At 46.6% G+C, this 71,477-nt stretch overlaps 1 protein-coding gene and 2 non-coding genes across 3 annotated transcripts; 1 reads left to right on the plus strand and 2 right to left on the minus strand.

Moving 5' to 3' along the window:
* Positions 1-2,651: 2,651 nt before the first annotated feature.
* Positions 2,652-2,734, minus strand: LOC128937738 (small nucleolar RNA SNORD45). Its single transcript, XR_008483088.1, has one exon. It is a non-coding gene; the product is annotated as a small nucleolar RNA SNORD45 (small nucleolar RNA).
* A 618-nt stretch (positions 2,735-3,352) lies between these two features.
* Positions 3,353-3,435, minus strand: LOC128937732 (small nucleolar RNA SNORD45). The gene has a single exon (XR_008483082.1). It is a non-coding gene; the product is annotated as a small nucleolar RNA SNORD45 (small nucleolar RNA).
* Positions 3,436-10,554: 7,119 nt separating this feature from the next.
* On the plus strand, positions 10,555-24,893 carry LOC128937687 (antigen peptide transporter 2-like). Its single transcript, XM_054277473.1, has 14 exons — positions 10,555-10,962; positions 11,005-11,098; positions 12,386-12,494; positions 12,572-12,702; positions 13,476-13,681; positions 14,218-14,388; positions 15,239-15,367; positions 15,448-15,636; positions 16,665-16,838; positions 17,605-17,764; positions 18,087-18,214; positions 19,091-19,339; positions 21,888-21,961; positions 24,713-24,893. The coding sequence occupies exons 1-14, from the start codon at positions 10,555-10,557 to the stop codon at positions 24,891-24,893; spliced, it is 2,403 nt and encodes an 800-aa protein (XP_054133448.1).
* The last annotated feature ends 46,584 nt before the right edge of the window (positions 24,894-71,477 follow it).

The following is a 71,477-nucleotide window of genomic DNA, read 5'->3' on the forward strand; positions in this document are numbered from 1 at the left end:
TTCTCTCCAAGCCACACAGCCCTTCCACAACTCCCAAAACTCTCCCACAGACCCCTCCAGAGCCCCCTTAACTCCTTCCCAGCACCACAAATGGAGCCAAGAGCCACCAAAACTCCTTCCAATCCTCTCAGGATCCCCTAAACTCCTTCCCAGCCCCCCGTGGCACTGACCAGGAGATGTTTGTGGACAGGAACATCCACAGCTGGGAGCAGCTCAGGCACTTCAGCAGCGTTTTAGGCACTTCCATCCCTTTGGGCTCTTCCCAGAGGCCTAAAGATGTTAGAGGGAGGACTGCAGAGGGGGATGAGGGATGCCAAGAGTGGGATTTTGGGGACTGGCTGCTCCTCTTGCCTGAGTCCATCTCTAGAATTCACCAGGTGTCTGATGTCCATAAAAACCTCCAGACCACCAGGATTCAGCCACCCTCAAAAAAACCCAAACCACCAAAATTCAGCAAAAAAACACCCACCAAGGAGTTCCCCTCTCTGGTCTCCCTACTTTGCAGTTCAGGGGCTCCCTCCTCTCTGGGCTCCTGCAGCCCCAGTGTGTATTGGTGTCCCCTCTCTCTGGGCTGCTGGGACAACTCCAGAGGTTCCTTCCCTGGGCTCCCCAGGTGAGTCAGAGGGGCCCAGGGGTGCTGCCTGTGCGGGGTCCCCGTTTCAGCACCCAGGGTACCCAAGGGTGAAAAACGCCAATCACTTGTTTTTAAAATTTTAAAAGTTTAATAATAATAAAATGGTTATAAAAATAGTAATATAATTAGAGCATTAGTAATTTGGACAATTAGGATTAAGGACAATATGAGACAACAAAAACAAAGAGTAACAGACGTCCAGGTACCTTTTTCTGGGCAGCATAAGCCCAAAAAAGGACACACATTAACCGAGGATTAACCCTTAAAAACAATAACCTGTTGCATATTCACACACCTCATACATGATGCATAAATTCCATTCAAACACAGGATTCTGTCTGGTCAGTATCAGCTTCTTCCTCTGAATCCTGAAGGCATCTTCAAGCCTGAGGGAGGCAGGAAGCAGTTCGTTTCCTCTGATAAGAGAGCAATAAATTCTCTTTCTCTGAAAGATTTAGGTGTCCTGTGGCTGCCATCTTGCTGCGAGTACCTCATTCCTTTCTTTAAAAAATACCTCACATACACAGTTTCTATTTTAACATTATGTTATAACCTAAACTACATTTAACACACTTAAAAAATCAATTAAAAAATCAATACAGCATAACATCCTAACATAACACATAATATTCGTTTTAATATTTGCAAAGAGCCAATCATAAAATATGCATTCTTCACACCATGGGTGTCCCTTGTCCATGGTGCCACCATCTCCGGGCTCCTGGGCTCCCCCTTATCGGGGTGTCTGACACCGCAGGCTGCAGAGGCTCCCCCAGCTCCGGGGCCCCCTCTCCGCTGTACCAGCCCCCAGCCTGCCAGGCCCGGGCCATCCCCCTGTGGCTCCGGGCTGACGCTGCAGCGCCTGCCCCAGGCAGCCCGACCCCCCCAGGGAGGGTCCCCCGCACCCCCGGCCCAGCGCAGGGGCTCTGCCGGCACCAAACACCGGGACCCCCAAAATTCTGCCGGGCCAGAGCCACCGAGGGGCGCCCGGCCCTTGGCCTGCTATAGATACAGATTGCAATATTGGCTTTGTGCAAATGTTAACATGGATTTTAGATGGGTGCTGTTAAAATAACTTTGTTATAAAGATACAGTTTTCATTTCTGTTGTTAATTATAAGCTTAGACATAATAGTGATGTAGTTGATATCAGTGTGCTTGTGTTACAGTGCCTGCTTGGATGGGATAACATCCAATGAACATGGGATGAGGACACCTGGTACAGATGTGCCAGCTATCAGCACTCATCCTCTGAAGGCAGTGTGGGCAGTGGCCAAAACTGAGGATGATAAGAAAGGACCAAAATCACAACCAAGGAATACACATGCCCTAAAAAGGTGGAACTGAGGAGGACCCATGCTAAACAGCTCTTGGAATATTTTCTTTGGGAAAAAAGAAAATATTGGAATATTTTTTCTTTGGGAAAAAAAGTTTACTATGCATAAGTGTCACAGATATCTTTTATGGAAAATCCTTTCCTTAGGATTTTTCCTCCTGAGAAGCTGACAGGCCTCAGGAACAAAATGTAAACATTGCTTATCTGCTGCTGTGGAACACAACAGGTGGATCTGTGATTGGTCTCATGTGGATGTTTCTAATTAATGGCCAATCACAGTCAGCTGGCTCGGACAGAGTCCGAGCCACACACCTTTGTTATCATTCCTTCTTTTGCTATTCTTAGCTAGCCTTCTGATGAAATCCTTTCTTCTGTTCTTTTAGTATAGTTTTAATATAATATATATCATAAAATAATAAATCAAGCCTTCTGAAACATGGAGTCAGATCCTTGTCTCTTCCCTCATCCTTGGACCCCTGTGAACACAGTCACAGTCAGACTAAACAACAAGCTGCAGACTGAGCTCACAGATGCACATTTCACCTCAATCCAAATGGATTTCTCCTCTGGAAAATTCCCCCTCTGCATCAGAGCCCTCTCCCCAGGCTGGGTCCCAGCCTGGCCTGAGCACTCGACGCCAGCAGTGGGAAAAGCTGCACTGCCAGAGGGATCGGGGGCTGGCCGGGCCTCAGAGTAATTCTAGAGCTAAAGCATGAGAGACATTAGCGCCGCTCAGATAATACATGCCAGCGCTCATCCCGGGCCCGGCCACCGCCTCCTCCTCCTCCATAGGAACCCAGGGTCGGTGCCCAGCCCCGCGGCTGCAGCCCGTGCCTGGTGTGTCTGTGCCCAAGGGCTCTGGGAGATGTTGAATTTTCATCTCTTTCTCTCACCTGCAGCTCTCCAGGCCGCCTGTCAGGATCCCCTCTGGGCACCAAGGCTTCTCCACGGGTCTCCCTCATTTGGCTGTTCCCTGTTCCTCAGCACTGCTGTGACCAAACCATGGGGAAAAACTTTCATTAAAGATGTGTATTTTTGAATTGGCTTCTGGCAAATATTCAAATGAATAACTTTTGTGTGGTGTGTTATAAAGTTATGCTGCATTAATTTTCTTAAATAGTGTGTTAAATATAGTTTTAGGTTGTAACAAAGCAGCAAAATAGAAACTCTGCTATGTAGAATACTATTTTTTTAAAGAAAGGACTTGCACTGAGATAGCAGACACAGGACACCTAAACCTTAGAGAGAAAGAGAATTTATTGCCCCATTATCAGGAGAAATGAACTTCTTCCCGCCTTACTCAGCCATCAGGATTCAGCCTGGCCTGAGCACTCGACGCCAGCAGTGGGAAAAGCTGCACTGCCAGAGGGATCGGGGGCTGGCCGGGCCTCAGAGTAATTCTAGAGCTAAAGCGTGAGAGACATCAGCGCCGCTCAGATAATACATGCCAGCGCTCATTCCGGGCCCGGCCACCGCCTCCTCCTCCTCCTGCTGTTGCTGCTGGGGCCCTCTCAGCCCGGAGCCGCCGTTTCCAGCGCCCAGGGCCGCTCTCTGTGGCTGCAGCCGGGCCCCGCCACAGCAGCCCTTGGCCCGGCGCTGGAGCCGGTGCCGCTGCTGGCAGCAAACCCCACCCCGGGCAGAGCCGCCTCGGCCCGGCTCTTCCCGCGGCCCCGGCTCGGCGCCGCCGCCATCGCCCTCAGCGCCCTCGGCCCTCCACCGCCTCGCCGGGCCCGGCCCGGAGCCCTGGGGCCTCAGCGCCCTTCGGGGCGCCGCGCTCGGGGCAGCGACCGCTCGGGGCACCGCGGATCTGCCCAGCCCTGGATCAGCCCCGCTCGGGCACCGCGGATCTGCCCGGCACTGCACCAGCCCAACTCCGGCACCGCGGATCTGCCCAGCCCTGCACCAGCCCCGGGCCGGCCCGCACCACGCACCCACTGCCGCCGCCGCTCCGCTGCCAGGGACACGCGGCCGGAACGGGCAGGGCCGGGCTGGCAATGGGACCCGCCCGCAGCCGCCTCCGCCTGCCCCGGCACCAATCAGCGCCTTCCACCCACCGCAATGGGCATTTTGAATAACGCGCGGTTTCTGATTGGCTTTTGGCAGATATTCAAACGATTACTTGATGTGTTACGTTAGAAAGTGATGCTGTATTAGTTTTCTTAAGTAGTGTGTTAAATCTAGTTGTAGGTTGTAACAAAATGTTAAAATAGAAACTATGCTACGTAAGATACTTTTTTTTTTAAAAGAAAGGACTCACACCAGTCAGCAGCCACAGGACACCTAAATCTTTCAGAGAAACAGAATTTATTGCTCTCTTATCAGAACAAACGAACTTCTTCCCGCCTCACTCGGGAAGAAGCCGTCAGGATTCAAAGGAAGAAACTGACACTGACCAGACAGAATCCTGTGTTTGAATGGAATTTATGCATCATGTATGAGGTGTGTGAATATGCAACAGGTTATTGTTTTTTAAGGGTTAATCCCTTGTTAACGTGTGTCCTTTATCAGGCTTATTTTGCCCAGAAAAAGGTACCCGGACATGCATAACTCTTTGCTTCTATTGTCTCTTATTGTCCTAATCCAAATTGTCCAATTATTACTCTAATTATATTGCTATTTTTATAACCATTTTATTATCATTCAACTTTTTGAAATTTTAAAAACACGTGATTAGCGTTTTTCACACTTTTTAACACCAATTCGTACATTAAAAGCAGGCATAGCTTTATTTTGTTGCTGGGATCACCCAGCCCCAGCTCTTTCACTCCCCAGCTGGTACCTGTGTCACAGGTGAGCAGGCAGATGATGCTGCCCTCAGGAGCTGGGGCCCAGCACCCAGGTGCAGGTGAGGTGCAGCAGTTCTTTTCAGGGATTCTGAAAGTGAAGGAAAAGGAAGTTTATTTTCTGACTCTAACATTTATAGGTTTTTAAAAGTGACCATGGATTGGAGGCTGAAAGTGCCACCTCTCCAATGACACTGGACAAACCAACAGTTTAATAAATTTCTTTTCTTCTATAAAAGAATGCAAAACAAATCTCAGGAGCTCATTCCTTCCAGAAAGATTATTGATACTGCTCTAGAAGGCACCTGGGAACAGCATCTCAATCCTGCCCATGTTTTCCCAAAATCGCTCCCTGCAGCAGGAACAGCTGGGTGCAGTTGTCACTGCAGATGTTCAGGCACCCAAAGCAGCTGCAGCTGTTTGTCAGCAGCAGAGCAGATATTCCCTGTGCCATCACCTTTCCATTGGGATACAGAAGCTCTGGTTCTGGGGTATGTGATCCTGCCTGCTGAACTCCAGGGAAATCCACATTGCTCATTGGAAAACCCACCTGAACTTTTCTTTTAAATGTGATGGAGAAATGTCTCTGCATCCGGGGGCTACTGTGGTGCTAAATCACCTGAGGAGTGTTGGGGTGTGCAGGAACCCTACAAGTAAGGGATCAATAATCCCTGGACAGAAGCTGGGCTGCTCAGGAGAAATAATCCCTCGACAGAAGCTGGGTAACTCAGGATCAATAATCCCTGAACAGGAGTTGGGCTGCTCAGGATCAATAATCCTGGACAGGAGCTGGGTAGCTCAGGATCAATAATCCCGGGACAGAAGTTGGGCTGCTCGGGATCAATAATCCCCACACAGAAGTTGGGCTGCTCAATCATCTGAGGAGTACTGAGGTGTGCAGGAACCCTACAGGTAAGGGATCAATAATCTGTGGAGAGAAATTGGGGTGCTCAGGATCAATAATCCCTGGACAGAAGCTGGGCAGCTCAGGATAAATAATCCCTGGACCGATAATGGGCTGTTTAGAAGAAATAATGCCTGGACAGAAGCTGGGCTGCTCAGTTTTAATATAATATATGTCATAAAATAATAAATCAAGCCTCCTGAAACATGGAGTCAGATTTTCATCTCTTCCCTTATCCTTGGACCCCTGAGAACACAGTCACATACCTCCCTCTCAAATACATCTGCATGCAATTTCACAACAGGTTCATACACATTCATTCTACTGATTTCCTGTTACATTTCCTGTGAATTTTTCTTTATCAGAAAGAATTCCTGGGGTCATTTTGACCCTGCTTTCCACAGCAGCCTCTCTCTCTGTTTCAGAGTTCAAGGGCCCCCCCTTTATCTCTGTCTTGGGCTGCAGCAGTTTCTTAGAGCACAGGCTTTTGTCAGAACAGGCAGTCAGGATGTCACAGACATCTCTCCTGAAAAATCCTTTCCTTAGGATTTTTCCTCCTGAGAGGCCTCAGGAACAAAATGTAAACATTGACATTATTTGCTGCTGTGGAATGCAACAGGTGGATCTGTGACTGGTCTCATGTGGTTGCTTCTAATTAATGGCCAATCACAATCAGCTGGCTCAGACTCTTTGTCCCAGCCACAAACCTTTGTTATCATTCTTTCCTATTCTATTCTTAGCTAGCCTTCTGATGAAATCCTTTCTTCTGTTCTTTTAGTATAGTTTTTGAAATAAACAGGGCCAGGAGACTTCTCCTTTTTAATGCCTTTATTAAAAGTGATCAGCTCAGGATTGGGCGGCTCGACGGGTCTGCAGCATCCGTCATCTCTCACAAGGCAACTCAGAGGAGGAGGATATGCGCAGCTCTGTCCACAAGGGGCAGAGCTGGGGGAATCCAGTCCTCGTGGAAGCCTTTAGGGCGTGATGTCCCCGTCAGATGGTGCCCCTCCCACTCAGTCGGCCTGGTCTCACCGCCGGGGTCGTCTCTCATGGTCAGGACGAGAGGGTCCGAAGGTGTTCCGCGTCTCTGCAGGCTCAGCATTCGGCTCCTCACGTCCAGACATCACTCCAGTCTCTCAACTCTTAGGTGGCTCGTTGTTTTTGGGGTTTCTCCGTGGGTTTGGAGTCGGGGGTCCCACAAAGCATTCTGGTCTTGGGAGTCACTTTGCATAACCCCCCCCTCACCCTCTCAGGTGTCTTCACTATTCTGGGAAAGGTACAACTTAGCCTTGGGAAGGTCCCCACCCAGGAGAAGGGCCATTAACTCGCCCCAGCCAGGGCTTTTACTAATACAAAAACAACCATTAACGACAACGACCCGTGATTACAATAACAAAACGCGCAGAACTTGGGCAGGGCCAGTGATCTGGCTGCCTCTTTGTAACTTTTTCTCACAAAAAAAATATTAACCGAATTTTTGTTCATAACAGTTTTAATGTAATATATATCATAAAATAATAAATCAAGCCTTCTGAAACATGGAGTCAGATGTTCATCTCTTCCCCAATCCAAGAACCCCTGTGAGCACAGTCACAGTGAAGTTCTACCTGTCTGTTATTGTAATCACCAGTCGTTTTAGTTAATCGCTCCTTTTGTATCGGGATGGCCCTGCCTGAGGCTAAATTGATGGCCCTTCTCTCCAAACAGTGAGAGGACGGAATATGGGGGGGGGGGGCATCAGAGAAAATGCAAAATAACCTCGGGACCAGCATGCCATGGGAAGCAACCCCACCAAACTTACCGAAAAAACCCCAAAAACAATGAGCCAATACAGAATTAAGAGATCAGAGTGATGTCTGGAGGTGAGGAACAAAGTACCCAGCCTGCAGAGATGCTGAGAACCTTTGCTGCCTCTCACCCTGAGCAAGGACCTCAGCTGCCAGGCTGTCACAGCCCAGCTGGGTGATGGCACAGCGGGGGATGGACAGAGGGGTCAGGGGTATTATAAATAAAAAATATGCCAATTTTTTGGGCAAAAAAGGGTTGCAGAGTGAACCAGTTATACCAGTTGCTGCCAAGGTGAAGTGTCGCAGACATCTTTTCATGAAAAATCCTTTCCTCAGGATTTTTCCTCCTGAGAAGCTTAGAAGCCTCAGGAACAACATGTAAACAATGATTATCTGTTGCTGTGGGATGCAACAGGTGCATCTGTGATTGGTCTCATGTGGTTGTTTCTAATTAATGGCCAATCACAGTCAGCTGGCTCAGACTCTGTCCGAGACACAAACCCTTGTTTTCATTCTTTCCTATTCTATTCTTAGCTAGCCTTGTGATGAAACATTGTCTTCTATCCTTTCAGTATAGTTTTAATGTAATATATATCATAAAATAAAAAATCAAGTCTTCTGAAACATGGAGTCAGATCCTCATCTCTTCCCTCATCCAAGAACCCCTGTGAACACCGTCACAGGTGGGACCCCCAGCTCTGCCCTTTAGTGGACAAAGCTGCACTTTCCTCCTCCTCCGAGTCACCCTGGGAGCAGTTTCGGACCCATCGAGCTTCCCAACCTTGAGCTGATCACTTTTAATAAAGGCATTAAAAAGGAGAAAAAGTCTCCTGCCCTGTTTATTTCACCCGGTGTCACCCACCTACCCAGCCCCAGGGGCCACACAGCGCCTGAGGCGTCCTCCTCCTGTGCCACCCGGTGGGTGACATGGCCCGTGAAGTAGGGGGCGGCCACCTCACCGGTGGGGACACAGCATCAGCGTCATCACGATGGGTGGTGACCCCTGAATTGAGGGAAGAGGACTGGAAATTGTGTCCTGACCACTGCAAAAATTGTGTGTTGAACCCCAAAGTCAGATCCTGATTTCCCAGACTGGGTGCTCAAAACCACTAAATTGGGTCCTGACGCCTCAAATTGGCCTTGCAACCCCCCATCAGGTCCTGTCCCCCATCCCCAGTCATGTCCAAACCCACAAATCAGATCCCAAATCCCCTCAAAGGGGTCCTGTTATGTCCAAACCCTCCACATTGGATCCCAAATCCCCTCAAATTGATCGTGACCATTCCCAAAATTGCGTGTCGAGCCCCAAAACTGGATCCTGATTCCCCAAACCCGGTGCTCAAAACCTCTAAATTGGGTCCTGACCCCTCAAATTGGTTTCTGACCTCACTCAAATCAGATTCTGCCTCCCCCAAATTAGGTCCTGACCCCTCAAATTGGCCTTGCAACCCCCCACGGCATCCTGTCCCCCTCCAGTTATGTCCAAAAAGCCTCAAAATCAGATCCCAAAGACTCTCAAAGGGGTCCTGTTATGTCCAAATCAGATCCCAAAGCCCCTCAAAGGGGTCCTGCTATGTCCAAATCCTCCAAATCAGATCCCAAAGCCCCTCAAAGGGGTCCTGCCCCCCCGGTCGGGGTCCCCCCGTACCAAGAGCAGAAGCCGACATCAGCTCCCCACCAGGGTCCATCGCCCGCGCTCAGGGCCCAGCAGGGCCAGGAGCCGGCGAATGGGGGGAGACAGTATCGGGGTCCGGTGGGTTCTGCTGTGGCCGGTGGGTCTCGGTCTGTCCTGCTGGCTCCCGGTCCTGCTCCCGGTTCTTCCCGCCGGTGGTTCCGGGCAGTGCCGGGGGCCCGTGCGGACCCCGGTGCTGCTCGCAGCGTGTCCCGGTCCGGACCGTGTCGCCCTCGGACGGCCCCGATGTGGTCCCGATGCCGCCACAGTCCCTTCCCGGCAGCCGCCGCCGTTTCCCGGAAGGCGCGCGCGGGAATCCCGGCCTGACACGCCCACGCCTGAAATAGCGTCTGTGATTGGTCAAAGCGGAGGTGACATCATCGGTTGCCAGGCAGAGGGGGCTGGAGCGGGTTGGGAGGCGAAGGAGACGGTGCCCGGAGGGGGCGGGGTCTGGGCGGGGATGGGGGCGGGGCAGGGCGAGGAGAGGGCGGGGCAGAGCGGCATGGGCGGGGGCTCGAAAGCGAAACCTTAAGGGAGCTTTTGGGAGCTGAACTGGGAGCGCTGGTGTGGACTGGGGAGTGCCCCAGGCTGGACTGGGAGCCCTGGTGTGAACTGGTGAGTGCCCCAAGCTGGACTGGAGACATTGATGTGGACTGGGGAGCTGAGAGGGCTGAACTGAGAGCACCGTAGTCTAGACTGGGAGCACTGGTGTGGACTGTGGAGAGCCCCAGGCCCGACTGGGAGCACTGCTGGGGACTGGTGAGTGCCCTAAGCTGGACTGGAAACATTGATATGGACTAGAGAATGCCCCAGGCTGGACTAGGAAGTGCCCCAGGCTGAACTGGGAGCACTGGTGTGGGCTGGTGAGTGCCTTGTCTGGACTGGACAGTGCTCCAGGCTGAACTGGGAGCACTGGTGTGGACTGGCAAGTGCCCCGAGCTGGACTGGGACCACTGGTGTGGACTGGAGAGTGCCCCAGGCGGGATTTGGAGCACTGGTGTGGACTGCTGAGCTCAGGGGTCTGAACTGGGAGCACTGGTGTGGACTGCTGAGCTCAGGGGGCCAGACTGGTAGCACCGTAGTCTGGACTGGGAGAACTGGTGTGGACAGGGGAGCGCCCCAGGCTGGACTCAGGAGCGCCCCAGGCTGGACTGGGAACACTGGTGTGGCCTGGGTAGCTGAGAGGGCTGGACTGGGAGCACTGGTGTGGACTGGTGAGTGCCCCAAGCTGGACTGGGAAGTGCCCCAGGCTGAACTGGGAGCGCTGGTGTGGACTGCTGAGCTCAGGGGGCCAGACTGGGAGCACTGTAGTCTAGACTGAGAGCACTGGTGTGCACAGGAGAGCGCCCCAGTCCTAACTGGTTTTAACTGGTGTCTCCACAGGCTGTTGCTCATTCCTCGTGAGCCCCACAGAGAGCACTGTCCGTACCGGTCCCACCATGGCGCTGCCACCCGCCACTCTCCTGCCCGGTGTGCTGCTGGTGGCCGACGCCCTGGCACTGGTGTTACTGGTGCCGCTGGTGCCGCTGCTGGCGCTGCTGGGCGTGCTGGGCGTGTGGCTCGAGGCTGCCCTGCGCTTGCCCATCCTGGCCGTGGCCACCCGGCTGCCAGCCCCTCGCCGTCCTTCCGGAGCCACCGCGGCCGCCGTCACGGCCGCCGCCACCCCCGCGGTGTTCGGAACCTTCCAGAGCCTCCCGGGGCCGCCCGGGGCCGGCCCGGGGCTGTTGGCGGCCGCGGCGCCCGCCTGGCTCGGGGTCACCCACGCCGCTGCCGCCCTGGCTGTGCTGGCCTGGGCCACGCCCCCGGCCCCCAGCAGCGTCCCCGAGACCCCCGGAGGCGTCCCCAAGGCTCCCGACAGTGTCCCCGAGACCCCCGGAGGCATCCCCAAGGCTCCCGGCAGCGTCCGGCGCGCTCTGGCACTGACCTGGGAGCAGAGGAACGTCCTTGGAGCTGCTGTCCTCTGCCTCGTGCTGGCTGTTGTTGGTGGGTGACTGTCTTGGTTTAGGGCAAATTTAGGAGAAAGCCTCCAAAAGGGGCCCCTCCAGAAAGCAAACCCACACAGCCCGTCCCCAAACCAGTTCAGGAAAGATTCCTCAGAGAGAAGTGGAAAGAACCTGTTTATTTAACAGGCAAAGCACACAAAATGAACAATACCAGATGACAACACTCTTTCACCACTCTGAAAAAGATGACAAATTCACAAAGTCTCTCTTGGGGGTGGTCGCTCTGTTCTCAGTCCCTCTGGTCCTGGGGCAGCTGCTGCAGCCACAAAGTGCAAACTCTCGGTGTTCCCAGGTCCCGGTCTGGAGCAGGCTCAAGTAGGTCCAAAAAAGGGAAAGGAGAAACAGTCCAGGGAAAAATTCAGACTGCTTAGCTAAACTAAATAATGAGTGGAAACAAAAGCAAGAGCGAAGCAGGAGCAAAGCAGAAGCAAGAGAAAAGCAAAAAGCCAAGCAAAAAGCAAAAGCAGCACCATGTACTGCCCGGTGTCTGTGTCCCGCCAGCCGTGGGGGAGCGTCTGATAACAAAACCAAAGCAAAACTTTCACTCTTCAGAGCCAGTCTTGAAGGCACAGAACATGATATCCAGCATAAACAGAACACACAGATGGGGATACAAACATCCTAACATCACCTTAGGACGTTGACATGTGGTGACAGGCGTTGACACCCCCAATTTGGGCTCTGCAGCCCCAAATTGGGAACCCCCCAATCTGGGATACCCCACCAAATTGGATGCTGGCGCCTTAAAATTGAGTGTTGAGCTCCTAAATAGGCGATGACCACCCTAAAATAGAGTGGTGACCCTCCTAAATTGTGAGTTGACCCCTTCAGTTGGGTGCTGACCCTGCAAAAATGGGGTGCTCACTTTCCAAATTGGGTTCTGACCCTGCAAACTTGACTGTTGGTCCCCCAAAATTGGGTGCTGACCATCAAACTAATGGTCTGATGCCCAAATATGGATGTTGACCTCTAAGACCTGGGATCTTAAGGTCCTGATCTCCTATGTTTAGGTTCTGATCCATAAAATTGTGTGCTGAAACCCCCCAAAATTGGTACTGACACTTTAAATTGGGTGTAAAATCCCTAAATTTTTCACGAAACCCCCCAAATTGGGTCCTGACTTCTCTAAATTGTCTCCTGCCCAAATTGTGTCCCGCCTTTCCAAAATTAGATCCCCGCTCCCCAGACCGGATCCTGCCCCCCACAAATCAGGGTCCCCCTGTGTCAGTGGTCTCACCCGCGGTGACGCAGCCTCGGTGACACCCAGGGGAGATGGCAGGGCCGTACACCACCGGGAAGGTGCTTGATGCCGTCGGGAGTGGGGATGGAGTCACCGCTGGAGCTGTCGGGATGGTGGCGGCTGCTGGAGCCACAAGGTGGGTTGGAGCATTCCCAGGGCCTGTCCCCGTGTCCCCAACGTCCCCGATGTCACCGTGTCCCTGTGTCCCCACAGTGTGCTGTTTTCTGGCTGCCGGGGGTCTCTCTTCATGCTGTTGATGGCGCGTCTCCGTCAGAGCCTGAGCCTGCGTCTTTTTTCCCACCTGGTGCACCAAGACCTGGACTTCTTCCAGGGAACACCAGCAGGTAACGGGGTACGGCCCAGCCCAATCCCACCTGACCCATCCCACCTGTTCCATCCCATCCCAGCTAGTCTGTCAACCCAGTCCCATCCCCACCATCCCATTGATCCCATCCCATCCCATCTCATCCCATCCCATCTCATCCCATCCCATCCCATCCCATCCCATCCCATCCCATCCCATTAATCCCATCCCATTGATCCCATTCCATTGATCCCATTCCATTGATCCCATCCCATTGATTCGATCCCATCCCATTCCCACCATCCCATCCCATTGATCCCATCCCATCCCATCCCATTGATCCCATCCCATTGATCCCATCCCATTGATCCCATCCCATCCCATCCCATCCCATCCCATCTGTCTGTTATCCCATCCCACGACTCCATCCCCATCATTCCCATTCCCACCATCCCATCCAATTCCATCCTATGCCATCTTCCTGGCTTCATTCTACTCCAGTGTTCCATCCTGTCCCCATCCCACTTTCCCATTCTAGCCACTGTTCTGTCCCCATTATTCTCACTCCCGTGCCTCCACCCTGTTGCGTATCCCCAGCTGCCTCACACCATCCCATCACCCCATCCCACCATTTCCTTTCCCACCATCCCATTTCCCCTGTCCCGCCCCATTCCACCCTGACCATCTCCACAGCCATTCCCATCATCCCATCCCACTGCTCCCCATTACATCATTCCCATCCCAAATGGGATCATCCATGATGGGATCATGGTCTCACCCACCACGATCCCAACCTCTTTTCCCACCCTGCAGCTGAGCTCCTGGCTCAGTTTTCCATGGAAGTGCCACGGGTGTGCAGGGCAGCACTGAGTGGAGCCAACCAGCTGCTGCGGAGCCTGGTGATGTCCCTGGTGGTGGGGGGGTTCATGGTGGGGCTGGCACCGGGGCTGGCACTGCTGGCACTGCTGGAGGTGCCCCTTGGAATCGCCACCCGCCGCATCCAGAGCACCCGCAAACAGGTCAGGAGTAGGAGGGAAAGAGTGGGAGGGGACTGAAGAAAGGTGGGAATGGTGGAGCTGGGATGGAGGCTAGGGGAATGGGATGGTGGGGATGGGATGGGATGGGATGGAGAATGGAAAGGAGGACGATGGAGGTGGAAATGGTGGGATGAAAGGGGATGATGACGAGGGGAATGGGATAATGGGGATGGGATGGAGAATGGAAAGGAGGACGATAAATGGTGGGATGAAAGGGGATAAAGACCAGGGGAGTGAGATGGTGGGAGTGCTGACATGAGGATAGAACAAAATGGTCGAGATGGGACTGGTGTGGATGAGAAGAGAAGGATGAGATAAGGTGGTGGGTATGGGATGAGACAGTGGGGATGGGGATAGTGGGATTAGGAGAATGGATGGGAATGGTGAGGGTGAGAGAGAAGGGCGTGGGATGGCGGGAATGCAATAGTGGGGATGCAGTGGGTGTGGTGGGATGGGATGTGGATGGTGGGCCAGGAAGGTGACCTGGGAAAGTTGGAGATCCCCTGTTGCTGCCACAGGCCCTTCAGCGATCCATGCTGGAAGCATCTGCCCGCACAGCCTCAGGGGTGCAGGAATCTGTTGCCGCCATCGAGACCATCCGAACCTTTTCAGCAGAGGAGGAGGAGGAGGAGCTGAGGCTGAAGGAGCAGATAGAGCTGGAGCTGGCAATCTTCGTCCTTGTCTACAGGGTCAGGGGGGACTGGGAATGGGAACAGCAGAGAATGGGGGATGCCAGGGTCAGGGATGAGGACACTGGGAACGGGAACACTGGGACCGGGAATGGGAAACCAAGCAGCTGAGAAGGGGGCACTCAGAGTACAATGGGGACACCAGGAATGGGGACAACAGAACAGGGACATTGACTTCAGGAACAGGCATAGCAGGAATGGGAATGGTGACATTAGAAACAGGATGGGGACACTGGGATAAAGGTTGGGAACATCAGTGTGGTGGTGTTTGCAGGTGCCCAGGATGAGAAAAGAGACAAAATTCTTGACTTCATGTTTCAGAAAGCTGATTTATTATTTTATGATATATATTATATTAAAAGAAAATTATATACTAAAGAAAGAGAAAGGAGACATTAGAAAGCTAGAAAGAACCGAATAATAAAATCTTGTGACTCACCAGAGAGTCTGACACAGCTGGACCTGTGATTGATCATCAAGTAAAAACAACCACATGAGACCAATCAAAGATGCACCTGCTTCATTCCACAGCAGCAGATCATTATTGTTTACATTTAGTTTCTGAGGCCTCTCAGCTTCTCGGGAAAAAAATCCTGGTGAAAAGATTTTTCAGAAAATATGTCTGTGACTCATCAGGATCAGGAATAGGGACATCAAGAGTGAGATGGGGACACCAGAACTGGAATGAGGACACCAGGAACAGAGATGAGGCCACCAGGAACAGAGATAAAGACACAAAGGAGTGGGATGGGGACAGGCAGAATGGGGACACCAAGAGTGGGTTGGGGGCAGATGGAATGGGGACGCCAGGAGTGGATTGTGGGCAGCAATATCCCTGTCCCACCTACAGGTGATCAAACTGGCCATCCGGGTCATGGTGCTCTTCAGGAGCCACCAGCAGCTCCGTGACGGATCCATCACTCCTGGGGTCCTCGTCACCTTCCTGCTGTACCAGGACAGAGTTGGTAGCCATATCCAGGTGATCCCATGGAATGCACGTGTTTGTCCATCCGACTGTGCTTCTGTCCATCCCAGTGCCACCCCCTTCCTTCTCCCCAGGTGCTGCTCTACGGCTTCAATGAATTCCTGACCAACGCAGCTGCTGGACAGAGGATCTGGGAATACCTGGATTGGAAACCCGCAGGGAATGTCGGGGGGACGCGGGAGCCCCCCGAGCTTCAGGGCCATGTCACTTTTCAGAAGGTCTCCTTCACATATCCTGGAAATCCAGAGCACCCTGTGCTGAAGGTGGGTCTGGCGGGAGGTGGGGTTTCCCAGGGGTGGGAATTTTGGCATCACCGGCTGTCACAATCCATCCTTACGAACGGGTTTCTTGATAGTTCATGGATTGATCTCAGGGTGCAAAAAAACCAATACGGCACAGGAGGTTTGCAGTAATAAAACAAATGCAGCTTTATTGAATGACCACAACAAAATGCAATAGAGGGATTAAGGGAGAGAAAAAGATAGAGCTAGAAAAGAGAGAGAGAGAAGGAGGGGGATATAGCTACCAAATGCAGAGACGAAATCCTTTGGTCCAGTCCAGTCGAGGATCCACCTGTTACGTCGGGGAGATCTCAGGGTTGCAGTCCATCTGGACCCCAATTATACTCTTTTTTGATGGGGGAAGGGGAATGGATTTTGCAACCGAGTCAAAGGTAGTTTATTGTATCTTTGGGGAGGAAAGAATAATGTTTGGAAAAGGGGTACACACAGTCCATGTTCAGCAGTGGGCGTGAGCCATTGTTTTCGTGGTCCACTGCTCACACCTGCAACATCCATCTTGCTTTGGTTAGCTTGCCTCCCCTACACACCTCTCCCAGGTTGGGGGTCTCAGTCCCAGTCCTTGGAAAGAGTGTGGGGGGCCTTTTCACATGGGGGTTTCATGTCTTGGTCTTTGATGGAGAGGCTTCTTACATCTCAGTCCGTCTGTCATGGCAGTTGTAAGACGAGTGAGGGGTCTTTTGTGGAGGACCACCCAAAACTCAGGAGAAGTCCAGCCAGGCAAAGAGGGGACAGCTTCCAAGGCTACTGTTGCAAAAAGGCAAGGTGCCCCCTTCTTCTTCTCATTGGGCTCAGTGTAGCATATAGTGAATACACCTGTGGACAACAGCTTAACAATGCTCTCAGGTCTCGGGGCCTTGTTGACATGTGACTTTCTCCTTCAGAACCAGAGATTTTAGACAGTGGGGACTCTTCAGTGGTCCCCCAATGATGATGGTGAGGCAGATGAGGAATATTTCAGACAGATTCTCACACCTGTCCCCATCCCACAGGACGTGAGCTTCGAGGTGCGCTCTGGGGAGGTGACGGCGCTGGCGGGGCCCAATGGCAGCGGGAAGAGCACGGCCGTGGCGCTGCTGGAGCGGCTGCGGGATCCTGGCAGCGGGACGGTGCTGCTGGATGGGATCCCGCTGCCAGAGTATGAACACCAGTACCTGCACCGCAAGGTGGGACAGCAGAGACACTGGGAACACTGGGCATGGAATGGGGAAAATGGGGACAGGGGTCAGGGGACAATTGTGATGGTGTTCACAGGGGTTTTTGGATGAGGGAAGAGACAAGGATTTGACTCCATGCTTCAGAAGGCTTGATTTATTATTTTATGATATATATATTACATTAAAAGTATACTAAAGGAACAGAAGAAAGGATTTCATCAGAAGGCTAGCTAAGAATAGAATAGGAAAGAATGATAACAAAGGCTTGTGGCTTGGTTTTCTGTCTGCACCAGCTGACTGTGATTTGCCATTAATTACAAACATCCAACATGGGCCCATCACAGATGCACCTGTTGCATTCCACAGTAGCAGATAATCAATGTTTACATTTTGTTCCTGAGGCCTGTCAGCTTCTCAGGAGGAAAAATCCTAAGGAAAGGATTTTCCATAAAAGATGTCTGCAACAAACAATGAAATGGAACTGGGACCACAGGAGCATGGGAGCAGAAATGGGGATACTGGGAAGAGGATGGGGACATCAGGAATAGGGTGGGGACAACAAGAAATGGGATAGGAACATTGGGAAATGGGATGGGGATGACAGGAATGGGGATAGGAAAAGTGGGAAGTCAGGGGTGGGGACACTGGGGACACAGATGGGGAGAATGGGATCAGGGATGGACACTATGGGGACACCAAGGTGGGATGGGGTCATGGAACAGGGGTGGGGACACCAGGAGCCAAGACAGCATCATAGGGCTTGGGGCTGGGGCAGGTGGTGCTGGTGGAGCAGGATCCCGTCCTGTTTTCTGGAACGATCCGTGAGAACATCCTGCTGGGGCTGGAGTACTGCAAAGAGTCAGAGCTGTGGGAGGCCGCCACTGCTGCTGGAGCCATAGAGTTCATCCAGGGGCTGGAGCAGGGCTGGGACACTGGTGAGAGCCAGGGGGATGGATGGGGCACCCCTGGGGCACATCCCCCTGATCCCAGGATCCTCTGGCAGCGATAGGAGAGCGGAGTGGGTGGCACATGGTGGGGTGTGCGGGGGATCCCTGAGGTCACATCCCACTGATCCCATGGGATTGCTCACACAGTGGTGAGGGAGTGTGGGGGGTAGGGGAAAGGGGGGGAACCTCTCGTGCTGGGATCCCACTGATCCCAGGGTCCCCCTGCAGAGGTGGGGGAGTGTGGGGGGTGGGAGAAGAGGGGAGAACTCCAGGGCTGCACCCCACTGATCCCCTGTGGTCGCTCCCACAGAGGTGGGGGAGCACGGGGGGCGGCTGCCGGCGGGAGAGCGGCGCCATGTGGCCCTGGCCCGGGCTCTGCTCCAGTGTCCGGCCGTGCTCATCCTCGACGAGGCGCTGGATGATGGAGATGATGGAGCCGTGAGTGGGGTGGGATGGAGGGGGTTGGTGTGGATAGGGGTGCAGTTGGTGAAAATGGGGTATGATGGGATGGCTGGAATGGGATGGTGGGATGAGGTGGTGGCAATAAGGGATAATGATTGGCATGGAGTGGGAATGATGTGATGAAGACAGGGATTGGATGGGGTGGTGTGGGTCAACGAGGTGGAGAAATAGGACAGGATAGTAGGATGGGATAGAGACCAGGGGTGTAGGATGGCAGGAAAGTAGAATCAAAGGATGAAGACAAGGAGATACGATAGGGTGGGGTGGGATGGGGTGGGAATCAAGGGGATGGGAATGCTGGGATGAGGACAGAGATGGAGTGCAATGGGAAGGGTTGGAGTGGTAGGAGTAGGATGGGATGGGACAGTGGGAATGGGGATAGTGTGGGCAGGATGGCATAGTGGGCATGGGGATGGGATGGAGAACAGGGAGATGGGATGGTAAGAACAGGATGATAGGATTAGGGTGGGACTGAGAGTGGGGTGGGATTGGTTGGTCGGGACTGGGTGGGATCAGGTGGGACAGGGTAGGACTGAGTTGGATGGGCTGGCATGAGGGTTCTCTGATTGGATGTTTTGGAATGAGCGTTCTCTGAGCTGGATGGGTTGGGATGACTGTTCTCCTAGCTGGATGGGTTGAGATGAGGGTTCTCTGAGCTGGATGGTTTGGGATGAGCTGGATGGGTTGGGATGAGTGTTCTCTGAGCTGGATGGGTTGGGATGAGCATTCTCTGAGCTGGATGGGTTGGGATGAGCTGGATGGGTTGGGATGAGTGCTCTCTGAGCTGGATGGGTTGGGATGAGCTGGATGGGTTGGGATGAGTGTTCTCTGAGCTGGACGGGTTGGGATGAGAGCATTCTCTGGCTGCAGGCACAGCGCTGGGTGCGCACTGGGCTGGCCAAGACCGTGCTGGTTGTGTCCCACCGGCCGCAGGTGCTGGACGGGGCCGATTGCCTGGTGCTGCTGGAGCGCAGGGCCGTGATGGAGACGGGAACACCAGCGGAGCTGCGGGAACGCCGCGGCGCCTACAGCCGCCTGCTCGTTGGAGGAGGCAGCACCGGGCAGCCCGAGGGCCCCGGGATGGGCAGCGAGAAGGGGGCTGTATCTGGCAGGGAATAAAAGGGAATCAGCCCCAGTGTCCCCATTCCCGGTGTTTGTGTCACCAGCCAGCTCCTGGTGTCCCCAGTCACAGTGTCCTGTGAATCCCTTCTCCCCACATCCTCAGGATCCCAACTCCCTGTGTCCCTCATGTCCCCACTGTATCCCCCAGGTCTGCCCATTCCCTGGATGTGTGTGTATCCCCTGTATCCACCATGTCCCCATGATCCCTGGTCCCCATGTCTGCTCCTGGACATGGGGCACAGGGTGGGAAATCAATCCCAAGGAATGGATCTGGGCATGGGTGTCACGTCCTCATCTCACTCCTGCTGTGCTCACTCCAAGCTCCTGGTGTCCCCAGTCCTTTCCCAGTGTCCCCATCCCCAGTATCTTTATCCCAGTTCCCAATGTCCCCTTTTCTATTCCTCATTCCCTGAGAGGAAGTGCTGGGCACTGGAGGATGGGACTGAGATTTATTGCCCAAACCAGGGTATTTATACATGAGAAATAAAACATTTTGAGCAACTGTAATTCTTGTGCTTAAAACATGGGAAAACAGGAAGTCAGTCCGTTGGGAAGGGCTGCTGTGTGATGAGTGGGAACAGCAGGATGAGCTCTGCCAGCAATTTGTGGCTTTCTGCAGGGAGAGGGAAGGGGTTGGACCTGCACCATGGATCATTCAGCTGGTGATGAGAGTAAGAGTTGGTGTCACCCTGTCTCTGTCGCCATGGGTTGGATCTGGCTGAAGAGCCCACAGAGAGCAAGGATCTCACCAGATCCTACTGCATCCCTTGTACCCCAATCCTGCTCCACCAACACCACCTGATCTGTTTTGGAATCCCCTCAATCCTGTTCTGGAATCCCATTCCAATGCTGCCCCATCCATCCCACCTGATCCTGCTCTGGAATCCAGCCCAGATACACTTTAGAATTCTACCTGATCCTGATCTGGAATCATGCCCTGGTCTGGAATCCTGCCCTATATCCCTTCTGGAATCCCGCACAGATTCCCCTCCGTACCTGTGGTCACGCAATTGGTTTCTCTGCCTGTTTCTGCAGAATGAGAGGATCCATGAGATTCCAGCATGGATCACACACCAGGATTCACCTGCATGGAGGTGATCCAGAGCTGGATCTGCCTCCGTGTTAGGTGACATGTGGAGGGTGAGGGGCACAGGAGACAGACGCCACTCACCCTGATGTTTGTGTGGCAAGAGAGGGTTTTGTTTTCCACTGCCTCCTTTATATAGAGCATTTGAAAGGCCTGGTCTGGATGCTGTCACTGGTTTGAACTCCGCACCCCTTTGGGTCCTGAGCCACTGAGATGCCTGCAGGCTTATGAGAGATCAAATTGGCCAAAGCTCTTGTCACTGAGCCCAGGGGCTGGCAAGGTGACACCAACATCTCACCCTTTCTTTTCTATAAATTTTGATTTGCATTATAGCTGCAGCATTTATGTCCAGGAACTGCTAGGGGAGAGCTCAGGTAAATATGCCCCAGGCATTAGGCTTATAGGTTACAGATTGCAACTTATTTGTAAAAACAACAAACCATTTAAGCCTTGAAGAAAATAAAACAGTCTGTAAGAACAAGAATCATTCAACACTTATTAAAGAAAGAAAAGCAAACACAAAAACTAGGAAACAATCTGTAGACAAGGAAAACAGTTTGTAAACAGGGGAATAATTTGTAAACAGATGAATCTTTATGTGAACTGCAGTCCCAGATTTCCATGAGGTTGTCACCAATCACTGATCACACGGCTCTGTGTCTGCTGAGGGTTTATCAGGAGGTGCTGTCAGGATGCAGTGCAGGCTGGATGCATCTGGCAGGTACCCAATGTGTCCCACTGTCTGTTGGAACACATGAATGTCCCCAAGCCCAGGTAATGAGATCCCAGGGACCCCCCCATGTATTGGTAAGGAGGTCTCGTGCCATTCCCTTGGATTTGGGCAGCTGAACATCACACGATTGCATTGATAAGAAGTGATTTAGCGTAACTGGCTTCTGGGATTTTCCTAAGACTGTTAAGTGATTTAATGTGTATAGAGCTTTAGCTATTCTACTCTGTGGGGTCTCACCACATACCTCCCTTTTGTTTATTAACTATACCTTTTCAGGCACCATGTGCTCTTTCCACTATTGCTTGTCCAGCTGGTAAATGAGGGATGCTGGTTTGGTATGATACACCCCAGAGCTGTAGAAATTGCCTGGTTTCCTGGGAAGTGTAGCAGGCCCTTTATCAGTTTTGATGGTTTGAGGACTGCCCAAGGCTGCAAAAGCTGATTGCCAGTGTACCATGGCACCCAGTCCCCTTTCCCCTGTGTGTACTGTAGCCCATATTGCTGAGGAAAAGGTGCCAATTGAGACACAGGTGTGTTTTAAACGGCCAAAATCAGGGATGTGTGTGACATCAATTTGCCAGATTTGCAAAGCACACAGTCCATGAGGGTTCACTCTTATCTGCAATGGTGCAGCGTGACCTTGACAGCACAGATGCTAACAATATTACAAACCTCTGTGTTTGACAGCTGAAATTGCTGTTGTAAAGCTCAAGCATCTTGGTGGAAAAAACTGTGCAATGCCTTTGTTTGTGGAAGCACATCTGGCTGTGGTGCTGAATGGGTACCAGAAAAAGGTACCCGGACCGTCTGTAACTCTTTGTTTTTATTGTCTCATATTGTCTTAAATCCTAATTGTCCAAATTTTTATTACTCTAGTAATATTGCTATTTTTATAACCATTTTATTACTATTAAACTTCTAAAATTTTGAAAAACAAGTGATTGGCGTTTTTCACGCAGTGTCTGACACAACATCCCACGGACAGGGAGGTCACAGGATGTAAAAAACGCCAATCCTGTCACTGCTGTGTCCCGGCACTGCACCGAGGACATCCCCCAGCGTGATGGCCATGTCATCCCCAAGGGTATGACAGGGTGTCCCCAGTGTCACCAGCCACCCTCAACTGAGCCATAATGTCTTCCTTATCAGGCATTGCACGGTAGGTGGTAATTGGACCACTGAAAAGGAAAGCTGTTAGCTGTTTTTCATTCATGCGAACCCAGAGAGGAGGCGAACGGCTAGGGCTAATAATGCTGGAATCGACTCCAGTGTCCAACAAGCCTGAAAATGATCCTTTCTGTCCTTGAAATTCCACTTCCACCCTTTTCTTGGGTCTCTCAGAAAGGTTCAAAGCCAGTAAGGTAAGTCCTCTGGTGGATTCAAAACCATTTTCCCCCCTCTCTTGTCCTTTCATAGTCTGTAATCCCTTAGTCATTTGGCTCAAGTGGCACCAGCTGAGCAATTCTCAGTCCTTTGTTAATTTGGAGTGGTGGGAAAAGAGTATGCACCATAACATATAGTCCACATCAATGACGCCAGGCAAAACAAATAATCCCAACGCAGATGATCTTCTGAAAAGCAAAGCACCCACCGCGTGACCCTGTATAACAATAGGTCCGTGAATCCCTGTCAGGATCTTCCGTGGGTGCAGGGTCATCAGCATAACTTCTACGGCGGCTGCCGGTTCCAAGCCGAGGCTCCCTGTGGTGTCGGGTTGGAGACAGGAGAGGGTGCTGATGCTGCAGCGACAACTTCTGTTGGTGCGTGGTCACTGCGGTTCTGGCACCAACTAGGCGTTGAAGGCAGTGCTGCTGACGTTTGAAGAGGTCCAAGAGCAGCTAACACCTGATTTTGAGAGGTCTTTGCCTGTTCTTGTAAGCCTAGCCCTAAATGTGCTATGCATTCATTTACAAGCCCTTGCCAATGAGCATTGAATAACAATTGCTGAGGCTGAGTAAAGATCAATTTATCTATCTCATGACAATCATTCACCAAAAGAAGAAGACTGGCATCAAAAATATAATCTAACATCTGTTTGGCTGGCTCACTTTTCACTCCAAACTGACTAACAGTAGACCTCAGCTGAGACAGCAATTTCCAATCAAGAGCTGTAATAGTAGCCTGCATGCCCCCTCCCTCTTGCGGATTGAATACAACAGGACAAGCCAGCTGGGTAGCAGCGCTGATAAGCTCCCCATCCCCCTTTTTAATAGCGTCTCTGGCAAGCGCAGCCCAGGCCAATCTCCACTCCCTTGCAATAGACCCTGCTAGGTCATTTTCCGCCCCAGGGATCGGCTCATTGATTTTCGGGAGATTATCGGATGGTCTTGGCCATAGTTCGTGTTGTTCAGGGGGTGTGGAAGCCTCAGAAGCGCTCTGTGTAGCCTGGCTTAAAGCAGAAGAGGGCAGCAAAGCAGGTAATAAGACCGTCCTCATTGCAGGGGCTACTGGTAATCCCCTATCCTGATCGTATCCCCTGTCCTGGTCGTAATCTTTATTACACCCATCAGCGGCGCTAGCCTGCTGGGCAGCCTCTTTCTCAGCCTGAAACTGCAGTAATTCATTGCGAATGACCCGCCATAATTTACCTAACTTCTTGGCAGTTTTATCGCCCTCTAAAGTAGCCTCCCATAATAAATCACGGAATTTACGCCACTCCGTTAACTCGTGAACTGTATGGGGCTTAATAAAAATTCCCCTATCGTAGCCATAAGCCAAAAGCCCTGGTAAATCCTTTTGCAAATCTATCCCCTTAACCTGCCCTTTTTGTAAAAAGGCAGTAAATAAATCATATGCTGCTTGCCTTTTCATACCTAAAATCGTCAGCGCTGTTGCAGCCTCTTCAAGGTCCGTGCAGCACGTATCAGTCGGGCTCGCCTGTACGACACCCGAGGCACGAGGCGTCTCAGCTTCTTTTTTATCTGCTTTTTTTTTCTGTTCTCCGCGTTTTCTGCCGTCCTGGCTGCTTCTCAGGACCTGAGCGTGTCTTCACTCCTCCGTGGTGCGTTGCTGTATCACAATCGGGTGTCACCATTTGAGGAAGCGAAGGGAGTCGACCACATCCTAATTGATCAGCATCGAACTCCAATTTATTGATCTAGCTTACACTCTTTTATAGTGGTGTTAATTAAGCTTATACATATTACAAAACCCGAGCTCATCATTGGTTGTAGATTACACACCAACCCCTCTTTGTTGCCAATACCTGTGGTTTTCTTGTTGAGACTAATACTTGTTTTTCTCATCCTGTTATTGACTTGTTATTAACTTTTCTCAAGGCCTCCATGTGTCTCTGCCACCACAGTGGTGACAGCTGTGTCCCCTCAGTGTGACTGTGTCGGTGTCACCCCAGGTGTTCAATCCTCTGAGACTGTCTGGAGAACAGCAAGGGACGGTCCCCGCCGTCCTTCATCCCCTTCTCTGCTGGCCCCAGGTATGTGCTGGAGTGGGGACAGGAATGTCCCCACGTGCCACCCCTGTCCCTGGCTGGGTTCACAGTGGGATGACAGTGACAGTGGGGACGTGGTGGTAGGAACTGCATCGGGCAGAGCTTTGCCACGGCTGAGATGAAGGTGGTAGTGGCATTGACACCGTCCCAGTTGGTGCTGCGGAGGGACAACGTGAGGTCACCCCCGCACCGCCAGCCCGAGCTGATCCTGCATGCCAAGGACGGGCTCTGGCTGCTGCTGGAGCCACTGGTGGGAGTGGCCTGAGTGACACGGGTCACCAGGACATGGGGACATCCCACAAGGCGGGTGTCACAGCCAGGGGAAGAGCAGGGAATAAATGGTAGCATGAAAGGGACAGTATCATGGTGGTGGTGGGGATGTGTTGTCCTTGGCCATGGGACACCTCATGGCATGGACATGTCAACCCATGGACTTGTCTCCTAGGCCACTTGTGTCGCCATCCATGGCCATGTTCCCCATGTCCTCATCCATGGCCATAGAGCCCCATGTCACCATCTCTATCTGTGACACCCCCCCATGCCCAATATCGCCATCCACAGCCATGTTCACATCCATGTCCTTGTCCCCATCCCCATCCCCAACATGTCCCCACCCATGTCCCACAATGTCACCATCCGTGTGATATTTAAATGTCTTTATATTTACCCCAATGTTGGGTGAAGGGCAAAGAAAAATGAGAGAAAATAAAGACCAAAATAAAAGCATTTACGTGTCCATGCTGGCTGAGGATCCATGTGCTTGGGTGGGTAGAAATGACCTGTTTTAAGAGGGATTTCCACTCCATTGTCTCCAAAATCCTGGGTTTTTGCCCCAGTCCATCACCATTTGGCTGTGGAAGATGCTGGTGGGCCAGAGAGAATTAGAATCATGGAATGATTCAGGTTGGAAAAGACCTCCAACACCATTTGGAATTCCTGGATGCCACCCGAAGCAATGATTGGATTCCAAAGGTCAGACTTTTTGGTGTCAAAAGTAAAAAAAATGTCCTGTCCCCTATGAAATTCTGATGTCAGTTTGCATCCCAAGGGATTTTTCTCTGGCTGTGTCCAAGTACCCAAGGGAAGCCAGGAAGATGTGGAGACCACCAGCCAGGTGTCTTCCCAACATGGATCACCAGGACCATGGATGACCAAGTCTCTGCCCAGCGAGGGTCACTGTGGACCATCCAGTGGGGGTCCCCAACGGGGGACGGAGTTGAAGCAGCGCTCAAAGCTCTTCCTGTCACTGTAGGACACAAAACAACACGAGCGCACACACTGCTGCTCTCAAGGGGGAGAAAAGGGAAGTTTATTTTCTGACTCCAACATTTAGAGTTTTCTAAAAGTGACTGGATTGGAGGGTGAAAGTGCCACCTCTCCAATGACACTGGACAAACCAACAGTCCATCAAATTTTTCTTCTTCTAAAAAAGAATGCAAAACAATAAGTTATTTACAGAAAGTGTGTGAGAAAGTTTGCTACAAGAATGTAAACATCAGAAGGCTTAGAAAATCATAAAAAATCAAGGCGACACTCTTCCTGCACACAGGGCACTTGTAGGGCATCCCTTACTGCTGCCTCCCTTGGTGTTGGGTCACAGCAGAGTTCTGGGAGAAGCTCTTCCCACACTTAGGACACTGTCAGGGCCTCTCCCCAGTGTGGATCTGCTGGTGGGTGACAAAGGTGGAGTTTTTCTTCAAGCCCTTCCTGCAGTCAGGGCAGCAGAAGGGCCTCTATTCTGTGTGAATCTGCTGATGCTTGAGGAGACAGTATTGGCTCTGAAAAACCTCTCCCCACACTCAGAACACTCATAGGGCCTGTCCCCAGCGCAGATCCTCTGGTGGGCAATCAGGCTGGAGTTCTAGCCGAAGCTCTTCCCACATTCTCCACACTTGTAAGGCCTCTCCCTGGAGTGGATCCTCTGGTACAGAATCAGCCCACTGCTCCTTCTGAAGCTCTTCCCACATTCCCTGCACTTGTAGGGCCTCTCCCCAGTGTGGATCCTCTGGTGGGCATTCAGATGGCAGCTCTGCCTAAAGCTTTTCCCACATTCCCTGCACTTGTAGGGCCTCTCCCCAGTGTGGATCCTCTGGTGCATAATCAGGCTGGAGTTCTCGATGAAGCTCTTCCCACACACTGAGCACGTGTAGGGGCATTCCCCAGTGTACACTGTCTGGTGGATGATCAGGCGAGAGCTGTCACGGAAGCCCTTCCCACATTCTCCACAAAGGGTCGTATCCCAGTGTGGATCATCTGGTGGAGTTTCAGGCTGGAGCTCCTCCTGAAGCCTTTCCCACATTCTCCACATTGATAGGGCCGTTCATTGGTGTGGATCCTCTGGTGGATGATCAGGTGGGAGCTGAACCTGAAGCTCTTCCCACATTCCCCACACTCATGGGGCCGTTCCCCGGTGTGCATCCTCTAGTGGATGATCAGGTGGTAGCTCGTGGGGAAACTCTTCCCACATTCCAAGCACTGGTGGGGCTTCTTGCCATCATCAAGCTGCTCACAGACCACCACCTCAGAGCTCTGGCCAGAGCTCCACCTGCCTTCCTGGCACAGGCTGGGTCCTTCCTCCTCAGAGCATCCTGGGCTGGGTTTGCAGCCCCTCCTCCTGTGGGATCTCCAGGGCTTTTCCTCCCCATTGCACTCCTGTGCCCTGTAGCCACTCAAAGTGGCCTCTGCCACAACGTTCTGCCATGGGGATTTGCCCTCCCTGGTCTCCATCCTCAGCTCCTGCTCTGGGGGAGGAAGGACAAGGAGAGGATGAGATTTGCATCTGTGCCACAGGGAAGGGGAAGGAGATCCCCCCAGTGCATCCCTGGCTGGACACCATCAGCAGCATCAGTCCTGCAGCCGGGGGCCGTGTTGGGCTGGGAGATGGAGCCGGAGAGAGGGGGAAAGGGGCAGCAACGTCCTCCTCACCTGCCTGGGTGTCCTCGGGCATCTTCGGCTTCCTCGCAGCCTTCTTCTCTATCCAGATAAGGTTTGGGAATGGGAAATCCTGGTTTGCGGAAAAAACAAGATGTGAGTGCATTGCCTTCGAAGGTCCCACTGATCAAGTCCATCTCTAGAAGTCACTGGGTGGCCAGAAATATCTTCAAAATCAAGGAGTCCAAAAACCCCTCCCAGGAGTTCCCTGTTTCCAGTGTCCTCACTTTGGGGTTATGGGCTCCCTATTCTCAGAGCTGCTGGGGGGCCCATGGGTCCTGGGAATTCCCCCTCTCCTGGGTCCTGCTTACACAGCCTGAGGGTCTTTTGTGGGTCCCAGGGATAATGGGCAAATTTATGATGCTCATATCCCCATTTGTCTGAAATAAGCTTTGCACCTTTAAGGCTGGTTCTGAGAACAAAGATGGAGGAAGAAGAAGCATGGAGTTTGTTTTCAGAACCTCTCTCACTCTTCCACATTCCGGCTCCTCTGTTGTCTGTGGACAGACAGACAGCGGGACAGAGCCCTCCTTTGCTTTTAGTTAGTTTTAGCTAGCAGAGGAAGAGAAGTTCCCTGGACTGTGGTTTTTGGTTTTCCTTTTCTTTGGACCTGTCTAAACCTGCTCTGTACTGAACACCCAGAAGAGCACCAGGTGCTCACACCTGTGCCCCACCGGGGCTGGGCCACGGCATTTCCAGCACCAGAGAGACTCATAAGAGACTCATAAGAGACTGATAAGTGACTGAGCAAGCCAAGCTACAGCCCATGGAGGGACTTTGTGAGTTCGTCATCTCTTTTGGAGCAGCAAGCAGTTTTATTGTTTAATACTGTTAATTTTTGGGGTTGGTGAGTGCTTTGCCTGTTAAATAAACAGTTTTTTCCACTTCTCTCAAAGGAAATACTTTTCCAGAATCAGTTGGATGAGGGGCCGCTTGACTTTGGTCTTCTACAGGAAACACCTTTAGAGGTTTTTCTCCCAAAACTGCCCTAAACCAGGACATTGGCTTTGAAGGTCCCACTGGCCAAGTCCATCTCTAGAAGTCACTGGGTGTCTGGTGGCCACAAATACCTCCAAAAACCAGGAATTCCAAAAACACTCTTCTAGGAGTTGCCCATTTCCAGTGTCCTGACTTTGAGGTTATGTGGGTCCCTCTTCTCAGAGCTCTGCTCTGGGGGGTCTCGGGCTTTCCCCCCTCTCCCAGGTCCTGCTCAGGCATGCTGAGGGGGTTTTGGAGGTCTCAGAGCTCATCCTCCCCTGATTCTGTGGAAATTGTTTTTGTGATTCATGTCAATTGGCAATGGAATCAGCAAATCCTTCTATCTGCTGTGTCCAAAAGAGACACAAAGAAAAGTTTTGAAACTTTATGACCAAATAGCCAAACAAAGCATCAAAATCAAAGAAGTATAGTAGAGCAAAAGAGATGAGGTAGCAAGATGACTGATGCTTAGAATAAAATAGAGGAAGTTGGGGTAAAGCTAAGAGATATTGCAAAAAGGCAATTAAAATCTTATGTATAATAAAAAACTTGATGCACTTGACAAAATCATGTAGCAGACATCAGTCTAAGACCTCCCTCCAGACAACCACAACAAGGATAGAAATCAATGACCACCTGGAAAGATTATGAAATTGGTGCTCCCAGCTTTTTGATATTTGCTAATTTGGACTAACCAAGCACATTGGAAAATGCTTTGTAGGCTTAAAAACAGTATATATACTTTACCAAACTGTGTGTGCTGTGAGTGGAGCAGTGACTCTCCGGCCACCCAGCGCTGCTTGCTTGCATTAAAATAAAAGGTATAGAAGTAAAATTTGGATTGGCTATTGAAATTTTATATCAGGTGTTCCAGGGTCCCCTTTCTCCAGCATCCCTCCACTCCAGCCACTCAGCGCTTCCCCTGCTCCCCTTTGCACTCCTAAGAGATCCAAAAATATCCCCTCATCAAATGAATTAAAAACACCTCTCTCAGCAACACTGAAACATATTTGGGACTCGACTCCTGTGAAAAACGCCAATCACTTCTTTTTAAAATTTTAAAAGTTTAATAGTAATAAAATGATTATAAAAATAGTAATACAACTTGAGTAATAATAATTTGGACAATTTGAATTAGGACAATACGATACAACAAGCAGAAAGAGTTATGGATGTCCGGGTACCTTTTTCTGGGCAGCACAAGCCCAGAAAAGGACTCCCGCTAACAAAGGATTAACCCTTAAAAACAATAGCACGTTGCATATTCATACACCTCATACATGATGCATAAATTCCATTCAAACACAGGATTCTGTCTGGTCACCATCAACTTCTTCCTTCCAATCCTAACAGCCCCTTCGAGGCAAGATTCTGGCTGGTCAGTGTCAGCTTCTTCCTTCTAATCCTAACAGTGCCTTAGAGGCAGGGAGAAGTCCATTTCTTCTGGTAAGAGAGCAATAAATTCTTTTCTCTGAAAGATTTAGGTGTCCTGTGGCTGCTATCTGGTGCGAGTGCCTCATTCCTTTCTTTAAAAAAAACCCAATAACATAGTTCTTATTTTAACTACAAGAGTTACCTTTTAATTACAAGACTACATTTATTATTAAAATGTTAATACAGCGCTGTTAATCAATACATCAAAATACATATGGTAAATGTGAAAAATGCATGCATTTTATGATTGGCTTTTCGCAAATATTAACATGAATATTATATGTGTTGTGTTAGAAAGTAATGCTGTATTAATTCTCTTAAGTACCATGTTAAATATAGTTTTAGGTTATAAAAATTGTTAAAATAGAAACAATGCTATGTCGGATACTTTTTTAAAGAAAGGACTTGCAGCAAGATAGCAGCCACAGGACACCTAAATTTTTCAGAGAAAGAGAATTTATTGCTCTCTTATCAGAAGAAACGAACTTCTTCCTGCCTCAAAGGGGCTGTTAGGATTAGAAGGAAGAAGTTGACCATGACCAGACAGAATCCTGTGTTTGAAAGGAATTTATGCATCATCTATGAGGTGTATGAATATGCAATGGCCTATTGTTTTTAAGGGTTAATCCTCTGTTAGCGGGATCCTTTTTCGGGCTCGTGCTGCCCACAAAAAGGTACCCGGACATCCATAACTCTTTGTATTTCTTGTCTCATATTGTCCTAATTGAAATTGTCCAAATTATTATTACTCTAAATGTCTTACTATTTTAAGAACCATTTTGTTACTTATAAACTTTTAAAATTTTAAAAACAAGTGATTGGCGTTTTTCACACACCATAAGCACATGTACCTTTGGTTAAAACAATCCTTGCTTATTTCGAATACAATACCTGCTTGTAAGCCTTAAAACACAATACAGAGCTCCATTCTTAAGCTTTAACCTTCCTAATATCTTGCTAGATAAACTTTCTGCAGCTTAGAGACCTATTCAGACAAGCATTAATACACAGGCCAATGTTCTATTTGCCTTTGCTTTTTCTACAGTTTAAATAATTTTTCTGCTGACCAATCTCATGGCTGCTGCTTTAGCTCCAATCACAGTTCTGCTGTCTCTTGCAGCTTTCCCAAACCCCTCTGATTTTATGGATTCCCACAGTAAATATCTGCATAGAGCCATATAATATACACTTTTCACAACTCCGGAATCGGCAAGGTCCAAACCCCAGCAAAATCCCCCTCTCCCCCCCAAAAACCCTCCCGGAGCTGCCGCTTCCCCTCGGCGCTCACCTGCGGGACGCGGGGCAATGCGATGCTGCCGGGCCCAGCCGAGCTGCGGGCTCGCCGTGGAACCCCGCAACGCTCCTTCCCCGGCTGCTGCTCCTCCTCGGGCTGCTCCCTCCGTGCTGCTCCTGTTCCTGCTCCTCCCCTTCCCCTCTCCCTCCCCTTCCTCCCGCTCCAAGGCCGGATCCCCCTTTCGCACCCCCTCTGCCCCACGGCCGCAGCAGCGCCGGCTCTGGGGTGTTGGGGGAGATGAAACAGGAAAGCCTTACAAATATGATTGTCTGGCAAAAGATTTTGAGAATATGGAAACTATAAGCGAGATTGAAATGAAAGCAAGCTTTGAGATCCCTTAGTTACTGAACAACGGGAAAACAACGGGAAAACAACGGTGTGGCCGCTGAAAGTAATCCCCTTTTGATGGAACAATTCCTTCTGCTTGCAGGCAGGTCCCAGGGTCAGAGCAGCCCCTACTGTAGGGGTCCAAAGAGGAGTTTTTAGGGTTTAAAATGTAGCACAGGATGGTAATGTAGTGATTCTTATAGGCGGTATGGAAATGCTATAGGATTTGTATATTGTACTAGATTGTTTAAGTGAGAATCAGAATATTCAACACAGAAGAAGATTTACTGTATTGTAACGGGAACTTCACTCTCTTAGCTCTTACCTCTCTTACTCTTGCTCTTACCTCTTGTCTCAGCTCTTGCCTTTGATGCTCTTACCCCTTTTACTCTCTTATGCTTTTACTCTCTTACCCTGTCATCCTCTCTACCCCTCTCTTCTCTTGGGCCTGCTCTGAGCTGTGGCTGCAGCTCCAAGCAGGGCCCTGCACCCAGGCCCTCTGCAATAAACCCCAAATGCCAGCAGGGCCCTGCACCCAGGCCCTTTGCAATAAACCCCAAATCCCAGCAGAGCCCTGCACCCAGGCCCTTTGCAATAAACCCCAAATCCCAGCAGGGCCCTGCACACAGGCCCTTTGCAATAAACCCCAAATCCCAGCAGGGCCCTGCACCCAGGCCCTTTGCAATAAACCCCAAATCCCAGCAGGGCCCTGCACCCAGGCCCTTTGCACTAAACCCCAAATCCCAGCAGGGCCCTGCACCCAGGCCCTCTGCAATAAACCCCAAATCCCAGCAGGGCCCTGCACCCAGGCCCTTTGCACTAAACCCCAAATCCCAGCAGGGCCCTGCACCCAGGCCCTTTGCAATAAACCCCAAGTTCCACGACCTGGCTGCAGTGATCTCTCATCTCCGTCCGTCCTGACCGTGCCACCCCCATCAATCCTACACTGGGGCAGGGGGAGAAACCCTCAGAGCCCCCAGTGATGGGCAGGGGGCTCAGGGCTCGGGGATTAAGATGTACTTGTAGTTTTCTTGTTATGCCTAGGCTCTGAAGCAGGGTTTGTCATTGTTGTGAAACCAAGATTTGTCAGGACCCAGGACATCCCTCTGGCTGTCTGGAGCAGCCAAGACCCGTGCCAGGGGGCTCAGAGACCCTGGCACAGAGCCCAAAATGCCCCTGTGGTTTTGATTATGACCCATGGAGCAAATTACCAATCTGGTATGAAGATCAGCAAGCCACAACACTTTAGGTAGCATATTAGTGAAGTTATTACGGGATGGAAAAGTAGATTTTAGGGTTTTTGATATGGGGGTTCAGGAGGCAAGATGGAGGGAACTAGGTGTGTCCAGCTTTCTCTTTCTTCTTCTTGGCCTCCATCTTCTGCTGTGATGTTGGCACTTACAGATTGGTTTAGAGTAGAAGCTCACTGTCTAACGTAGGTGATAGGTAAGTAATTGTAAACATTGTATATGTAGTTTTTAGTATAAAGACATAACACTGCCCCGGGGGAGGCAGAGTGCCTGGAACTGTCCTGCTGGAGGGACCTCGGCAAAGCAGGAGAATATATTTTATAGATAAGATAAAATAAACATCCTTGAGACTGAGAAATGAAGAGCCCTGACTCCTTCTTCAAGCACCAGGCTGGGAAAAGAGACTTTGGAACTTTTCTCAGGGTCACTCTGACCAGCCAGAGATCCTGACAAAGATTAATCAAGGATTAATACTGAAATAGATGTTCTAATCCATCCTTGCACTTCTGCTGGTCCCTAGGAAGGCTGGTTGGTGATTTCTGTCTGTGTTCAAATATTTAAAGCAACAACAAATAGTCCCATACTTGATATTTCAGGTGAACAATTTAATGGCATCCTAACATTGTTTACACAATCTTATAACATGCATATTTTACTCCTTGTGAAGCTGAAATTTTTTAAATACAAAAAATTCTACTGAAATTTTAGAAATTTTGAAACCATTTTAACATACAGAAAACAAAACAGTCTAAAAAGACCGGTCTAACAGCCATTAAAATGCAGGAAAAAGCAAGAGGACTTCAGGTAAAAGAACATTCATTTAACAGCTACATTTCTTCCACTAAGTATTTATGTGTTAAGAAAAACAGAGCAAATTTAAAAGAACAGAAGTTCTTTAAAACCAGAATTTCTAATGCCAGAAACAGCTTTGAAACAACTTTCTATGTAGTTCTGTTTATTTCAAAATTTAATATTTGGCCAATTTTTGTTACAACATTTTGAAGTATTAAACACACTGAGTATGACAGAAAAATGCAACAAAGCACTAACTCTGAGAGAAAAACAACCCTGCAAGCAATGCCAGGGCACTGGGTATTTCTGCATTTTAAGCAAAGAGCTTTACAGCAACTTTAGTTTTCCTTTTCCTGTTCATTTTGGAGAGTGTAGCCCAGCCCGCCTGGCGCATTCTCCTCATGGTTTTGAGTTTCAGAGCAGACCCTGGAGATTTCACACTGCATGGAGCTGGGCTCTAGGAAGGAAAATAAAGCCATCCTTTAGTTTCTGTAAACAATCTGATTAACTGCTTGGTTTAATCTTAGGAAAGGCTAACATACCTTTTTTGGTGCTGTGGAGTGTAATTGTGAAGCATGTGGATAATCTTTGTACAAATTTTTAAACGTTTCTTCTTCCGAGACTGTGCTCTAATAAATGAAAAGTTAAAAGTTAAATTAAAAGTTACTTAGTCACACTATATTAAAAATACTTTTTCTTTCCCCCTAAGGATATTAAACTCTGAAAAAGAAAAATTAAGATGTCATTATGAGGCAGTTCAATAAAGCATTATAACAGTTCAATAAAAAGAATGTTAATTATGTACATGCAATGACAATTCCAGAAAGAACCAATAAATTAAAAATATACAGATAAATATTGGCTTGAATGTGGAAGCCCAAACTCTTTATTTCCATTCTCAGCCCAGCAGTGAGCACAAAGAGCTGCTCAGCACATGATTTGTTCTCTGGCTCTTATCAGGAGGTCAGTGTGCTCAGAGCTGTCTGACTGAGTGTCCAGCTGCACAAGCACTTTCTGCTTTTTCCTGCTGCTCTGCCCTGCAGGCAGGTTTGTGCTTCTTCCACTCTGCATTTTATCCACTGGAGGAGTCTTTATAACATATGTCTGGGAAAGAAAATGTTTCTATTTTTAGATTATATTTTATGGGCTAAGTGTGGAATCTAAAGCCAAACACAGGACCCAGTTTACAGTCTGAGTGCCCAAGAATTCACCTGACAGAAATGGTGGAACTCAGATCTTTCCATCCAAACATGGAGCAAAGACCCAAACAAAGTGGGTAGGGGTGGAAATATAATATTTTATATTATTTTTGTTGCCAAATGAGGAGAATGAAGGGGAAGCTATGGAAGAGCTGAGTTTCATGGTACATTGTATTTAAGTTCTCCATGCTTATCTGCAGAAATTCAGGCTATTCTGAACTGTAGCCACTGCATTGGACTCTATCAAACATCAAAGAAAATGGGAACAAACAAAACTGCAGGAAAAGGCTTTCAGAGAAAGATTGATAGCTACATCAAGATTGGTGTTATTTAAAATAGTCTTTTCACTAGAAGTTAAACTGAGAAGCATTGAATGGTCCAGTGCAGTCCTTTTTTAGACAGATAACATCAAAATGGTGCTGGATTCCATTGTTCCAATATGAAAACCACAAGTGAACTCCTGGCAGGGAAGAAGGGTGAGTTCTGCAGTCAGGACTACTTTGATACTTGGACCATTTTTACAGCTGTATCAGCTTTTTTCTCTTCCATAGAGGAAAAGTGCCTTTACAAATAGACACTTTTAAGACTAAGTAAAACAATTCTAGAGACAGAAAAAAATCAACAACTGAGCAAGAAAAATTATACACTGGGAGCCCTTCCAGAAACTGCTGGCTAATATCTCCATGGAATGGTGTGACCCTTTAAAATCTCTTCTTATCCCAGGGGGGAAAAAAATCATCTACAGAGAAGTAAGAAATACAGGCAGAAAAATGCAACAAGAAAAATTCACGGTTAGGAGTTATAAAATATCAGTGTTGGACTGCCCAAGGAGCTTCCTGTACTGAAGGAGGCATTTTTAATTATTATTTTTATTTTTTTAATGTTAGGAATATAATTTGGACACCTTCTATTTTTTACATGAAAAAATAGATTCACTGTATAGATCTAAACAAGGTTTAGGAATCCCAGGAACATAAATTTTTACTTTCTATAATTTAAAATTTTAAGTCAAAAGCATTCCAATGTCTTTTGTTGAATGCAAATAAATTCTCATGGCACTTCAATTGATTCTACACATATAACACTACCAAATTCTAAAAGCAATTAAAAAGTTAAAGTTACCTTGTGCTTCTTTTCACTTTCAGGAATTTTACTGCCAGAGTGCTCTTTGACAAGATTCTCCTACAAAAGAGTTTTGTGACAGCAAGGAAATATTGATTTGAATTCAGTTCCTAAAAATCTTCTTGGTGTGATTACAGAGCACAGTCTATAATCACAGACTGTACAAAGTTTACACAAAAATATGACCAGATTTAGCACAACCTCAGCATTTAAAAGTCACTGAAAAATCCTACAGTTTAGGGAACTTTTTTGCTTAACTAGTTAAAATTAACTAAAATAAAGAAGAGTTTTGTTTTGTTGTTTGTTTATTTATATATAATCTATAATCACAGACTGTTACAAAGTTCACACAAATCTATGACCAGATTTAGCACAACCCCAGCATTCCAAAGTCACTGTTTTTCTGTTCAGTTTCATTTCTTACCCAACTCCTCCCACAGCACAAGCCCAGGCCACACCTCTCACCCCCACTGCTCAGTGAATAAAAAACTCCACCTTTTCTTCCATTTCTGCTCTCAGTTGTTCCTTAAGGGAGGACAGTTCCCTTTTCAAACATGACAGCTCATCTTCCTACAAACCATTAAATAAAGAACAGGGTTAACTATGCACAGCCCAGAAAAAGGAAAACAGTCCCAAGTGAGACAGTAATTAACAGGGACACTCATTAGATACACAAGATAATTCTATTTGCTTTTCAGCCCTATACTTGAAGCTTTGCTTTAGCTTGTTTAAAAAAGACTGAAGCACTGTAAGAAACAGGTACTTGATCAGAAGTGTTCAAGGTAATACCTTAAAACCCTTGGGAGAAGAGGGGTGAGGGGGCACAATCTAAATATTTAAAACAAAAGTTTCCTATTCAAAGTGGGGAGTCAGAACATTACATACTATCTGGAAGAGCAGACACAAGCACTCTGCCACTCCAATTTATTTTTAGAAACATTTTGAGTTTTTAGCGCCCAGAATAAGATCTGTTGCAGCAGGTTGGGTGGGACTGCTACTGGTAAAAGTTCAAACCACACTGGAAAAGTTCCCAGAGAATGTCTCTGGTGGGAAAGACCCCAGAGCACAGCAGGAAAAGGAATTCTCTAAGCAAACTGAAAAAAGATTTTGAGAAGTCACAAACTGACTGAAGATCACATCTTTTGTCTCTCTGTGCTGTGGGTGGGCAAGAGGGAGGGATTGGGAAAAAAGGTGTTTTAAAGGTTTATTTTAATTCTCATTACTCACTTTTAATTCTATTAGTAATAATTTTTTGGATACCACTTAAGTTTGAATCTGCTTTACCCTCAAAGTGTTTTTCTCCTAATCTTTATCTCAACTTGAATTTTTCTTTCCCCTCCTCTGCTCAACTACAGCAGAGAAAAATGAGTGAATGTTTTTTTTGTGTGTGCCTGCACTTAGCCAGTATAAAACCCCTACACAAGGACATCAGCCCCTTCACTGAATTACTGACCATTGGAAAGTGCTCCTTACCAGGGCTCATTCTGATGAGAACTGCTTTTGCTGTTTCATTTTATATACTTTTAACTCTGCATCTTTTTCTTCAACCATTTTATCATATTCATTCTGTGGTAAAAAAACCAAACCAACAACAAACTCAAAACATGTGACTAAATGTTACAATTATAGAGTTATCCAGTCTTAAAACATCATTTTTCAAACCAGGCTCTTAAGATTCATAAAGAAAAGGTTCACTGATGCTTCTGCAGAAACTGTAAAACAGGAAATGCTCAATTCAAGTATTATTTTGTGGACTGGCAGAGAGTGCTTTATTTCTGTGCAGCAATATGTGCTCAGCACTAAGAGCCAGCCGGGCAATCTTTATTAATGTATCTGCTAAAGATATTGCAAAATAGAGGAATAGAAAGGTAAACTAAAATGTGTCAGGCTAAACTGCTGACAGTCACTAAGTAATCTCAGAGAAAGAACCAAACTGATACTGAAAAATATTCACATGGTATCAAAGGAAGCCTGAATTGAAAAAAATCTAAATATCCCAGAAGTTTAGATGAATGGAATTTATCTGCCCATAGGAATGTGTTCATAATCTTCAAATGAATGTGATTTTAGATGATGCAAAGTCCAGCATGTGTTCAGCTTCCTTTTCCCGGACTCAGGCCTGTTTCTGCTTTTGAAAGGTCATTAACGTGGTGTCACAAGTTATAAACATGGTATTGACATGGTATCACACATTGCAAACCACAGCAAGCAGGAAAATCTCTGACCTTGTGCTTTTCCATCAGTGCCATCATCTCAGTTATCTTGTGCTGACATCTGGCATTAGTTTCTCTCTGTATCATTGCAGTTTCATCACAAAGCAACCTCATATTTTCTACCTGTCAGTAATGAATTGCATTTCATTCATCAACATAACAATACATTTCTTTTAAATCTTAATTTCTTCTTCCCCCTGTGGGTGCAAAGTTTGCAGTCCCACTTGGGCTTTATTTGCTTTTAAGATCCCTTTCAAATCCCTCATCTTTTCTGCAGATTGTTAAAATGGGCAAGATCAAAGGTACAGCCATGGCAGGCAAGCTCACTGCAAACCAAAATGCCATTTCAAGCACTCTGTCCTAACATTTCTTAGCATTGCCATAAAAAAAGTGTGGGCAGAAAAATTCTAATGTGGGAGAAGTTATAATCTAATTTAACTGTGCTGACTTTATACCAAAGGTGGAATTTCTTTGAACTACATCTTGAAAGAAAGAAGTTTTAATGGAGTTCTTATTTTCAAAGACACATTCAAATACTTCAACTTCAGCACCTAATGTACTAAAGCTTTGCTTACAAGGATTCACAACAAGTTCCATTTATGTTGAAAAGACTGAAATATGAGCAAGGATCCTGCCAATAAAGCTTCATAAAAACATTTTAAATTTAAAAAAATAAATTGCATAAAAATTAACACCTCTCACCTCTTCACAAAGTTTATTTTCATTTACTTTTCTTGTTTCTATGTCTTTTTGATAGATGTCAACTTCTTCCTTATGTTGCTTGTTCATATTTTCCATCTCTAACTGCAATTTATTCACCTTTGGAGAAAGCAGAATTGCTGCTGTTATTTGTTTAGGAATTACTATGTTAATGATTTTTTCTTACCTCTTATTTTTGAGCACAAACACTGTTACTTTTCAGGTATATGATTCAAGTGTTTCCTATTTAAAGTTCAGCTTTTTTTTTAATAAAGAGTTGAACTTTTGCCTGAAGTGAGTTAGAAAATACTCAAAGGAACAATGGCAACAGCAGAGTGGGGAAGACTGCCCTAAGCAGTCACCTGAAATGCTGTGAATGCCTTGGAAAAAAACCAAATACAGATGGAGATTTTATTCCCTCTCTTGTAAATCTGTATCAGATTTTCACAGGTTTTATGGTACATTTTCCTCTCAGCTGTGCATTTTGATTACAGTTTTTCCCTTTTAAGTTTATCATATGAATATCCTCAAAAAAGTCCACTTTTCTTCAAGTGCATTACCCAAAGCTGGACACAATATTCCCATCAGAGGGATTGCCACTGCAGAACACATTTAAAGAACAGCCTAAAAAGAGTAATATGTTTTTATATATATATATATATATATTTCTTTTAAATGCTTTTCTGTTACAATGAGGTTGCTGAGCCCTGTTCAGTCCACTATCAACAAAAGAAAAAAAAGGAACAGATTGGAAACATCATTAATTGCAATGTGAATCCATCTCTTAAATGTCCAATAGTCAGTGCCCAATGATTACAAATGGAAGCATCTTCTAAAAACTATGAGCTCATTCCTGCAAAGTCTGTATTCCAGATCCAAAAACCAGTTCAGAATGTATTTAACAAGTATTATCATTATTTACACTGGAAGTTAAAAACACTCACCTCATCTTCTACATGATGTTATTTAAACCTACCTTCCCTTCATAAGTATTGCTTTTCTTGCTTTCTGCAGTCATTTTCTTTTTCAGCACCTTATTCTGTTGAAATAAAACAAAACAAACACTGTACCTTAATAAGTTCCTAGAATTATGTCATGGTTTAACTGCATCAAGAAATTCCAGCTTTCATCAGGCAAATAACTCTCTGTTGTGCAGCTCAGGTTCCAGAATAATTCTTAAAACAAATGAACGTTCAGCTAATTTCTGTGATAATTACTGTTTCTTCATGACCTTAAGAAAAGCTCCTCCTGAGCAGCAGCAGGGAATAACAAATGGGGTGCAGAATGGGAATTAAAACTAAGATGCTGCTGGCAGAAGGTGTGAAGATGTCATGACCAAAAATACAAGTTATTTATTTTTACAGTGAAGTTACTACAGTTTGTGCCAGTGCAGAATTTTTTTATCCTAGTGGAACTGAGATACTCATACAAGTACATAAATAACACTGTGCACTAAATGAAAAAGAGTAGAAGTTTATTAAAGATATTATTTTTGCAATTGTTTTTTTCAAATTAAGGCTCATTTAACAAATCAAGTGATCCCTAAGATGACTCCCTAATTTGCTCAGGGTTAGGATAAGAAAGGAGAATTTTTAAATTACATAGGTGTATCTAAAGACATCACAGCAGACACAAACCTGCTGAAAAGGCAACCCAAAGTATGATGTGTTTATGTATTTGTGAAATTAAAATCTCTACACACCTCTTGCTGCAACTCTTCAATGCATTTGGTTTTATTTTCCACCTGTTTCTTTAAATTATTCATCTGAAAGAAATATTTCAGACATGAATTAGTAAGTTCTATAAATGACTCCCTATGTGAGCAATTCCTGAAAATGTTCTCAAACCTGCACTTGCACCAGTCTGGTTTGTTCCAATGGGACTCAAACACCAGCTGACATGTTAGAGTAATCAGAGTTTTAGCCATAAAGTACCACAAGACGTTAATTTATAGCAGTGAACCAGTTCCTTAGTGGTTATAGAGTTAAGAAGGAAGAAGAAAAAAAAAACAAAACCAGGATCTTCACAATTTAAAAAATGCACTTGTATGAAGTTCCCTACATCCATGAAAAAATGAATTTTCCCAGTTATTTTCTAGAATCTTCAATGGCTTTTCCTTTCTTGAAATTTAATTTTCAATACTCTTAACCTGAAATTGCAATTGTAGATCTTTGACTTTTACAATGAAATTCTGAAATCCATTCTAAAGCTAAAAACCCCAGGTTGCTTTGAACCAATAGAAAGAAAGTAAAAATGCTTGAATGTATTTAAGCTAAAACTCACACTACATATTATAAGCTAATCCAGAGCCCATCCATCACTGAGTGGGTATATGAAAAAACAGAAAAGCAGGTTCTCTGTTTGTCTGAAAACAAACAAATCTTTAAGATGTTTCACTCTTTTAGAGTGAACATCCCAGTGACTGTGCTTGTCTTTTGAAATACCAGGGCTCACATGTGGACACACCATGGCACAGCTGGCAGCAGCTGGGAAAGAAGAAACCTCTGGCAGAGATCACATCCCCCAGGCAGAGACTTGCAGAAAAAACCCCAACAAAGATTTTACATTGAATGCTGTCCTACAGGTTCTGTAAGATATTTTCATGACACATGACATACATTTTCTTCTCTTTCATCCAGTATACTTTTCATCTCTTCACCTGTCTTTGCCATTTTCTCCTTCAAAGACTCCAGTTCATTTCTAAGTGCCAAATTAACAAGCATTAGTAAATATTTACTTAATGTCTTTAACTTATTTTCAGTACTTCTAACAAACCCATATTTTATTTTCTAAAAAGAGCTGCTAATGTTGATGGGAACTTCATAAGCTGCTCAATGAAAATGTTCTTAAAATGCAGCCACATGCCCAGTAAGTCAATATGTGAACTGTCCATACTTCTTTTAAGTAGGAAAAGATGTTCCAGGAACCCAAGGAAGATACATCCTGACCTGGACTATTGCAATGCAGCTGTGAAACGTGGGAGCTGCCTGTCTGTTGAACTGGGGATACAGAGAGTAACTCTGATCCAGTTTTGCCTTGTCACATTTAATCCATAACCTTCAGCTTCCATTTGAATTTCCTTCACACCTGAGATGTCTAATGCAAAACAAGACAGCTCCTACTATGGAATGCAAAATGATGGCAAACATTGTTCCTGCAGCAATTGGTATTTCTAATCTGAGAAAATTTCTACTTGGCCAACAGCAATTCTGAATAGTTTCTGTTTAACTATGTAATCTAGAAAAACATTATTCAAAAAATCCCAGAAAGCAGCATTTGAACACAACTATTTGAGTCTACTTCCTTTAACAATATAAGTTATTAATATTTGTTTTTGCTTGCCTTAGCTGGCTATTTGCCTCTTCTAGGATTTCAACTAACTGCTTTGTGTTTTCTTCTTTTTTCTTACTATCCTAAATAAAGACCCATGTGTCAGCAAAGAAATAAAATTCAAAGTGACTTCTTAAACAATTCAAAGACATCCAAAGCACACTGACCTGCCTTGTTCCGAAGTGTAAATACTCTTCCTTTCCAACTCAAACACAAAAAATAGCTCAGGTACTCTACAGACCCAAATCATGTTGCAGCTCATCGTCTAATTTGTAAAACTGAGTAATTTGTCAAATTGAGTATTGTCCTTTGAAGGAAGCTGGAAGTTTACAACTTGCCTCTTGTTGTTCTTGCAGCTTCTGGAGTTCTGCAGCCACAGCATTTTCCTCTTGTGCTGTTTGTTCTTTCTCTAGTGAAAGCTTACTGAGATACACTGTTAGTTGTTCATTCTTTAACCTAATTTCAAACAAATGGCCAAGAGGAATAAGAAGATGCATTTTGAAATTTCCTTTTAAATTAAACATGCCCATTATCAAGTGTTATTCCATGCTGAAAGAAGTCCAGGCCTTTATCTACAAATATAAGCTTTGCAGCAGAGTCAGAGAGATGTAAAAAGGTGACAGAAGAAGGAAAGAGAATCAGAGTCAACTTTTATATAAATATAATGGTTAGTGAAGGTGATGTAGTTCAAAGCAAGATTAACAATGAATTCAGAAACTTTCTCTTCCTGTTAAATAAGTCAGAGAGATATGGAACAACTACATATGCCATAGAATACATACAAATAGAGAAAATGGAATTTAGAAATGTAAGTATATAATTAATGTCACATATATGGTTCAAAACTTTCATTAGAAAACAATCATAGTTCATTTCACTGTGGATTAAAGCAACTTCTATATTACACCAAAACTAATTCAATATTATATTTTCAAAATGGTCATACCCCTCTTGTTCAAGATATGTTTTCAGAGTCACAAGCTGCTTTAAATAATCTTGTTCCTTGTCAGCTGTACTTGTCAGCTGTGCTTTCAAATCCTGGAATTCTTTCTGCAAAATGAAAAGGAAGAGTTCTGAGTATCCATGTGCAAACTCCAACTGGTGGAGGTTATCAGACATGAGCTAAGAGCACAAGCCTTTCAGAAGAACCAAACAACATCCATGTCATGGATTATCCAGATTGGATCTTTCCAATCTCTGCTGGGATCTGGAAGTGGTGTGAGATAGTGAACTGCGACACCAGTGCTGTTCATGTCTGTCCTCTGCTGTGAGTTTCATTACCTGGGCTGCAAAATTAGGGTGGGACCCTGCTCTGGGTGCTGTTTCTTATGTATAAACTTGTATCCAAGTCATGATGTGTAACTTCACTATTTCTAAAAACATGTTACTATTGCCTTGCTTCAGACCTCTCTCATTTGGAGAGCATTTTCATTTCTCTCTCCACATTTTTCTCTCTCTGCATATTTTCTACAGTAGCCTCAAGATTCTTCTTCAGTAAAAGTCCTCCAATTTGCCCGTTTTAGAAAATGAGTGAAACTCAGTTCAGAACACTCAATGCACAGATTATAACAACAAGCAGACACAGTAAAATGCACACCTGATTTCACACTCTCTTAACTTTAGTTGATATGGATTCTTGTTAGGTTTGTAAATTTAAATCATAATGAAAATAAACCTCTGTTAAGAGTGTATTTCATATAGCTTAGACTTCTGTGACAGAAAATGGGCCTGTGTCACAGCACAGCAGGGTTCACAGAGGGAGTGGCATTTATATCCAGAGGGAGTGGCATTTGAATGGGCATGAACAAAGAAGGAAATAACCAAAAACCTTGAGAAGGAAAACCAAAAGCACAGGAGACAAGAAAAACCAAAAGCACAGGAGACAAGAAAAAACAGAGGCAATAAAGAAGTTCTTCAAAGAAAACACTGAAATTGTGTGTGAGAAAGTTTAGTAGAAATGTTAAGGTTGACTAGATGGAGTTTATTTATGGCATTTAAGATACAAAGCAAGAGGAATTTCATATGAAGAGCAAATGCCATGAGATTAATAAAATGAATATTTACCAGAGTTTCTGACAGCTCTTCAAGTTGCACCTCTTTATCACATTTTACTTTAGTCATCTCTTCTACAGCACATGGAATGTAAAATTAATGGAACAGGAATAATTTTTCATATTTAGCAGGCAGTATAAAACATTTCCCCTTTTGCAATACCCAGTTCTCAAAACTTGTTGGATTAAGTTAAGAAACTGAAAAGCTAATTTATGACTTAATCTAAATGTAGACTTGAAAAAATGATTCAGACATTAGCAAATCTATATCTGAAGAGAAACTAAATATTTATCTTAAATAAAATTTAGAGCCTATTATGTTGTCCACAATTTTAACTTCAAATAAACCATGGACTGTAAGACTGGAGTATTCTCCAAGTATTGATGCACCTGCATTGTTCCAGAAAAAAAAATCTGAACTGCTGAAGGTATCAGATGGATATGCTGAGAAAGGAAACCAGTTGTTACTAACTTCCAGATGGTTTCTATGTGCACATCCACAATTCTGGTATTTTTAGCAAGTTCTCAACAGCAAGGCAGAGCTCTTACTCTGGGGACTAAGGAGCACATCCCTAGAAACCACAGGGTATCAAACTGATGATATTTAAAGACAACCCCTGCCAGCATCATTCCACTTCCAGCATGAGGAGGGTCACAGAAGCCTCCATGGGAGGGTTTTATCTCTGCTGCACAAGTCACTCCTGGCACCTGCAGTGCTGCTGCTCTGAGCTGCAAACCAAAATTACCTCCAGAGGAATTCATGCATGAATGGTCTGACTATTGGAGCTGTGCACAGCACTGCCCTTTGGCTGCTGCCAGCACCAATGACCCCCAAAGAAAAGGGATCAGCTGAGTAAAAATAAATCCAGGCATTCCTGACAGGTACAGGTACTGTAAAATCATTTCCCAACTACCAGAGACAGTCCATTTCCAGACAACAGCAGAAAACATTTTTATTACTGCCTAGCTCATTTTCTGCCTTTGTACAAGCCTTACCCAGTTCAGCAGATTTATTCTGGAGCTCCAAGGTAAGCAGCTTTGAATCATCTTCAGATTTCTTTAATCTAAGAAAATGGTAAATTAAAAATCCCAAATATGGAGTACAAAGCATTGCATTTGAAACTTACAGGACAATAAGACAAAGTCTTACCACAAGCACTTTATGAATATTTACCTTTCAACAGGCAGATATCTGCCTGCAACACATATCAAATTTCATTTTTACAACCTCAGAACAGCAGACATAAAAGTAAACAAATATATACCTACAGAAATCTGTATTTCTTAAAGACAGAATTATGAAAGTTGGAGGGGGCATACATTTACTTTTTATACAGCATCAACTATCACAAACAAAAAAAAATACATTAAATACTCTGCATTTAGACCACTGTGGGAAAAAAACCTCCAAATTTCAGCTTCATTTCCAATTATTCTTGGTTTTGTCATAGACTGCAACCTGTAAGATCACTCTTGGAATTTAAACTCTTTAATTTACCTATTTTGCTCTTCTTGCAGCAAGCTTTTCAAATTGGCAACAGAAGTCTCAAACTCCTCTGTCAGGGCTGCAAGCAAAGCCTTCATTTTTTACATTCTTCCTCCTGCTCTTCCTTTTCTCCAGTAACCTGAATTAATGTTTTCACTGTAGTATGGAATTCAGTTTCCAAGTTCTTTTGAATAACCTTCAAAACATGATATCATTTCTAAACATGTTTTGCAACAAACAGCTACAGCTGTTTCATGTCTAAAGTATCCATAATTATTTATGCAAATACTCATCTAGTCTATTTCTACTGTAAAACTATAAGCAAGAGGTACCTCTGCCTTTTGCAATGAAATTTTAGCCTCTTCCAGCTCTGCCCTCAAATGTTCTTTACTGCCCTGGGATTCCTTTAACATTTCTTCCTTATGTACTAAACAAAAAAAGATGTTTATATTTTAAAAATAGAATATTTACTAAAAAATGCTGACAAAAATGGAAAAGTACATACATTTAAAGAATTTAACAAAGACCAACAGTACTGACATCAAATACTATAAAATAATACATAAAATTTGAATACAGATGGCTTAAAAATGCTGAAAATCAAGTTCTGAAAAGTAAGTTTCCTCAGTGACATCTGCCTGACTAAATTTGCAAAACTGAAGCAACCCTTTTTTCCCCTTGCAATTTTCAAAAGCTCTCACTGCTTGACTCACCCTAAAAACTGCCCTGCCAGTCCTGCTCCCACATGAGCAGCTCCTGTTCCAAACAAAAATAAGGCCTTCAAGGCCCCAAAATTCTGCTGCCAACCAGCAACAGAATAAGACTATCATGGCCCTGTTTCCTGTGCTTCTATAAACAATTACATATAATAAATAAACAATCATAAACAATTACATTTAAATTCAATAAACAATTACATTTAAACACAGTAGGCAGAACTCTTACATTTTGCTTCCATTAAGTCAGCAATCTTATTTTGTGACATCTGCAGCTGAGCCTTGATGTCTTTTATGACATTATCTTTTTCATCTCTCTGTATGGTAAGAGCTGAAATCTAGAAAAATGCAAGAAATATCATCATGAAGTCTGGAAAAGGGACAGATATTAATTTTCATTTGTACCCAGGTATGATAAGCAGACATTTTGCTGTCATTCAAGTTAATTAGATAGATAGATAGATAGATAGATAGATAGATATAGATAGATAGACAGACAGATAGAAAATATTTGCTAGATATAATCTTAGCTAAATATTGATCAAGTCACATTACTCTAAACAAAAAAGTTCTCAATTCAAAATCAAACCATGAATTCCAGTAGACTAAAGGTACTGAAACATCACTAAACCCAGAAAGACTTCTTGGCTCTTGCATTGCCCCTTTAGTCCCAAATAAAGCTCTACATATTGGATGGAAAATGAGCAAACCTGCTTTTCCTTTTGACTGACTTCCAGTTTGCATTCTTTTTCAAACTTGTCCACTTTTTCTGCTTCTTCTTTTACTTTGGAAACACAGTAACATCCATAGTTAACATTCTAGCTGAAATATACTCCAAGTTCAATACAACTTCCAGTTTAAGATTGCTTGGAATTGTACAGCTGTACCATTTGTTTCCCAAGAGTAATTGTTGAGGCAATGTTTGATTTTATAATCAAAATACAAACAGAAAAGAGCATGTGAAAATGAAACAGGAACATAGCAGGCTATACACACAGGGAGAGAGCATTTAGCTAAAGTTTCTGTAGCTATACACTAGTGCATTATCATTTAATTAAACAAACTATGGGAAATAAGTATTGATCTCTAGAATGTACTTCACAGACAAAACTTCAATTTTGAGTGACTGTTTGAAAAATAAAGTTCCAGATTTGGCCCAGTGGAACAGCAACAGAAGGGGCCAGGCAGTGACCAAAGGCAGCATGAGTAAAAGAAGGGTCCCAGTGTCTCAGTGTGAGCTGCTCACCATTCCAGCACTTCACATCCTGCTGCCCTGACACTGCATGTGTAACACAAGCTATGAGGTACTAAACTGAGCAACTGAGCCAGCTGCATAAACTCAATAAACAGAATTCTCACATTTGAAACTCATTTCCCATCTGTCGTTCTCTGCTTGCACACGAAGCTCTTCAAATGCCACTGTCATTCTCTAAAAACAAAATTTAATATTTGAAGTTCAGTACTGGAAACCCTGGAACTTCTCCAGGGGCTGCTGCCCACCTCAGCCATTCTGAGGAACCAGCAGGGAGGTGAAACAGAGCCCAAAGAGAAGCCAGAAGCTGTGGCAGTGACCCAGCACTAAGCACACATCACACAGATCACAGGGATCTACATCCCACACACTGCTGCACCTTCTCCATTGAATGTGTTTGATAGAACACAAAAATAATTCTTGAAAAGGGATTGAAAACCCAACTTCCTGCTCACACATGACATGATACCCACACATGATGGATACAAACAGTATCCCAACAAAAACATGGAACTCGGCTCAGCTCACATAGCTCACATTCCTTTCATCAAGCTTGGTCACTTACTTCTATGTTGCAGTGAAGTTCCTCATACAATTGTATTGTTGCTTCCTTTTCCTGTTCATCTATCAAAGCAAGAACATATGAGAAAGTTTTTCTTTTGAACAAGAATGCCAGCTGTCCAAGTCATTGTATTTAATCAGCATAATGAATTAAAAAAGGAATTATCAGCTCCATTCTTATTAAATAAGTCATTATGAAACATTGTGCAAAAATTACAGAATCTAGGGAAAATGTGTATTTCATTGAAACATTAAGCAAGCTCAGCTTTTAAATTTCCTTCCTAAGATATTTTTTTTCTGTGACAAGTGTAATTCTGGATCACTTTATGTGACCATATTAATTATTATAGTATCAATGCTGTTGAATAATAATGTATCAAACCTGTTAGTATTTATAAACTGTAATCTAGGGTTTAGCACTGAATTTCTTCCTATCTGCAGATACCTATAACCACAGAGCTGTCATTATAAAATTGCAACACTCCATGTCCATATTTTCCTTCTTTCCTTTCACTTTTGTAATTGATACTATTTTTTCCTAAGAAAACAATTAAAAAGAGAACAGTAAAAGAAACAGCTATCAAAAAAGAACAGTACAACTATATACAAGTGTTTCTAGAATTAAGGCTAAAAAGAAACAGACACTTAAGTATCCAGGATCAAGTTAGTAAAATTCTAATTATTATAATAACGATTCTAAATTGCATATGAAGTAGGATTTCCAATCAAGAACATATTTTAAAACCTCAAGGCTTTAAACTTCATGAAGTTATCCAGCTGTCTTGGCTTGTTCAGTTTCATGAGAAGAATTCCAGTTACTCATTATACCTTGGGGTTAAGACCTTTTTTCCCCACAAAAGTGTGATGGCTGAAAACAGGAAATGTCAGCTCTGGAAATTTGTTCCAGAGTGCTGGGGATTTAGAGTAGATTCTACTGCCTAAAACCAGGCATGAAGTGTCACTTCTTATGTCTGAATATATTCCCAGAGTGTGGCTGGGACTGCAAAGCTTCAATGGGCTGAGCAGCCTTGAGGAGCCCTGCCCTGCTCTGCAGTGGCTGCCAGTGCCAGTCGGGGCTGTGGGCACTGCCTCAAACCTGGAGCACTGTTTGGGCACCCAAAGAGCTCCCAGGCTGGCAACCTTGCAGCAAACAATTTCACTGCCTTCAAAAGCCCTCTGCATTTAGCACTACAAACCACAAGTCTGTTAGACCTGGGGCTTCACTTCCAATTTTGTGAGCCACTTAAAATTCACTTCTCATTCTGAGAGCCACATCCAGTCGATCTCAACTGGAGAACTTCTCTGAACAGCACAAGAAATTTCTTCTTCTTTCTTCTGTTTGTGAATTTAGAGCAAGCCAGAAGCACTTTTACTTTGATAAATAAAAACTAAAAAAGCATTTACATTTGCTGGTCTTCTCTGTGAAGCGAGTGCAAGTTTCCTTGAGCAGATTACACAGATGCCTCGAAGCAGCAGCTCTAAGGGAGGGAAAAATATCATGTTTGCACAGGAGTGCACAGTGCTTTGTGTACCTAAGGAGTAACAATGGAAATGACCTTCAAAATTTAACAGCTACATAAAACTGCCCACATGGAAACTGATTATTTCCACCACAAAAATATATACTTGGTTCTATTACTTACTCTTTCAAGAGATCTTTATTTTCACATATCTCATCTTCCAGTTTCAAATGAAGTTTTTCATTTTCAAACTGATTTCATAGGGAACAAATGCAAAAAGACACTGTTATTGAAAAATCTATTAGAAATGCACTTTGGCTTCTCAAATTCCTCATGAAAAAGTAATTTGGGGCATCAGTAGACAGAAGTCTGTTTTATCTGGTATTACATGCTGAGTCATCTTTTGCATGAAAGATGCAATTATTAATGAACAATAATTTACCAGCAAAAGAGACACTTACAGGTATATTCTTCATACCCACCTTCACACAGGACAGGTGCCTGCAACTTCTCAAAATAATCATTTTCTCAAGGCACAAACCAAACTGCAACAGTCTTTAATATTTAACTGTATCAATAATAGTGTCAGACTGAATCAGGAAGCACTGAACTTCATCTAGTCAATGTACACTATACAATCCTGGCCTGCAGTTCTTGAATGGCTTTATTCTGTGCTTCAATAATCTTTCTATTCTCTTGGAGTTTTCTTTCTTTCTGGTTTAGTTCTGATTCCACAGTCAGTTTCCACTGCTTGATCTTCTCAGCCTCTTTGTAGAGTTTTGAGAACAATTCATTCATTGTTTCTGGATTCTATTAAAACAGGTTCCACAATTTAATCTCAAATACTATCTAATTAAGACTGTTGTAGTTAACATATTTATCTCTTAGAAACATCACAAGAGTAATATTTTTTCCACAGATGGTGATATAACCTTAGATATGATCAGGAGCCCAAGTTTAAATCTTTCTGCATCCTCTATGTATGTATCAAAAGGCATTACAGAGCACATAGGAGAAACAAATACAATTAAATATCCCAAACCCCCTTCAGACATCACCAAATAGATGGGCTTAAAGACATGGATAACTGCAGTCCAGCAAAATCAATAAAAGTTTTGCCAGAATTATCAGTGAAGACAAAATTCCTTCTAGTAGGTTCTTCACCCCATTTCTGTCCTCTCCTTCTGACAGACACTGCTGAGTTAAGTAAAGGCAGCTTCAGAGACTTTGCCCAGGAGTACCTGTGATATTGCCATGAACACACACGAATCACAGAATCACAGAATAATGAGGTTGGAAGAGACCTCTCAGATCATCAAGTCCAACCTATGCCCTAACACCTCAGCTATAGCACCAAGTGCCATGTCCAGTCTTTTTTTAAACACATCCAGAGATGGTGATTCTACCACCTCCCTGGGAAGAGCATTCCAGTGCTTTATTATTCTTTTGGTGAAAATTTTTTTCCTAATATCCAACCTATCCCTCCTCTGATGTAGCTTGAGACTGTGTCCTCTGGTTCTGTCAGTGCTGTCCTGTGGAAGAGACCAACCCCACCTGGCTCCAACCTCCCTGCAGGAAGCTGTAGAGAGCAATAAGGTCACCCCTGAGCCTCCTCTTCTCCAGGCTAAACAGCCCCAGCTCCTTCAAACGTTCCTCACAGGGCTTGTGTTCCAAATCCCTCAGCAGCCTTGCTGCCCTCCTCTGGATGTGCTCCAGCATCTCAATGTCCTTCCTAAACTGAGGGGCCAGAGCTGGACACAGCACTCAAGGTGCAGCCTCAGCAGTGCCCAGTACAGGGGCAGAATGAGCTCCCTGCTCCTGCTGGCCACACCATTCCTGATCCAGGCCAGGATGCCATTGGCCTTCTTGGCCACCAGGGCACACTGCTGGCTCATGTTCAACTGACTGTCACCAGCACCCCCAGGGCCCTTTCTGCCTGAGCACTGTCCAGACACACTGTCCCCAGCTTGGAATGTTGTCGGGGATTTTTGTGGCCCAAATATGGAACTCAGCACTTGGACTGATTAAACTTCATGCTGCTGGACTCTGCCCATCCATCCAACTGATCTAAGTCTCTCTGCAGAGCCCTCCTTCCTTCCAAGAGATCAACACAAGCTCCCAGCTTAGTGTCCTCTGCAAATTTACTGATGAAGGACTCGATGCCCTCATCCATGTCGTCTATAAAAATATGAAACAGAACTGGTCCCAGTACAGCCCTGAGGGACAGCACTGGTGCCTGGCTGCCAGCTGGATGCAGCACCATTCACCATCACTCTCTGGGCCCATCCAGCCAGTTCTGAGCCCAGCACAGAGTGCTCCTGTCCCAGCCTTGCTGGAGCCCAGACACGTAACACCCACAGCCTTTCCTGCATGCACCAGGTGGTCACCTGTTCACAGAAGGAGCCCAGGATGGTCAGACATGACCCACCCTTGGTAAAGCCCTGCTGGCTGGGTCTGATAGCACTCAGTGTGAACTGCTCCATTATCTCACCTGCTACTGAGGCCAGGCTGAGTGGCCTGGAATTACCAGGATCCTCCTTCCTACCTTTTTTGTATATGGGTGTCACACTGGCCAGTGTCCAATCACCTGGAACCTCACAGTGAGCCACAACTCCTCATAAATGATGGAGAGAGGCTTGGCAAGCTCATCTGCCAGCTCCCTTATCACCCTGGCATGGATCCCATCTGGACCCAGGGATTTATAAATATCCAAGTGTCCCAGCAGTTCTCTGCTCACACACAGAGCAGGAAGGAAAACTACCACCCTTGTGCCCTTAGGACACCTTGAAAGTGCCCTACAAGCAGGGCTGGCCCAGTGGTCGAGGCAGGGAGAGCAACACACAAGCCCCAAGGGCCCTCTGGTTCACTTACAACAGCCCCAAACATCATCCTTGTTCTGGCTGCACCACAGTTTTGTTACAGTCCTGATGGTACTTTAATAGCTTAGGATTAAAAAAGGCTAAAAAGTTGTCAGGGATCTGAAAATCAGCAGGGAGGCCACAAGAAATGTGTTTTATTTTGTGGTAGCAAACAGTGTTTTGTAGCTGCAAAGTACAGAAGCTATTGCAAAAAAATGAGCTGTACTGAGTTGTGCTAAAGCAGAGATCTGCTGGTAAAGACATTGTGAAAAGAATCCAGTGCTTGAGGAAACCACTGAATTCATTGTTTTACAGATAAAATAAAGCCAGACAAGGCAATTAGGATAATCTACTTCAGTTTTCCAAAGAATACTCTGACTTCAACCCTTCTGCCCCTCAACAGAATATTCAGAAGCAGTTCCACAAGGATACTTAAGTGTTTAAATCTCATTCTAATTAAAGCTCTTAGACTGCACAGGCACTTCAAATAAAGAAAAAACAACAACAATATTGCAATCACCCTAATTTTTAAAGATTTGTTTCTAAGCATGTTCACTAAATCACAAAAATCTCCTCTAAGTGATTCAGCTTTCAACAGGAGACAGAAAACATTATTCCCTTTTGACTACTTCCTTTAGCCCTGAAATATCTACTGAATAATGCTTTAGGCACTGTTTGGGAACAAATTCAAAAGACCCCAAGGAATGAGATGTGCAGAGTTGATACTTAGCTGACCTCTTCATCTACTTCAGAGCAAAGTTTCACTTCCTGTGAAATTGTATCTGAAACATGAAGAGATTTTGATCAATGTATTTCTAAAAAAAGTAACAGTGAAACTGTATTTAACAGTTACAGGTATGAAACTGTGAGACAGCTCATGAAAACTAAAACTTGACAATATATAAAAACCTAAAGAAGGTGCATGGCAAATATTCCAATCGTACCTGAATCAGTGATTTCGCCACGGCTCGACACATGAAATGGCAGCTTAAAGTCATCATCTGAGCATCTCTTAAAACCCTGCACAAATTTAAAGATTAGTTTCTTATGGGTAGATTTGCAAAGAAAGAATTATAAAATCCAGGAAAAAAATCCCTACAGTTGATGTGAAAATAGAATTTGTCATTAATAAAACAGCTGCCTACAATTTTCAAAGCCCAAGGTATTGGTAATGGCTTTGGAACTCACTTCTTACTTCCCAGTGGTTTATCAAACTGTTCGTGTCCTGCAGTTTGATTTATAGACTGTGGCCAAAGGGGAGCTTTCAATGCAGGGAACTCAGCAGCTCCTGCCTGCTGTGCCCAATGCAAGGGGCAAGTGTGTGTGTGCTCCAGCCCGGGGCAAGGGGCAGGTGTGTGTGTGCTCCAGCTCGGGGCTCTGCCGGGGCACTCCCCGGGCCCAGCACTGTCCCCGTGTCCCCGGGGAAGGGCCCCTGCGCTTTCCCCCCGTCCCCTCCTCAGCCGCGGCCTCCAGAGCAGCGCAGCCCGAGGGGGCCGCAGGGGGGCGGGGGGGTGGTATGGGCCGCCCTCAGCGGCCCCGCGGCCGAGCGCTCACCTGGGATCTACCCGCAGACACCTGCCCAGCGCTCAGGCGCGGCGGCATGAACAATTTAAAGCGGTTTTCCTTCTCCATGGCTCCGATAAAAGGGCGGCCGGGGCGGCCCCGGCTCCCGGCGGCCGCTGAGGGCGGGCGCGAAGGGCGGGAAGCGGCAGCGGCCCCTCAGCGCGGGAGAGCTCTGAGGGGAAGGGGGGGGTCCCGCCTGTGCAGGGAATAACTGGGGGAGCCCAGTCCTCCTGTGGGAAAAATGCGTATTTTATTATTGACTTTTCGCAAATATTAATCCAAATTACCCAAATTATTATTACTCTAATTATATTGCTATTTTTATAACCATTTTATTACGTTTAAAATTTTAAAAAACAAGTGATTGGTGTTTTTCACATCCTGTAACCCCCCTGTGTTGTAAATGGCTCCCCAAGAAACATCGGTACGTGGGATATTGTGTGTTGGGCACTGTGTGAAAAACACCAATCATTTGTTTTTAAAATTCTCAAAGTTTAATAGTAATTAAATTTTTATAAAAAGAGTAATATAATTTGGCTAATAAAAATTTGGACAATTAAGTTTTAGGACAATACGAGACAATAAGAACAAAGAGTTATGGATGTCCAAGTACCTTTTCCTGGGCAAAATAAGCCCAAAAAAGGACACAGGTTAACAGAGGATTAACCCTTAAAAACAATAACCTGTTGCATATTCATACACCTCATACATGATGCATAAATTCCATTCAAACACAGGATTCTGTCTGGTCAGTGTCAGCTTCTCCCTCTGAATCCTGACAGCGCCTTCATGGCTGAGCAGGCAGGAAGAAGTTTGTTTGTTCTGATAAGAGAGCAATAAATTCTCTTTCTCTGAAAGATTTAGGTGTCCTGTGGCTGCCATCTCGCTGCGAGTCCTCTCTTTAAAAAAGTATCTCACATAGCATGGTTTCTATTTTAACATTATGTTATACCATAAAGCTAGATTTAAGACACTACGTAAGAAAATTAGTACAGCATAACTTTCTAACACAACACATATAATATTCATGTTAATATTTGTGAAAAGCCAGTCATACAATATGCATTTTTCACACAGGTAATGCAGGCCCTGGAGGGATCTCCTGAAGCTGGCACAGCCCCAGCAGATGGCATGGGTGAGGAGGGGGCTGCTGGGGGGCAGTTTGGAATAACTTTGCTGTCCTAAGGTGACATTATGTTGCTTGTATCCCCAGTTGTCTGTTCTGTTTATGCTGGATATTATGTTCTGTGCCTTCAAGGCTGGCTCTGAAGAGTGAAGTTTTGTTTTGGTTTTATTATCAGCTGCTCCCCCACGGCTGGTGGGACAAACAGACAGGGCAGTACATGATGCTGCTTTTGCTTTTTGCTTGGCTTTTTGCTTTGCTCTTGCTTCTGCTTTTTGCTTCTGCTCATTAGTTAGTTTAGCTAAGCAGTCTGAATTTTTCCCCGGACTGTTTCTCCTTTCCCGTTTTTGGAACCACTCAAACCTGATCCGGACGGGGACCTGGGAACACCGAGAGTTTGCACTTTGTGGCTGCAGCAGCTGCCACAGCACCGGAGGGACTGATAACAGAGCGACCACCCCCAAGAGAGACTTTCTGAATTTGTCATGTTTTTCAGAGTGGTGAAAGAGTGGTGTCATCCAGTATTGTTCATTTTATGTGCTGGGGGTTGCTTTGCCTGTTAAATGAACACGTTCTTTCCACTTCTCTCCAAGGAATCCTTCCCAACCCAGTTGGGGGGAGGCGCTGTGTGGGTTTTCTCCCAAATTTGGAGGGGCCCCTTTGGAGGTTTTCTCCCAAATTTGCCCTAAACCAGGACAAAATTTGGTGCCCAACACGTGGGGCTTGAGAGAGAGTCGAAAAACCTGGGTCTGAGTGCATTTTGGTTGCCATTACTCTGTGTTGGTATAAAGCAGTTAATGGCCATGTTTTTTGAATTCATATTGTCTCTTGGGGTGAAGGCTTGCATGCATTTCTGGTCCCTAGGTGCAGAGGATCATTAACAGGACATCACGCCTTGATCAATATGATCAAGTGAAACCAATTTATTACAAAAAGCAAGCCATATTTATACTGTTCTCTATTGTTCCCACCTCAAGCTAATACATGATTGGTTAAATCCTTTTTACGCATGCATTTTGACATTTCAGTTAATTTTAGTTAGTCTTTCTTCTTCATGCATCTCACTGCAGTTTTCTTGTCTGCCTTTGCATCCAGAACCATCTGCTGCTGAGCATGTTCTTCTTCTTTGATGTCCTTTGAGGGCATAGTGACCTTACTCAGTTTCTATGAAGGCTGGATTGTGCACATGTTGCATATGTCCATTGTCCTGCAAAAAACCCTCAACACTCCTCCCAATGCTTTCTGGTCATTCAAGTGCCCTTCAGCTGACTGGTTTCATGCTTTGAGCTTCAGGGAATTGCCCAATCTTTCTGAAGCTCAAATAAATATCATATTAGTCAACATCTTAATTGTTTTTATATCTCACAGAATTGCCTTTTCTTTTGTCTTTGTCTAAAACTGTTACTGTACGGAAATCTCTAGGGGATGGTGGACATGTCAGATGGTGCTGGGACATCCCAGAGCACTTGGGCCTTGTCTCTGCACAGGAGAGCTCTTCATCCCCTTTCTCTCTTTTCCTCCTTCTGGGCATGGAGGGAGCTCCTGACTTCAGCATGTGACTCGTGTGTGCAAAGAGCAAATCTGGGCAGAATTGGGGCAGGGAGGGTTTGGGGAGACCTTGGGATCTGTGCTGGGCACAGAAGGTGTTTTCCATTGCTCTGAGGCTGTCTGCTGTGGAAAGTGGATTTAATATCCAGCAGAGGGATGACTTTTGCATTTGATGGAACTGTGCCTTCTCTTGGGTTTGTTGGCTTAAAAGATACAGAGAAGCACACACAGAGCTAACAACTCCTGGATTCCAGCAGTGTTCAGATAGAAATTCCAAGAGGAGGTAGGGTCAAGATGTGTGCTTGCCTTGTGATCAGCCTTAAATACCCCTTGGACTTCCTGGGCCCTTCCCCCAGGTGGGACTTGGGGTCATTTGATCCCTCAGGAGCTGGGCTGGGGCTGCAGAGGTGGCTGTGGAGCATTGCCTGTGCTGTGCCAGGGACTGGCAGCCACTGCTGGGCTGGGATAGAGGCTCTGGGGGGATTGGGGTCACAGGGCAGGGCAGGACTGGGCTTACAGGGCAGGGCAAGGCTGGACCTGCCCCTTCCTCCCTCACACACAAAATGTTTAGAGCCAACAATCTCCTCCAGTCTGTCACAACAGGGAATGCTGGAAGTGAAATCCCAATTGTGGCCATGGGCACCTGGATTAGAAGGACAGTTCTTCTCAATAGGAAGGAAAGCACAGAGCTCCAAGGTTTGGAAAGCAGGTGAGAGCCTCAGCAGGCCAAGGCCAGCCAGACTTGTCAGGAATGGCAGATTTGTTACAGGGCTTGCAAGGGTTTTTCAGGGTGAAGAGAGAGATGAGAATGTTGACCTCATGTTCAGAATGCTTGATTTATTATTTTATGATATATATTACATTATTACTATACTAAAAGGAATAGAAGGAAAAGTTCTCAGAATGCTAGCTAAGTTAAGAATAGAAAAGGAATGAATAACAAAGATCTCAGCAGAGACAGAGACCCAGCTCTGCCGTGAGTGGTCAGTAAATCCAAACATCCACATGAGACCAATCACGGATCCACCTGTTGCATTCCACAGCAGCAGATAACCATTGTTTACATTTTGTTGCTGAGGCCACAGCTTCTCAGAAGGGACAAAAATCCTAAAAAAGGATTTTTATGAAAAGATGTCTGTGACATATCACCCTTTTTTATTTAGGTAAATTAGAATGAAAAGTGTAATTTTCTCTGCTGGGCACATGCAGAGGAAAGAACAAACACCTGACAGGTTATCTGTTGCCAATCAAAACCTCACTCAAGTGCTGATGTGGAATAAACAGGGAATTTCTTCACCTGTAGAACATACAATTCTATGAAATCACTAAAACAATCTTACAATATTAGAAAATGCAAAAAACAATGCAAAGAGAGTCCAAGTCCAAACAGCTGAGTTTCAGGAAAAAGTCCACGGACTGAAGATGTTCCTCTTGGACATATCTGAAAGTCCCTTTTGGTCCTGAAACAGGCTTGCTGCAGAAAAGTTCATCAATAGTTATAAATGTTCATTGACAGTCACAAAACAATTTCAAACAATTTTGAGACTTCTGGAACATCCTCGCCACAGCCCTTTATTGAACACTTTTGGGCTGAAGCCAAGTTTTTGGCCCTTCAATGCTTCAGAGCTGCTGCCAGCTATTTCAATCCTTTTTATTTAATTAAATATATATTTTTTAAATCAGAAAAAGCAGCAGCAGACCAGCCAGAGAAAGGCCCTGGGGGGCCCTGGCCCATGGACGGACCAGGAACCCCAGATCTGGCCCACAAAAGGCAGGCCAGGACTGGTAGGGGAAAGCAAAACCCCCAAACCCATCAGGAGGCCGGGCAGTGGCCCAGGCCCAGGGATCTGGGCCCAACAGCCCAGGCCCAACCAGCCAGGCAGGCTCTGCATTCCCACAGGCCTGCACTCTGCTGCCAGTACAATGGCAGAACGGGTGGTGAGATGCTTCCTTTCCCCTAAATCACCAAGGCATGCCAGAAGTGAGGGAATAGAAGCAGCCCCAAGCGCCCTCATCTCGGGTCTAGGAATGTTTCTTCCCCACAGCAAGCAAGCCATGATCGCTTCCCTCTGTGCCCTCTGCCTCAGCAATGCAAATGCAACAGGTGTGTCTCCCATCTACCTCACGACACCACCCCCTCTGGGCTGGGGACCAGAGGCAGAACTCTTGGGACCCACCTGCCCCTCGCCGCTGGGGCGCACGATGGGCGGCAGAGATTCGCACCCCCCAAGGGAAAGCAACTGACCAACCACCCCCCAAACCACCGACAATGCTGATTTTGAATGCCGGCAGACGGGCTGCCCCCCCCACCAGCTGTCGGGCCATGCCTCCTCCCCGGAAGGAGAGACTGACGCCCTCTTCCCCTGTCCCAGCTTCCCCCGCAGGGGCGGCCGCGGGACAGCGCGAAAGACTCAGGGGGGAAATCACGCTGGGTGTAGGAGCCGCCGTGGCAGCTGCTGCTGGGAGCGGCGGGACCGCAGGCTGCTCTGCCTCTGCGGGAGAGCCTGCCGGGCACGGCGCGGGGTCGGCAGCATCTTCTGCCGGCTCTGGGATCGGCTGCGGAGGCGGCAAGGGCGGAGAGGAGGCTGGTGGAGGCGGCGAGGCCGGTGAAGGGGCGGGCAGGACCACCTGGGGAGGCGGCCGCGGGGCGGGTCCCGGCGGTGCTCACGGGGCTGGCTGGGGCAGTGCTCGTGGTGCCGGCCGGGGTGGCGCTGCCCACTCTTCATCCCCTGGAGAGAGAGAAGCGGGGGGAGAAAGACCGCTCCATCTGAGCATGCTCCGAAGATGCAGAGAAAAAACTTTGGCTCCGATTGAAACTTCCCCCCCCGCCAGGATGCAGGGGGGCTGGGAAGGAGCGGATCGTCTCCCCCCTCCAGAGGGTCTTCTCCTGCTGGAGACGGGGGAAATGGGGCTTGCCCGTTGCAGTTAGCAATCCAGGGAAAAACAACTGCTCTCCGTTTCAAGATAGAAAAGAGTACACAGAAGACTGGGTAAACGCGGGGGTGTCCCCAAACCACAGTCCCAAACAAATTGGAAAAGGGATTCCATGCACTCCCATACAAACATATCAAGTGCATACAGCACATCCGTGAAAAACCCAAAGAGCTTTGCCCATTGAAAAAACTCATGGAAATGTGTCTCCAACAGGCAAAATCCATCCTCTTCATCCCATTTGTGCCAGAGGGCAATAAGATTCTCCTCTGAAGGGGAGAATTGAACCTCGGCCCTGGTGGGAATGCCCCACCACTTTTGCAGCAATAACCTGTGAAGGTCAGGATCATCAGGAAGGGAAAAGCCAACAGTACCTTTTGAAAGAGTCCAGCATGCTCTGGCCAGCTCCATGGTGCTGCTGCTCTTTCCAAACATCTTCCTGGAGGCTTTTCAGAAGGTTCTTTTTGTGGTCAGCCTTGGCTGTGAACTCTGTCCAAATCTGGATCTTCAGTTCTTCAGCTCCTGGCTAGAATCCTCTTCTGTGGTCAGTTGTGAAGCAACCATCAATGCCACACATTCGGGGTTTACCCAGTGTAGCAATTGCTCCTCTGGGGTGGAGCAATTGATGGTTTTGTCCTCCTCATTCACTCGGGGTTCACCAATTGTCACAGGGCTTGCAAGGGTTGCAGGGTGAGAGAGAGGCGAGAATGTTGACCTCATGTTCAGAATGCTTGATTTATTATTTTATGATATATATTACATTATTACTATACTAAAAGGAATAGAAGGAAAAGTTCTCAGAATGCTAGCTAAGCTAAGAATAGAAAAGGAATGAATAACAAAGATCTGTGTCTCAGCAGAGACAGAGACCCAGCTCTGCCGTGAGTGGTCAGTAAATCCAAACATCCACATGAGACCAATCATGGATCCACCTGTTGCATTCCACAGCAGCAGATAACCATTGTTTACATTTTGTTGCTGAGGCCACAGCTTCTCAGAAGGGAGAAAAATCCTAAAGAAAGGATTTTTATGAAAAGATGTCGGTGACACATTTAAACCGGCTGAGTTAGATAGACTGGATTAAATTACATAAATTAGAGAAATCAATTAGACAATTCAGCCAGTTAAACCAGTTACCCCAGCTAAAGGTGCCAGGCCCTGGGGGACTTTGCCCCGGATTCACCACCAGGAAGTTGGTTCTATTTAACCACTGGGCAGTTGTAATTTAGGATTTTTCCAGCCAGGGGAGGGATTTGCCTGCCCCAGGACATTCCCAGCACCAGTGGAGACCCAGAAGGTGCTCAGAGGGGGAGACCACAGGGAAATTTGGGGGCTGGGGTGGAGATACTGGATCCAGGGTCTACCTGGATCCAAGGAGACCAAGGTGGAGATTCTGGATCCAAGGAGTGCTGAGGAGAGCACGGGACTGAGGAAATCCCAGAGCTGAGGAGATTTCAGTGCTGAGGAGACCCTGGATCCAAAGTGACACCGAATCTGAGAGGATTCCAGATCCAATAAATTTCCAGAGACAGGAGCAAGATTCCAGAGCTGAGAAAATTCTGAAGCCAAGGAGACCCCAGATCAGAGGAGAAGATTTCAGTGCTGAGGACCCTGGATCCAAAGAGACACCCAATCTAAGAGGATTCCAAATCCAAAGCGATTGTGGATCCAAGAAATTTCCAGAGACAGGAACAAGATTCCAGAGCTGAGAAGATTCTGAATCCAAGGAGACCCCAGAGCTGAGAAAATTCTGTCTCCAAGGCCAAGATCCCAGAGCTGAGGAAACCCCAGACTGGAGGAGTAGATTCTGTCCCCCTGGAGCAGCCAATCGCGTGCCAAGATGTGGAATTTCCTGGAGAGGACCGTGGAGATCCAGATATCCAACAGCACCCGGAATGTCACCCTGGAGAACCCCAGGTGAGGGGAAGGTGCAGGAGAGCCCCTGGGGTGCAGGGTGTGTGGTGGTTTTAGTTTGAAATTGGGTGGAAACACCAATTTTGTGTTGTGGTTTAGGTTTGCTAATTTAAGATTTTTTTAATTTGAATTTTTTTTTGCTGATGTACTAAAGAATGTGGTACGTTTGGTGTTGGCTGATTACTGATACACTTACTTTTTGTTGTGAGATAGGACTAGGAGAAAGGTAAAGCAGGTTTAAAACTTCAAGAGGGTACAAAGAAAATTTTATTAAAAGTAATTAGAAGGAAAAAAGTAGTAAGAACTAAAACAAACCTTTTAGAACACTTTTCTTCTTCTCACAACTTTTCTTCCTCACTGATAATGTAAAGAAATTACACTTAAGATTTTTAGTTAGATTATAATTTTTGAAATAGTTTTTCTTTAGTTTATTGAGGGAGAGAAGTCTTTTTTGTTAAGGTTATGGAGACTTTTTTATAAGAGACAAAGGAAACAGGTTTTTTGTGGTTCTTAATTTGTTACAAACAGCAGTTGTTTGGGGAATTTTGCTATGATGAAGTTTTTCTTATTGTTATAAGCATTTTTATAGCTTGTTGATGGGTTATGTTGATTTAGGGGGTATTGTTTTAAAGATGTGTTGTTTCAAGGTGAAAATTCTCTTTATTGTCTATTTTTAAAATTATTTTTATTTTTAGGAATAGAGATTTTCTTTTTTTTTTTCCGAAGCATAGGACTACACTTTTTTTCTGTTTAACTTTTTCTAGGATTACAGCTATTTTAGCATTTGTTTGTTTTAGTATGGAGGCTTTTTTTTGCTATCAACTTTATACACTTTTATCTCTTTATAGTTTTATGTGCTATAAGGAAAAAGAGTCTTTTCTCTATAGCTTATAAGAGGATTTTAGCTCTAAAAAGTAAATAATTTCTTTTTCTTCCTTTTTGGGACTTCTTCTACACCAGCTTTGATGTCTTTATGCTGTTCTTTTACATGTTTGTATTTTGGGGGGTTTTTCTCATTTGAGAGAGGATTGAGGCACTGGAAGGGTTAACATTACATTGAATTTGACTCCATGTCCTCAGAAGGCTGATTTATTATTTTATGATATTATATTCTATTATCTCAGAATCTCTGCTGATCACAGTGACCCCAAGATGTGTCAGAAAGTCTCTTTTCCCAGCCCGGCAGCAGAAGAAGGAGTCAGAACTCTTCTATTCTTGTTCTTAAGGTTGTTTATTGGTTTTTTATCTATAATTTTTTTTACTCACCGAGGTCTGTCTGGCAGGTTGGGTTGAGACACATTGCCCGTCCTTGGGGTGGTGTTATCTTTTTATGCTAAAAGCTACGTGTACAATATTTACAATAACTTCTAAATGCTTATCACCTATGTTAGACAGTGAGTTTTTACTCCAAACTAATCTAAAAATGCCAACAACACTTAAAAGATGGAGGAAGAAGGGAAGGAAGGGAAAGAAGGGAAGGAAGGGAGGGAGGGAGGGAGGGAGCGAGGGAGGAAGGAAGGAAGGAAGGAAGGAAGGAAGGGAGGGAGGGAGGGAGGGAGGGAGGAAGGAAGGAAGGGAGGGAGGGAGGGAGGAAGGGAGGAAGGAAGGACAAGGCACACTTAAATTCTTGTATCTTGGGACTTCAAGCCCTCATTCTAAAAATCTATTTTTCGCCCCATGACAAACTAACTATTATTCTACTTAAACTCTCTTGACTTGTAATCCTTCATATAAAGGCTGGTAATTGTTTTTTCCAAGGGCTAAATCAAAGGCACAGGGGTCTTGGGCTCTGTGCCAAGGGCTCTGAGCCCTCCAGGCAGGGGCTGGAGCCCTCCAGGGCAGCCAGAGGAATTTCCTGGGTTCCCTCAATATTATATTAAAATGAATTATATACTAAAACTACACTAAAGAAAGAGAAAGGATACATCAGAAGGCTGGAAAAGAATGAATAATAAAACTCGTGACTGACCAGAGTCCCGACCCAGCTGGACTGGGATTGGTCATTAATTAAAAACAATTCACATGCTGGGTAATCAATTCTCCAAATCACATTCCAAAGCAGCAAAACAGGGAGAAGCTGAGGCTTCCCAGGAGAAGAAATCCTGGCAAAGGGATTTTCCATAAAATATCACAGTGACGCTGTTTGGCTTGGTTTGGCTGAGATGGGGGTTGAGGTTGGGGTTTGCTGCTTTTTTGTTGATTGGAAAGGAAAGAGAGAGTTTTGGGGGTTTTTGGTTTTTAACATGTGTGCTTCACAGAGTTGTTCTCAGCTTCTCAGTGGTTCAGCAGCCCGTTAGTTACACAAAAAGCTTTGCATCACTTCCCTGAATTTTCCTCCCATTCCAAACCGGGACAGGGTGGTGTCGCAGACATATTTTATGAAAAATCTTTTCATTAAGATTTTTTCTCTTGAGAAGCTGAGAGACTTCAAAAACTAAATGTAAACAATAATTATTTGCTATTGTAGAATGCAGCAAGTGCATCTTTGTTTGGCTTCATGTAGTTGTTTTTAATTAATAGCTAATCACGGTCCAGCTGTCTCAGACTCTCTAGTCAGTCACAAGATTTTATTATCATTCTATCCTTTTCTATTCTTTCCTAGCTTTCTGATGAAATCTTTTCTCCTATTCTTTTAGTAAGTTTTAATATATCATTTTCTTTTGATATAATATATATAATAAAATAATAAATTTGCTGCTGTAGAATGCAACAAGTGCATCTTTGATTGGTCTCATGTAGTTGTTTTTAATTAATGGCTAATCACAGTCCAGCTGTCTCAGACAAGATTTTATTATCATTCTATCCTTTTCTATTTTCTGCCAACTTTCTGATAAAATCTTTTCTTCTATCCTTTTAGTAAGTTTTAATATATAATTTTCTTTTACTATATATCATAAAATAATAAATCAGCCTTCTGAAACATAAAGTCAGCATTCTCATGTCTTCCCTTGTCCTGAGACCCCTGTAAACACTACCACAGGGTGGGGTCATCATCCCACGATGGGAGCATCTCCTAGGGCTTGATCCATCTCATACTTGTCCACCAGTGCCCCCAGCACCTCCCAGTAATGCCCCCATCACATCCCAGTACTCCTAGCATCTCCCAGTAATGCCCCCATCACCTCCCAGTGCTCCCAGCACCTCCCAGCAGTGCCCCCATCACCTCCCAGTGCCCCCAGCACCTCCCAGTGCCCCCATCACCTCCCAGTGCCCCCAGCACCTCCCAGTGCCCCCGGCACCTCCCAGTGCTCCCATCACCTCCCAGTGCTCCCAGCACCTCCCAGCAGTACCCCCAGCACCTCCCAGTGCTGGTGAGACTGTCTCCTGCTGGTTCCACCACCCGCCACTTGCTCCATGATGATCTCCTGGTGTGTGACCGTGTTCACAGGGGCCCAAGAATGAGGGAAGAGATGAAGATCTGACTCCATATTTCAGAAGGCTTGATTTATTATTTTATGATATATAATATATTAAAACTATACTAAAAGAATAGAAGAAAGGATTTCATTAGAAGGCTAGCTAAGAATAGAAAAAGAAAGAATGAATAACAAAAGGTTCTGTCTCGGAAAGAGAGTCCGAGCCAGCTGACTGTGATTGGCCATTACTTAGAAACAACCACATGAGACCAATCACAGATGCACCTGCTGCATCCCACAGCAGCAGATAACCATTATTTACATTTTACTCCTGAGGCCTCTCAGGAACATTTTACATTTTGTTCCTTCTCAAGAGGAAAAATCCCAAAGAAAGGGTTTTTCATTAAAAAAAAGTCTGTGGCACTGGGGGTCTCACCGTGCTCCCCTGATGGCACAGCCCCGTTTCTCCTCCCCAGGACCTACTTCTACAGCGGGCACAGCTCCGTCCCCCCCAGCCCCTCTGTGTCCCCAGGCTCCTCTGACACCTGCCAGCTCTCCAGCCCCCTGTTCCACGGCTGTTGTGGAGTCCTGGTCTATGAGGCCACCACCCTCACCATGGCCATCTTCTTCTCCAACCCCCTGGACTACAACCCCTTTGCCATGGAGCTGGGCCTGGAGCTGTCCCTGCTCAAAGCTCACCTGGGCAGCTTGGAGGACACCTACAGCCACATGTCCCAGATGAGGACGTCCTTCACCACCACTGGGAGCACTGCGTGCTGCCACGTCACCCTGGACACCTGCCAGGAGCCTGTCCAGGTGAGTGTTGGCCACGCCAAGGTGAGGCCACCATGTCCAACACACGGAGGTCCATTATCAGGGTGGTTCTACAGGAGCACGAGTGCTCTGGGAAGGAAGCTGGAGAGAGGCTTCCATGCTATGTGACAGCAAAGGAATTAATTTAGTTTTTACTGGGCTTGTGAACAGAGAAACCAGGCACACAAAAACTGCTTTTCCCAGTTCTTCCCAAAGAAGAGTTGGAAGAGAAGAAGAAAACATCCGGCTTGAGAATGTAGAAATAGACAAAACAAACAAAACAAGGACTGAATCTGGGCTTTATGGTAATGGGTAATTTGTACAATGTAAATTGCTTACTTGTAAAATCGTGTGTACACAAATGGTTAGGAGTTTCCTTTGTGTGACCTCAGGCCTGAATAAATTATGCCTTTTTAAACAAAATCAGTGTTAAGGAGGCTTGTTCCAACAATATGGAGCTTTTGTGGCAGCCAGAAGATCGGTCTAGAGCTTCAATGAATCTACAGATCTCCAGCCAGCACTGAGGAATTTTCAGGGAGAACCTCAACTTTAGACCTTCAGGGACTCGAGGCAAGATCCCTGGTGTAAGTGAAGGCATCATTTAAATTATTTTCCTTTGGGTTATTGACAAGGGATGCAAATCCCCACACAGAGTTACTGCTAAGTGTCAGAACACAGGAAATTCCTCTGGCTGTCTTGGATGGCTCCAGCCCCTGCCCAGGGGTCTCAGAGACCTTCGCACAGAGCCCAAGACCCCTGTGACTTTGATTTTGACCCATGGAAAAAAAACTTTCCAACCTTATATGAGGATCTGCAAGCCACTAAATTCTAAGTAGAATAATAGTTTGTCATGGGGTGAAAAACAGATTTTTTGGGTTTTTAGCATGGGGGTTCAGGGGGCAAGATGGAGGAATCTGGGTGTGTCCAGTCTTTCTCCTTCTTCTTCTTGGCCTCCATCTTCTGCTGTGATGCTGGCACTTTTGGATTGGTTTAGAGTAGAAGTTCACTGTCTAACATAGGTGACAGGTATTGGGAAATTATTGTAAATAATGTACACATGGTTTTTGGTATAAAAGATAACACCACCTCTGAAGGTGGTCAGTGTGCCTCAACCTGACCTGCTAGACAGACCTCCATGGGTTGGAGAAAGAATGATGTAGATAAGAAATAATGAACAACCTTGAGAATGAGAGCCAAGGAATCCTGAGTCATTCTTCAGCTGGGAAAAGAGACTAACACATCATGGGGTCATCCTTGAGACCTCAGAGACCTCCCAGATTGAAGGGCAGTCACCCTTGGAGAAAGTCTTGATCATCTTCTCAGCTTTGCATCCCTCAGGTGAGAAAAGAAAAGCCTGAGGGACTCAGCTTCCTGGCAAATGGGCTAAGCACCTGGCCATCCTAAAGCAGCAGGAGTCAGACAGCAACAGCCCTGCAGCAGAGTGCAACTTCACACTCAATCTACAGAAATCACTCACCTTTCCCCCAGCAACAAAGAGGTCCTTGCAGCCAGGAGGAAGAGAGATGACCAGACACTCTGTTGTGATATCTTGGTGAGACTTGTGGAAGCATGGAGGATTGGTAAGTGAAGAAACAAAAGCTGTTGTGGGAAAAGGGACATTCTGGAGAAGGGAAGTTTGGAGCAGAATAGGCCCTTAGAGCCAAGCCAGATTCTGTCTGTTGAACCTCTCCGTGTCATGGTGTTGGCAGCTGGGCAGCCTTGGCCCAAAGCTGATGGGCACTGGCTGTGCAGGGAGGGAATCACTCCCCATCAGTGCATGTTCCTGCTTAGGAGCTGGATGCACTGCCTGGCAGGAGAAAATGACAGGGAGACAGTCTGCAGCTGCCCCAGGTCCTGCACAGACCCATCCCCTGTGGGCACTCCCTGCTCCACGCTCTATCCATTGCCAAGATCAAGAAATGAATGCCCTGCTTAGCTGGGGCTGTGCATTAGTTCTGGCAGCACCACTCTCCCCTTTCCGTCATGCTGGGCCAGGAGAGGAGCAGGAGGCTCTCCTGGCACTGGCAGCTGTGTCCCTGCTGCCAAAGGCTGGGCTGAAGTGCACCCTGATCCCCAGCATCTTTCAACTGCCCGGGCACATGCCATGGGGCAGGCCAGGCTCCCCCGCCTCACTGGGGCTCTGGGGGGCCCGGCAGTGTTTCCTGGATGTGCCCCAGTGCCACAGCTCACCTGGGACACTTGGATTCAGGGCAGCACTGAGGGCAAAGTTCCTCATTCAGGCACACTTGCTTGGATGCTGAGATCCACATGGCAATGTCCCTTGGCTCCCCCTCAGCATGCTCAAGGGCATCAAGCAGCTCTCCTGCCTCTCTTGGCCTTTCAGGCTCTGCACCTGTACCCCATGCTTGCAGCAGGTGATTCAGGTGACAGGAGACTTTGGCACAATTGAGCACGCAAAGAAAACAACAGGTCTACCCCAGCCACAGGGGACAACAGGTCTACCCCGGCTCCAGCGGGACAACAGGTCTACCCAGAATCTGGAGGGGCAACAGGTCTAACCCGGCTCCATAGGGACAACAGGTCTACCCTGGCTCCGTAGAGACACCAGGTCTACCCGGGCTCCAGCGGGACACCAAGTCTACCCCGGCTCCAGAGGGACAATAGGTCCACCCTGGCTCTGGGGGGACAACAGGTCTTACCTGGCTCCAGCGGGACAACAGGTCTACCCCGGCTCCGGGCCACCGGGGGTCAGCCTTGCCCCCTGGTGGCGGGCACCGGCAAGGGACAACAGGTCTACCTCGCGCCGGCAGGACTTGGTGCAATTTCGGTGGGTGCCAGGTAGACCTGTTGTCGCAGCCAGCTGCGGAAGTTCACCAAGGGGGCACGAAAGAGCCCATCTGGAGAGGCCCAGAGAGAAGGGCCAAAGAGGATCCTGAGAGGCTGAGAGAGAAGGGCCAAAGACCATCCCAAAGCCGCTCACTGGCCAAGGCCAGGCGGACACAGAAGCTGCCAGCGTGTCTCACTCCAGCCCGGCTTCTGCCGGCCCATTCGCAAGCGGTGGCAGCCCCCCTGGGCACTGCTGTCGGCCGAGGCGGTGGCACTTCGTCCCTTTTCTGCCCGCCCTTAAGCCGGGGAGCCGCCTTGGCGGGCACAATTGTTCAGGGCCAGAGCCCACCCACGGTGCCCACCCGCCCTAGGACGGACCCACTCAGGAGCACCGCTCCTGCTTGGCACCGCAGGGCCGGACGGATGCGGTGCCGCCTCTCCCTCGGTGCGGACCGCATGATCCTGGGGCACCGGCGCTAAATCATTCCTAGACCACCTGATTCTGCCGCAGGCTTTTGGACGGAGCACAGCAGCTCCCTCGCTGCCATCTTTTGACAATCAGCCCTCCACACAAGCTTTTCTCGCTCTCTCTCGCAACAGCGGCCAGCCCGCTGCTCCGGCCTGCGGGCGCGCTCCTCCTCCTCCTGCTCCGAGGTCTCTCTCGGTGGGCCGGGGCCGACAGGGGCCCAGCGCGGTCCTGCCTTGGCGCTCTCCTCCGCGCGGCTCCCAGGCCTGAGACAAGGGCCGGGGGCTTGGCCGCGCAGCCGGCGGCGGCTCTGCCATTGCCGGGAGCGCGATGCGAGGGAGCCCGTTTGCTGCCTTCTGCGGTCGCGGGGGTAGACTAGTTGTCCCTCCGGAGGCCGGATAGACCTGGTGTCCCTATGGAGCCAGGGTAGATCTGTTTTATAGCAGGGTTTTGGGTGGACCTGTTGTCCCTCTAGATTTGGGGTAGACCTGTTGTCACTACGGATTTGGGGTAGACTTATTGTCCCCCCAGAGCTGAGGTAGACCTGTTGTCCTTTTGGAGCCCAGGTAGACTTGTTGTCCCTCTAGATTTGGAGTAGACCTGTTGTCCCCCCATAGCCATGGTAGACCTGTTGTCCCCCCAGAGCTTGGGTAGACCGGTTGTCCCTCTGCATTTGGGGTAGACCTGCTGTGCCACTGGTTCGGGGGGAGGTAAGGGGAGGGTCAGGACACTGCAAACCATCTCTGATCACAGCTCAGCCCTTCGTTTCTCTCTTCCTAGGTAAAAGCCATTCTTTGCCAACTCTTCACAAGCACTGTTTCCTCTCTGTGAGGACACAGCTGGCATGGAGAACATCAAGGCAGAGGGAACAATGACCAGAACCAATTCAATCTCAGTCAAGTGTCTTTTAGCCTAAAACTGGAAAAGGAAAGATGTGTTAAGCCTAAACCTCTTGCTCTCTTGACACTTCTCCTGAGTTCATGGGAAGGACAGCAGGTGCTGGATTCAGCTGCCCACCCAAAAATCTCTTCTGAGACCAGAGCTAAGCTGGGGTGTGCAACCATGGAGCCCCAGGAGGGCCCAGCTGTGCTGCACAGCAGAGCTGTCTCAGCCATGGGTTGTTGCTGATTGCAGTTGGAGATGTTTTTCAGGTTGATGAGGCAAGTGCCTTCTCCTTGCAGGGGCTTCAGTGTCCTGCAGGAATTGTGGAGTGGAATCTTAAGGCTCATTGCAGTTTGTGCCTGTTTAGGACTCATCTGGTTTGTGTTCATTGTTTTCTCCTGTGTGCAGATCTTCAGGGCTGTGCTGAGGATCCCCTTTGAGCAGGGACGGCACAAAGCCTTTTCCACCTGCCTCCCTCACCTGCCCGTGCTCTCCCTGTTCCTCAGCACTGTCATGTTTGCTCACCTGAAGGCCCCCTCAATCTCCTCCCCATCCCTGGATCTGACCCTGTCAGTTCTGCACTCAGTGGTGCCTCCAGCCCTGAACGCCCTCATCTACAGCCTGAGGAATCAGGAGCTCAAGGCTGCAGTGTGGACACTGATGACTGGATGCTTTCAGGGACATTAAACTGCTGGCCAATTTCTGCAAATCACTTGTAATCTTTGATACTTTTTGTTAGTTTCATTTTGGAGGTTCTTTTTCTTTGTTTTAGTTTTTTCATATTGGCCACAAAGAAAAGCCACTCCTTGTGCCATTTCTCATTTTGTTTCTCTCCACCTTCCCTGTGGCCACATACTGTGTCAATGAGGGGCTGCACTCTTGGCAGCTTTAAATGAACTAAAGGATCTCCCAGCAAAGTTTTCACTGAAGATCCCCCTTTTGTTGCCTTCTCTGGAGCTGCAGCAGCAATGTCTGTGTGCAGAGCTGGGGGCAGATCAGTGCTGGCCCAGCAGCTGTGCCCAGCGTCAGCAGCACTTGGTGTTGCCAGTGCTGCTGCTGTGGCCCTGCCCCACTGCCCTGGTGACCCTGGAGTTGCTGCAGGGCCTGAGTGCTCTCGGGGCCGGGCACAGCCCCGGGGTGGCAGTGCCAGGGCTGCAGCAGGGACAGGCCATGGGCACTGCTGGGGCAACGCTGATGCCTCTGGCCAGGCCCTGGGGGCTCCAGGCTCCTTGACCAGGCTCTCTCAAGAACACGCCCAGGCCAATGCTCAGCACAGAAACCCCCGTGAGCAGCCCAAGGGTGGCCGTGGGCAGGCTGGGGGCAAACAGCATGGTTGGGGCTCTGCAAGGGCCCTGGGCAGATGGGAATGTTATGTTTGCCCAATTATCCCATAAAAAACCCAAACAATATTTAAGGTAGCAGCAATTTTAATTAAATAGTTTAGAAAATATATATAAATAGGGATAATTTGGTTCAAATACTAGCGCATAAGCAAGAGATACCGCGGGGTACG

The sequence above is a fragment of the Melozone crissalis genome, unplaced genomic scaffold (genome assembly GCF_028551555.1).
Source record: "Melozone crissalis strain CALT ecotype California unplaced genomic scaffold, PUWL_Pcris_2 ptg000021l_1, whole genome shotgun sequence".
Taxonomy (NCBI): Eukaryota; Metazoa; Chordata; class Aves; order Passeriformes; family Passerellidae; genus Melozone; species Melozone crissalis.

Excerpts from the sequence above, each read along its gene's own strand:
- LOC128937687 (XM_054277473.1), top strand. The coding sequence starts at position 10,555 with ATGGCGCTGCCACCCGCCACTCTCCTGCCCGGTGTGCTGCTGGTGGCC. Across the intron at positions 11,099-12,385 it reads CCTCGTGCTGGCTGTTGTTG|GGGAGATGGCAGGGCCGTAC; the intron begins GTGGGTGACTGT and ends GGTGACACCCAG. Across the intron at positions 21,962-24,712 it reads CTGGCTGTGGTGCTGAATGG|GAACTGCATCGGGCAGAGCT; the intron begins GTACCAGAAAAA and ends ACGTGGTGGTAG.